The 72,089-nt window shown below is 45.8% G+C and overlaps 1 protein-coding gene across 1 annotated transcript; it reads left to right on the top strand.

Moving 5' to 3' along the window:
* Positions 1 to 28,923: 28,923 nt before the first annotated feature.
* Positions 28,924 to 57,707, top strand: LOC137322175 (serine/arginine repetitive matrix protein 2-like). The gene is made up of 4 exons (XM_067985290.1): positions 28,924 to 28,992; positions 42,000 to 42,036; positions 55,760 to 57,334; positions 57,385 to 57,707. Exons 1-4 carry the CDS (start codon positions 28,924 to 28,926, stop codon positions 57,705 to 57,707), a joined length of 2,004 nt encoding a protein of 667 aa, XP_067841391.1.
* The last annotated feature ends 14,382 nt before the right edge of the window (positions 57,708 to 72,089 follow it).

The following is a 72,089-nucleotide window of genomic DNA, read 5'->3' on the forward strand; positions in this document are numbered from 1 at the left end:
TCATAAAGGGGCAATATCCTTCCTCTTAAAGACGAGGTTCTTAAAGTGGACTTACTCTGTTATCAGGGCCCTCATCAGGCTGCGGCTGACATACCGGCCCTCAATCACCTTGTTACACTGTGAAGTCTGAACTAATGGAAATCAATTCAGTTGAATGTCTTTTAAAGATGTTGATGCTTAACAAAATTTCCAAATATTTTTATTATTTTTTTTATTCGTTCATGGGATGTGGGCGTTGCTGGCGAGGCCAGCATTTATTGCCCATCCCTAATTGCCCTTGAGAAGGTGGTGGTGAGCCGACTTCTTGATCCGCTGCAGTCCATTATTTCCTTCTAGAGCCTTTAAAAAAAATTGAGAACATTGACTCCTAAAATCTATGATGGTCACATCTCAGTGCAAGTGCCAAAATGCACATGCTGGGAATTTCTACTGAATTTCTACCTGGACTTACCCAGATCAGAGGGAGATTCCCTCAATTTCCTGCCACTAGGGGTGGATCTAGGCAAACCACCATTTTAAAGATGCCAGAAAGTCTGACAGAAGTGGCTGAACTGGGGAGGGGATTGTTGGGGCCCTTCAGAAACTACTTGATAGTGCAACAGCACTATCAGGGGGCTGCATTGATTTTTTAAAAATCTGATCCTTTTTCAGTGGTCCAGGCCTTGATCATGACCTGGTCCTGCAGGTTGGCCCCACAACCACCAGTTCTCAGCAAGATACACCAGGTCTGACCATATGCTAGGTCCCACTGAAGGCCCAGGATGCAAGAACTCCTAATAAAGAGTGTTTCAGGACACAAGAACTCCCAATATAGGGAGTCCCAGCTCTCGTTTACTACAATTGACATGTTTGCGTTGGGCAAAGGATCTGTCGCCAACAGGCCATTGCATATCTTTCAACACAAGGATGGGACCTGACATCTGAGTCATGGCCTAGTTTCCAGCCGTTCTGGTGGACTTCTTTCAAAGTTACAGTGGGAGTATGCCAGAAAAGCCATGGATTTTTAGCCCCATTATGTTTATGAACAATTTTCAATGCATTTAATAAAAATGTTGTACAGATTTTCCACAATGGTTCAAATTTATCTTTTGACCTCATTTATGAATTTTGTTTGTGTAACCAGTGGTTAATAAAGGATTTATGTAACCTGCAGGCATGGATTTACTCTTTTAATCCACTTCCAATGGCTTTACGTCCACTGAAAGGGATTTACATTTCATCACAACTAAACAGCATTATATATGTTGTGCGCGAAAATCTGTTACTACTTTTGTCTTTGAGGATCAAATCATTTGTTTACATTCGTTCACTGTTGCAAATTTGTGAATCCCACATTCAGTGTTATAGTTCTTGAGTTTACTTTTGGCCCTTATTTGAATCAGGTCGGAGATCATTAAAGAAGACCCAACTATGGCTTAAGGTATTATGGTGATAGCTTACCTTGGCATTTCTAGCAGGGCTTACTTTTCCCCCCAATATTCTGGGTTGGCTGAATGTGGTGCTACAGAACGAGGGTTACATTGAAAGGAGTTAAATATATTGAAGTGTATTGTGTAAAATTTCTTGTATTCTTGTTTATATCAAATTGCACAGTTGAGAAGAAACCTAGGATTGAAAGCTGGTGAATAATATTAGCTTTTAAGTATTGTGGTTATTTTAGGTATATTTACACAGACCTAGAAATGTGTTTTGATGTGAAATGTGTATAGAAGGGAAGAAAATTGCTCAAAATAAGTTGTAAAATCTTATTTCTAATTTGCTACTTCTTACCCAAGTGTAAATGTGTTCTTTTTCCTCTCTATTTGTTCTGTTCAGAAACTTAGCAGCTCAGGCTTTTCAAAGATGAGAGTTTTCCTTTTGTGTTGCACTTCTTAAAAAAGTTGAGTGAAAGAAGTTGCAGATTTGTGAATCCCACATTGAGTATTGTAGTTCTTGAGTTTATTATTGTCCCTTATTTGAATCTGGTCTGAGATCATCAAAGAAGTCCCAACTAAGGCTTTTTAAACATAAAGTATTATGCATTTCTAGCAGGGCCTAATTTTCCCCCAGCAAGTTGATGAATCAAGGTTAAAATAAAATGAATGATGGGATAGCCTAACTGGAGATCTCATTCTAAAATGGAGTAATGACAATGTAGGGAGGCAAGTGGGAGATTTTGTCTGTTTTACTATTTGTGGCAAAATCATTAACACATTCATAGAAACATAAAAATATAGAAAATAGGAGCAGGAGTAGGCCATTTGGCCCTTCGAGCCTGCTCCGCCATTCAATATGATCATGGCTGATCCTCTATCTCAATACCATATTTCCACTCTCTCCCCATACCCCTTGATGCCTTTTGGGACTAGAAATCTATCTAGCTCCTTCTTAAATATAATCAGTGACTTGGCCTCCACAGCCTTCTGTGGTAGACAATTCCACAGGTTCACCACCCTCTGAGTGAAGAAATTTCTCCTCATCTCAGTCCTAAATGTCCTACCCCGAATCCTGAGTCTGTGACCCTTTGTTCTGCACCCCCAGCCAAGGGAAACATTCTCCCTGCATCCAGTCTGTCGAGCCCTGTCAGAATTTTATATGTTTCAATGAGATCCGCTCTCATTCTTCCAAACTTGAGTGAATACAGGCCGAGGCAACCCAATCTCTCCTCATACGACAGTCCTGCCATCCCAGGAATCAGTCTGGTGAACCTTCGCTGCACTCCCTCTATGGCAAGTATATCCTTTCTTACGTAAGGAGACAAAACTGCACACAATATTCCAGGTGTGGTCTCACCAAGGCCCTGTGTAACTGCAGTAAGACATCCTTGCTTCTGTACTCAAATCCTCCTGCAATGAAGCCAACATATCATTTGCCTTCCTAACTGCTTGTTGCACCTGCATGTTTGCTTTCAGTGACTGGTGTACAAGGACACCCAGGTCCCTTTGTACATAAATATTTCCCAATCTATCACCGTTTAAATAATACTCTGCCTTTCTGTTTTTCCTTCTGAAGTGGATAACTTCACATTTATCCATATTATACTGCATCGGCCATGTATTTGCCCACTCACTCAACTTGTCTAAATCGCCTTGAAGCCTCTTTGCATCCTCCTCACAACTCACGATCCCACCTAGTTTTGTGTCATCAGCAAACTTGGAAATATTACATTTGGTTCCCTCATCCAAATCATTGATATATATTGTGAATAGCTGGGGCCCAAGCACTGATCCCCACTAGTCACTCCCTGCCACCCCAAAAGAGACCCATTTATTCCTACTCTCTGTTTCCTGTCTGTTAACCAATTTTCAATCCATGCCAGTATATTACCCCCAATCCCATGTGCTTTCATTTTGTTCACTAACCTCTTATGTGGAACTTTATCAAAGGCCTTCTGAAAATCTAAATAAACCACATCCACCGGTTCTCCCTTACATATTCTACCAGTTACATCCTCAAAAAACTCCAGCAGGTTTGTCAAACATGATTTCCCTTTCATAAATCCATGTTGACTTTGTCTAATCCCGTTGATATTTTCTAAGTGTCCTGTTATCACATCCTTTATAATAGACTCTAGCATTTTCTCTACTTCTGATGTTAGGCTAACCGGTCTGTAGTTCCCTGTTTTCTCTCTCCCTCCCTTTTTAAATAGTGGGGTTACATTTGCCACCCTCCAATCTGCAGGAACTGTTCCATAATCTATAGAATTTTGGAAGATGACAACTAATGCATCTACTATTTCCAAGGCTACCTCTTTTAATACTCTGGGATGCAGATTACCAGGCCCTGGGAAATTATCCGCTTTCAGTCCCATTAATTTCTCTAGCACTATTTTTTTACTAATACTAATTTCCTTTAATTCCTCCTTCTCACTAGACCCTTGGTTCCCTTGCTTTTCTGGTAAGTTTTTGTGTCCTCTTCCATGAAGATAGAAACAAAGTATTTGTTTAATTGCTCTGCCATTTCCCTGTTCCCCATTATAACGCGCCCACTTCTGGATCTAACCCAGGCAGGTTTGTCTGCGTGTGGACAGCAGACACCAGGAAGACCCGCCCCCACTTAAAGCCAGCGGGCCCATACTTAAAAGGGCAATGTACCTCATTGAGATACTTGAGGTACTTAATATTTTGTGTATTGGAACATTAAAATAAATTTAATCTGTTTGGGTTTCCCATCGCTTCCGATTCACATCAGGTGAAAGCAGGCGGGAAGGGCCGGATCCATGAGGTGAGTGCCTTTGTTGCACTGCTTGTGGACTAGGAGGAGCAGGAGTGCTTCATCCAGGCCCAACAAGCGCACCTGGCTAAAAGGACCCCCTTGATCAGCCAGCCCCCCCCCCCACACTATGGTGGACCCCCACCTATCTCCGAATCTTCACCCAACCTCCAGCGACCTCTGATCTCCAAGTCCCAACCCATCCGATCTCCTCCCCGGCCCTCCAATTTCCTCCCCGGCCGATCCAATCTCCTCCCCGGCCCACAATCCCTCCCTCCCTCCTTCCTTCCCTCCTTCCTGCCCTCCGATCCCTGGCTGCAGCCTGCTGCTGCAGGCCTTCCTGCCCGACAGCCAGTCTGCTTGTCAATCAGGCTGGCTGCCTAGCCGTGAAGCCCGGAAGTAAAATTTATTGGCCTCATTAAGGTCGCAATCGTGACCCGCAAACTTACCTTCTGGGTTTTGCACCCAAAATTCTCCCCCACTCCCTTCCCGGCTCGAAGTCAAAATTATGCCCTATGTCTCCAGCCTAAGTCCTCTTCCCAGCTGTTGAGATTGTTGTGGGCTTCAATAAAAGCTGCTGTAGAGAAGCTCCCCTAATAGCTCAGTGGATAAATGTGGTGTGGCACTGAATCGTATGAACTAGAAAAGTCCCTGATGATCCCTGGGCCTGTGTTGAGTTAGCTGTTCTCAGCTGGTGTTGGCATCACTGTCCCTGGGGCAAGGAGGGGAAAGATTAGTCATGTTTTCTTTTACTGATTACTATCCATCAACCCTTGCTGGAGGTGCTTCTGTGTTGATGCTATCAGCTTGACCATGGTAGCCTCTGATTTCAAAAAATATTACAGATTCTCCAGGCTTACACATAAAAAGGAGCAACTTGGGCAAAGGGCTGGAGGCCTGTTGTAGCTGCGAGTAGAACCATGCCCCCATTATAATGTACACCTTTAGGAAATGAGGGCAACTAAATTGGAGGGGATAAGTGACCTCCATCCATTCTGTGGAGTTGGTTCTGTTTCTTGTAATGTTATGCTTTGTTTTGACAAACTTCCTTTTCAATTTTATTCATTTGGACTCCTTCCCAAAAAAGGATGTTACATGGAAGAAAGTTACGTTGGGGTCTGATACTAGAGCCCCGATTTTAACTCTGGTCGAGGCGGGTGGCAAACCTCTGGACCTCCGCATCGTGGGGCCCAGGAGGTTTTAACTCTAGGGCCTCGTCTGCATACTCACAGCCAGTTTTCTGCCCGAAACACATGTATGACTATTAATATGCAAACCTTGTTTGATTTTGCTGAGCCAATATCATTTACATAGTGTGGACAAGCTCCCTGTCCGTATTGAGCTTGGTATCGAGAGTTGGCCAGATAACGATGGGAAATTGCTTGTAAGCGTCCTTTAAAATGCAAATTTAACCTGATGCAGCCATTTAAAAGTAATTAACCACCTACGAAGATAAATTGTTGCTGGCAATTACAAAAGCTGCTAATATTTTTAATGCATATTGTATCTTTTGGGTAAGGGAAATGCCCATCAAAACCCAGTGACAAACAAAACATATGCAGAGCTAGAAAGTCCAGTCTGTGACGAAGTGATGGAGTGGAGGAACACACTAACCCTCTGTTTGAAAGCTGGCAAAGCAGAGGTGGTGCAGAATGAGGTGATAGTGAGGAAGGTGGCCTTGCCTTCCATTCCAGGGCAGCTTCCCCATAGGACAGCAGAGAAGCATTGCTGGAAGGAAGCAGAGGAAGAAGATTTGAACAAAAGCAAAATACTGCAGATGCTGGAAATCTGAAATAAAAACAGAAAATTCCAGAAGTACTCAGCAAGTCAGGCAGCATCTGTGGAGAATGAAACAGAGGTAATGGGCCCGATTTTAACACCCGGTCTCAGGTGCGTTCTCGGCGGGGGGGCCTCTAAAATCCCGAAATCGAGGAGTGGGACCGTATCGCGCCTCGATCCCGCCCACTTCCGGGTTCCGCGCTGACGTGCGGGGGTGTGCGCGCAGACCCCACAGGTGGGAATCCCGCAGGCAATTAAAGCCAGCGGGGTTCCACTTGAGAGTATTTATCTAGCTATTTCAGGTCATTAAATGACCTGATTGAGGTGTTTTTTTAACAAGTGTGGGATTTTACGTTGAAATGAGACTGTTTCCCATGCTGGGGGAAACACTCTCACTCCCAACGGACGTGTTGCAGCCAGCAGCCTGTGGCAGCTGCCAAGGTGCATTCCACAGGTGGGGGGGGAGAGACCCTTCACCAACGCAGGAGGACACTCCGTAACATTGGGCAACGCCTGCCCTCCACTACCCTCCTCCAAGCAAGAAGATTCACCGGCGTGGAAGTGCAACCCCTGTGCGAGGACACACTTTTCTACCGTGCACAACCACGGTGCTGTGGCACATCCACCTGCACAGCAGGATGGAGGGCAACCGCAGAGAGAGATGCGTTGCAGGAGGCACTACCCTCTGCACAGGGTCTACAGACCGAGGCTCAGCTTCATGGACCTCTCTGAGCAGCAGTGCATACATAGGCTCAGAGCCACTCGCCAGGTCGTCGCCGACATCTGCAGCCTCCTTAATGACGAGCTGCTCCCGGATGGACCAAGCAGCATCTTCTTACCCGTCGCCGTCAAAGTCACCACTGCCCTCAACTTCTTCGCCTCCGGATCCTTCCAGGGTGCCACGGGGGACATCACCGGGGTCTCTCAGTCGTCTGCACACAAGTGTATAAGGCAGGTCACTGATGGGTTGTTCTGCAGGGCCTCGACCTACATCAACTTCGTCGTGGATGAGCGCAGCCAGACGGAGAGGGCGGTTGGATTCCATGCTGTGGCTGGCTTCCCACGGGTGCAGGGTGTAATCGACTGCACCCACATAGCAATACGGGCACCTCCACATGAGCCAGGGCTGTTCATCAACAGGAAAGGGTATCACTCCATGAACGCCCAGCTCATTTGTGACCACCGCCAGAGATTCCTACACGTGTGCGCCAGATACCCTGGCAGCTGCCACGATGCCTTCGTCCTCAGGGAGTCCACCGTCCCGCCCCTCTTCCACGCACCCAATGCCGGCAACGGCTGGCTCCTCGGCGACAAGGGATATCCCCTGCACACGTGGCTTATGACACCTCTGAGGAACCCCATTACCGAGCCGCAGCGTCGATATAATGACAGCCACATTGCTACCAGGTCTACAATTGAGCAGGCCATAGGGCTGCTCAAGATGCGCTTCAGGTGCCTTGATCGTTCCAGGGGAGTGCTCCAATACGTGCCACTCCGAGTGGGACAAATTATAGTTGTCTGCTGTGCCCTGCACAACATGGCACTACAGAGAGGGGTGCCGCTGGAGGAGGCCCCATGCACACCCGCCACCCACATTGAGGACGACAATGAGGAGGAGGAGGAGGAGGAAGAGGAGGAGTACGAGCGAGAGGAGGAGGAACGACCCATGGCCCGAACACCGGTTCACCTGCGTGCTCGTCAGGCCAGGGAGGCACTTATATGCCAACGGTTCTCCTAACATCACACTGTGTGAGGCGTTCACATGTCATAACGTGCACAGACGAGGGTCCATACAGGCTCCCTCCACAGAAGAGTGGTGCCTGTACACCTGCACCCACTGTATTATGTCCAATGGGTGGGACGGGGTGGTCGTCGTCATGATGAGGTGCACAGAAGGGACATATTGCACAAGCCACAGAATTATGAACAAGAGGTGGCAGCATTGGTGAGAAAAAGTGAGTTTATTTTGTGTTGCCATCCAAAGACTGGAAATAAAAAGATAACAAATAGACAAACACCCTGGTGCAATCCCTGTGTGCTCACGGAACTTTGGGTTTTCGTTTCCTGGTACCCCTACGTGGTGCTACCCCTGTGGCTCCAGCAGAGGTGGTGGCAGGTTGCTCCTGTTCGTGCCCTGACCGGGTAGATGCTTTGGGCCGACGCCCCCTGGGTTTCACAGACTGCTCCTCCTGCACCTGTGCAGGGGCAGACTCGGCCACCTGGAGAGGATGGACTATTACGGGCACTGGTTGAGAGGGGGGCAACGGGTGAGACGTGGGGGCGCCTTGAGTAGCGTCCACACTTCCATTTCCCCGTTCACCATCTTCCCTCTCATGGCCAAGGCCCACATCACCCCTTCCACCCTGCTGGACGGCAGTTTGGATGACGTGGGTGAGACCTTGCAAGGCCACCTCCAATGTATCTGTCAACCTGTTGATGGCTGCAGAATGTCGCTCACCCTGAATCCGAACAGCCGTTGTGAGGGCCTGGATGGACTCATTGGTGAGCTGTGCATGACACTCGAGGGAGGCTAGCCTGTCCTCCACCGCAGACGTTCCCACTCCGACCCGCGACACTATCTCAGAGATGCCTTCACGTCCCTGTGACACTATCTCGGCGATACCCTCCTGCACCTGTGCCACCATTCCCCTCATGCAGGAGTTGGACTCCTCCATCCTCCGTGCGATTGTGGAGAGTGCGCGTGGCACCTCTCCCAGTACCTCAGCAATGTGCTGGCGCCCCTCGACGACTCTCCTTTTGACTGGTGGCCCCCTGGGTTCAGCATCTGGGTCCGGCTGAGCAGAGCCTGGAGAAGAGTGCTCCCACCGACGCGGACCCTCCGCGGCTGACCCTGCCACCAGGGTCTGCTCATGCTCACGTGTGCGCGGTGACTCACCATGTGCAATCCCAACTAACTGAGGGGGGGGACCCACCGAGGTGTGTGTATCTGCGCTGGTGGATGCAAGGCTCATGTGTGACGATGCACCCTCAGAGACGGGCATGTCCTCTGAGGAATCGCCGTCCACAGACACGGCGCTCGCAGACGGTCCTGCAAGAGAACAAAGGGCAATATCAGGCATGTGGACAAATGTTGCGGTGCGGCAGATGCCAAGTGATGCTAAGATCATTCGCGATCATGAGTGCTGAGTGTCAGCTTTCCGTTACCGGACGTTTCTGCAGCCCCAGCCTCGCCATCCGCCACGGACAGGCAATGCAGCGTGTGGCTGATCTCCAACGCCTCGACCTCGGCGTCTGTCAGAGCCACCTCATGTGGCGGGCCCCCTCCGGTGCGTGCCCTATCGCGTGCGTTCTTGCACCTCTTCTCCTGTGATGGCAAAACACAAAAACATTATTGAGTGATGATTGCAATGTGAGACGCTTCAAGCATTGGTGTGAGTGGGTTGAGCGTGTGGCAGATGGATGGGAGGATGCGTGTGCCACATGGCCATCCCATTGTATGGGCATTGGGGTGTGTGGTAGTGGTCGAGTGGGGACAGGGATGGTGGGTACGTGCAGACACTGTGAGGATTGGTGCGGGCGCGCTGTGCTGTCACTGGAGATGGGGTTATGAGGTGTTTGAGGTGATGTGGAAGACGGAGTGACGCAGAGTGCGTTAGTGTACTCACTTTCCCGGACCTGGTGAGGTCATTGAATCTCTTCCGGCACTGAATCCAAGTCCGGGTGGTGTTGCCCCTGCTTGTGACCTCCGACGCCACCTCCTCCCATGCCCTCTTGGTGGCGCTGCCAGGGCACCTCCTTCCATCGGTGGGGAACAGCGTCTCCCTCCTCATACGGACCCCGTCCAGCAGCACCTGGAGAGTGTGGTCCATGAATCGGGGAGCAGCCTTACCCCTGCGCTCCTCCGTCCTGCATGGACTCTCGGTTGTGGCTGGAGGGGCTTTGGTGGACTGCCCCTTTAAATAGAGCTCCACCATCGCTCAGACATCAATGCGCATGCGCAGGCCGCCGTCACGCAGCTGCGACGCGGGGAACCCGTACCTGCCGGCTAATTGCCTCAATTATGCCGCGATCGCGTGCGCAACGCACTCAATTCGGACGGCGCGTTTTTCACGAGCCCGACTGACCACCCACCGAGAACCCGCACCCCTGGCAAAATCGGGCCCAATGTTTCAGGTCGATGACCTTTCATCAGAACAGAGGAAGATTTGAAGGTGCAGCTGATCATACGGTAACTGACAGTGCCAGCCCTATGCTACATGGTAGCTGCAGGTGTCCTTGCAGCAGTTAGCACAGCTCTACATCTGGCTGTCTGCTGATCCGGTGCAGGTATAGACAGCTTCTTACAGTCATTGCCAGGCGGGTGTGCCTCCATCTGTAACTGTGGTTGGGAAGGTACCAGCAACCTGTTCTTTATTTCTTTTACAGAAAGTGTTAAACTTTTTCAGTCATGTAAAGTGCCTTTCACCTTTCTTCAGTGTTAAGGCAGTTTTTCAGTGCAGTAACTAAATTCAAGGGGGAAAGTGGAGTTGAGGCCAGAATCAGATCAGCCATGATCTTATTGAATGGCGGAGCAAGCTCAAAGGGCCAATTGGCCTACTTCTGCTCCTATCTCTTATGTTCTAATGTCGGAATGTAATTTTAAAGAAAATTAGACTTCATTTGTATCCTAGTTTAATCGTGCATCTAGTTAAAAGTTTTAGCTCTGTAACTCTATAATTGGTGTACTATTTCAGTAATTAAGCCAAGATTCCTCATTTTGCTACTGAAGGTACATGGCACAAATGCCCATACTGAAATCAATACTAACTTTTACTGTCGCCACATTTCAGTGCCCGTGGAAACTATCCACAGGAGTCTGTACGACAACCTGCTCCAAATCACATTTAATCTTGATGGGAAATGTTACATTTTTTAAATGGTTCAATGTACTACAGATTATACTGATCTTTACAATGTTTGTAACTTAATTGTGGAGCTCAATGTAAATAATATTTTTGAAAGTCAAAAGCTAAAAGTTTTTAGGCTAACTGAAATAATACAAACACACGTTTATTTTTACTTTACATCCCCCTTTTCGTTGCCTTCAATGTGGTGGCTGAAAAGAGATTAGGGGCTGGATTCTCCTCCTATTGGCAGGTAAGGGTGGGTCGGGGCTTCTCACCGCCCACGTAATGTGCCACCACATAAAATTACATAGAATACATAGAATGTACAGCATGGGAACAGGCCATTCGGCCCAACACGTCCATGCCAGTGTTTATGCTCCACATGAGCCTCCCCCCCCCCCTACTTCATCTAACCCTATCAGCATACCCTACTATTCCATTCATCCTCATGTGTTTATCTAGCTTCCTCTTAGAGATGCATGCAAGAAGGGTACAACTATAATCATGGGTGACTTTAATTTACATATAGATTGGTCAAACCAAATTAGTAATAATACTGTGGGGGAGGAATTCCTGGAGTGTGTACGTGATGGATTTCTAGACCAATATGTTGAGGAACTAATTAGAGAACAGGCGATCCTAGATTGGGTATTGTGCAATGAGAAAGGATTAATTAACAATCTTGTTTGGTGGGGTCCCTTAGGGAAGAGCGACCATAACATGATAGAATTCCTCATTAAGATGGAGAGTGAAGTAGTTGAATCCGAAACTAGGGTCCTGGATCTAAATAAAGGAAATTACAAAAGTATGAGGTGTGAGTTGGCTAGGATAGATTGGGGAACTTTACTAAAAGGGATGACGGTGGATAGGCAATGGCTAATATTTAAAGAATGTGTGCAGGAATTACAACAATTATTCATTCCTGTCTGGCACAAAAATAAAACAGGAAAGGTGGCTCAACCGGGGCTTACAAAAGAAATTAGGGATAGTATTAGATCCAAAGAGGAGACATATAAAATTGCCAGAAAAAGCAGCAAACCTGAGGATTGGGAGCAGTTTAGAATTCAGCAAAGGAGAACAAAAAGATTGATTAAGAGGGGAAAAATAGAGTATGAGAGTAAACTAGCAGGGAACATAAAAACTGACTGTAAAAGCTTCTATAAATATGTCAAGAGAAAAAGATTAGTGAAGACAAATGTAGGTCCCTTACAGTCAGAAATGGGCGAAATTATAATGGGGAACAAAGAAATGGCAGAACAATTAAACACATACTTTGGATCTGTCTTCACAAAGGAGGACACAAATAACCTCCCAGAAATGTTAGGGAACCAAGGGTCTAGTTAGAGGGAGGAATTGAAGGAAATCAGTATTAGTAAAAAAATAATGCTAGGGAAATTAATGGGGTTAAAGGCTGACAAATGCCCAGGGCCTGATAATCTACATCCCAAAGTACTAAAAGAAGTGGCCCTGGAAATAGTGGATGCATTGGTGATCATCTTCCAAAATTCTATAGACTCTAGAACAGTTCCTACAGACTGGAGGGTGGCAAATGTAACCCCACTATTTAAAAAAGGAGGGAGAGAAAACACAGGGAATTACAGACCAGTTAGCCTAACATCAGTAGTAGGAAAATGCTAGAGTCTATTATAAAGGATGTGATAACAGAATACTTGGAAGGCATTAACGGGATTGGAAAAAGTCAGGATGGGTTTATGAAAGGGAAATCATGCTCAACAAATCTACTGGCGTTTTTTGAGGAGGTAACTAGTAGAATAGATAGGGGAGAACCAGTGGATGCTGAGACTATCGTGGATAGCACGTTCAGTGAGGTGGTCACACCGCAGGTAAAGATTACGCAGGCAGAAAGGAAATGGGTGACCGCCAGGCAGAGTAAAAGGACTAGGCAGGTAGAGCAGGAGTCCCCTGGGGCCATCTCCCTCTCAAACAGATATTCTGCTTTGGATGCTGTTGGGGGAGATGGCTTATCAGGGGAAAGCAGCAAGAGCCAAGTTCGTGGCACCACTGGTGGCTCTGCTGCACAGGAGGGGAGGAAGAAGAGTGGCAGGGCTCTAGTGATAGGGGATTCAATTGTAAGGGGAACAGATAGGCGTTTCTGCGGCCGCAAACGTGACTCCAGGATGGTATGTTGCCTCCCTGGTGCTAGGGTCAAGGATGTCACGGAACGGCTGCAGGGCATTCTGGAGGGGGAGGGTGAACAGCCAGTAGTAGTGGTCCATATCGGTACCAACGACATAGGTTAAAAAAAGGGATGAGGTCCTGCAAGGTGAATTCAAGGAGTTAGGAGATAAATTAAAATGCAGGACCTCAAAGGTAGTGATCTCAGGATTACTACCAGTGCCACGTGCTAGTGAGTATAGGAACAGGAGAATAGACAGGATGAATGCGTGGCTGCAGGGATGGTGTAGGAGAGAGGGATTTAGATTCCGGTTCTGGGAAAGGTGGGTCCTGTACAAGCGAGACAGGTTACACCCGAGCAGGACCAGGACCAATGTCCTCGCAGGGGTGTTTGCTAGTGCTGTTGGGGAAGGTTTAAACTAGAGTGGCAGGGGATTGGGAACCTGAGCGGGGAGTCAGAAGGGAGTAAAGTTGAGAGCAGCAATAGAGGGGAAGACCCAGGGGAAATTTACAATACAAATAGTACAAACAGTTGTTCAAGAACAAGTGAAAGGGAAAAGCGTAGAGCAGCAGAAAGAAAGTGCACTTTAGACACTACAGATAAAGTGAAAATTAGAAGGCGTAAGGTGATTAAGCCAGCATCAAAGCTGAAGGTCAGGCTAGGGTGTGTGGCCCAACTAAGAGTTCTATATACAAATGCACGGAGTATAAGGAATAAATTTAATGAACTACAGGTTCAAATTCAAATTGGAGGGTATGACATGATAGCTATTACATGGCTGCAGGATGGTCAGGATTGGAAACTAAATATACCGGGTTATAAGGTCTACAGGAGAGATAGGGAAAATGGAAGAGGGGGAGGAGTAGCCTTAGTGATCAGAGATGAAATCAATTCAATGATAAAGGAGGATATAACTAGATGTAAGCAGCCAACAGAGACCTTATGGGTTGAATTGAGAAATAGGAAAGGATCTAAGATTATAGTGGGAATTGTGTATAGGACCCCTGGCAGCAGCTCTGAAGTGTAGATTGTATAAATGCAGAGATTAGACAAGCGTGCAAGAAAGGCATAGCGGTCTTAATGGGGGACTTTAACCTTCACATAGATTGGGGAAAGCAGACTAGCAACTGTCAGAAAGGTAATGAATTTCTTGAGTGTGTCCAGGATAGTTTTCTACAGCAGTATGTCCTAGAGGCAACAAGGGGGCAAGCCATACTACATTTAGTAATGAGTAATGAACCAAATTTAGTTAACAGTTTAACTGTGCGTGAACATCTATCCAATAACGATCATAACATGATCGAGTTCAATGTAGTGTTTGAAAGGGAAAAAAGTGAATCAGCTGCTAAGATTCTAGACTTGGGTAAGGCCGACTTCAATGGGACGAGACAGAGACTGTCCACAGTAAACTGGGCAAATCTGTTAATGGGTAAAACGACTGATGATCAGTGGGAAATGTTTAAAGAAACATTTAACGTGATACAGAATCGGTTTATACCCCTGAAGGGCAAGAGCTCTACTTGCCAAAAAAAAACAACCATGGACAACTAAAGAGGTAAGGGTCAGTATAAGACATAAGGAAAGGGCATACAAAAAGGCAAAAAATGGCACAGATCCTGGCGAATGGGAAAGATACAAAGATCAACAAAGGGTCACAAAACAGATTGTAAAAGCTACAAAAAGAGAGTATGAAAAGAAACTTGCAAGGGATATCAAAACCAATACGAAGAACTTTTATAGTTATATTAGGAAAAAAAGAGGGTGGTCAGGAGCAGTGTTGGCCCCTTAAAAACTGAAAGTGGGATATTGTCATTGACAATGGGGAAATGGCGGACATGTTGAATAATTTCTTTGCGTCAGTATTTACAGTAGAAAAATATTCCCTGGGTTAGGAAGTTTCTCCTGAATTCCCTATTGGATTTATTAGTCATGATGTGGAGATGCCGGTGATGGACTGGGGTGGACAAATGTAAGGAATCTTACAACATCAGGTTATAGTCCAACAGTTTTATTTGAAAATCACAAGCTTTTGAAGGCTTTCTCCTGCGTCACCTGAAGAAGGAGAAAGCCTCCGAAAGCTTGTGATTTTCAAATAAAACTGTTGGACTATAACCTGTTGTTGTAAGATTCCTTGGATTTATTAGTGACTATCTTATATTTATGGCACTTGTTCTGATCTCCCCCACAAGTGGAAATATCTTTTCTACGTCTACCTATCAAACGCTTTCATAATCTTAACCACCTCTATCAGGTCACCCCTTAGTCTTCTCTTTTCTAGGGAAATGAGCCCCAGCCTGCTCAATGATTCCTGATAGGCATAACCTTTCAGTTCTGGTATCATCCTGGTAGATCATTTTTGCACCTTCTCCAGTCCCTCTATATCCTTTTTATAATGTGAAGACCAGAACTGTTCACAGTACTCCAAGTGTGGTCTAAGCAAGGTTCTATACAAGGTTAACATAACTTCTCTGTTTCTCAATTCTGTCCTTCTAGAAATGAACCTTAGTACTTGGTTGCTTTTTTTAACGGCCTTATTAACCTGCGTAGCTACTTTTAGTGATTTGCTATACCCTCAGATCCCTTTGCTCCTCTACCCCATTTAGACTCTAATTTTCAAGGAATATATGGCCTCCTTATTCTTCCTACCAAAATGCACCACCTCACACTATATTGAAATTCAGTTGCCAATTACACGCCCATTCTGCATGTTTATTAATGGCTTCCTGTATTTTTTCGCAGTTCTCTTCAGTATTAACTATACCTCCTGAATTTGGTGCCATCCGCAAATTTTGAAATTATACTTCCGATTCCCTAGTCCAAATTATTTATGTCAATGGTGAACAACAGTGGTCCCAGCACCGATCCTTTTGGAATACCACTTCTCACCTTTTGCCAGTCTTAGTAACTACCTTTAACCCCTACTCTCTGTTTTCTGTTTTGTAGCCAACTTGCTATCCATTCTGCTACTTGTCCCCTGACTCCACATCCTCTGACCATTATCATGAAAAGTCAAATATATTACATCTACCGTATTACCCTTGTCTACACTTTCTGTTACTTCTTCAAAGAATTCATTAAGGTTGGTCAAGCATGACCTTCCCTTTTGAAATCTGTGCTGACTATTTTTTATTATATTTTCAGTTTCTAGATGTTTCTCTATTACATCTTTGAGTAAGGATTCCATTATCTTTCCTACCACCGATGTTAAGCTAATTGGTTTATAGTTCTCTGGGCTTGTTCGATCTCCCTTTTTAAATATAAGAATCACATCAGCTGTCCGCCAGTCCTCTGGCCCTATTTCCTTTTCTAATGAATTTTTATATGTATATGTAATGGTGAATGGTGGTGGATAATTAAACAACTAACAGGAGGAGGAGGCTCTGCAAACATCCCCATCCCCAACGATGGTGGAGTCCAGCACATGAGTGCAAAAGACAAGGCTGAAGCGTTTGCAACCATCTTCAACCAGAAGTACCGAGTGGATGATCCATCTCGGCTTCCTACCGATATCTCCACTATCACAGAAGCCAGTCTTCAGCCAATTCTATTCACTCCACGTGATATGGGGAAACAGCTGAGTGCACTGGATACAGAAAAGGCTATGGGCTCCGACAACATCCTGGCTGAAGTACTGAAGACTTGTGCTCCAGAACCAGCTGCACCTCTAGCCAAGCTGTTCCAGTATAGCTACAACACTGGCATCTACCCGACAATGTGGAAAATTGACCAGGTATGTACTGTCCACAAAAAGCAGGACAAATCCAATCCGGCCAATTACCGCCCCATCAGTCTACTCTCAATCATCAGCAAAGTGATGGAAGGTGTCGTCGACAGTGCTATCAAGTGGCACTTACTCACCAATAACCTGCTCACCGAAGCTCAGTTTGGGTTCCGCCAGGACCACTCGGCTACAGACCTCATTACAGCCTTGGTCCAAACATGGACAAAAGAACTGAATTCCAGAGGTGAGGTTAGAGTGACTGCCCTTGATATCAAGGCAGCATTTGACCGAGTGTGGCACCAAGGAGCCCTAGTAAAATTGAAGTCAATGGGAATCAGGGGGAAAACTCTCCAGTGGTTGAAGTCATACCTAGCACAAAGGATGATAGTAGTGGTTGTTGGAGGCCAATCATCTCAGCCCCAAGGCATTGCTACAGGAGTTCCTCAGGGCAGTGTCCTAGGCCCAACCATCTTCAGCTGCTTCATCAATGACCTTCCTTCATCATAAGGTCAGAAATGGGGATGTTTGCTGATGATTGCACAGTGTTCAGTTCCATTCGCAACCCCTCAAATAATGAAGCAGTCCGAGCCTGCTTGCAGCAAGACCTGGACAACATACAGGCTTGGGCTGATAAGTGGCAAGTAACATTCACGCCAGATAAGTGCCAGGCAATGACCATCTCCAACAAGAGAGAGTCTAACCACTTCCCCTTGACATTCAACGGCATTACCATCGCCGAATCCCCACCATCAACATCCTGGGGGTCACCATTGACCAGAAACTTAACTAGACCAGCCATATAAATACTGTGGCTACAAGAGCAGGTCAGAGGCTGGGTATTCTGCAGTGTGTGACTCACCTCCTGCCGCCCCAAAGTCTTTCCACCATCTACAAAGCACAAGTCAGGAGTGTAATGGAATACTCTCCACTTGCCTGGATGAGTACAGCTCCAACAACACTCAAGAAGCTCGACACCATCCAGGACAAAGCAGCCCACCTGATTGGCACCCCATCCACCACCCTAAACATTCACTCCCTTCACCACCGGCGCACAGTGTCTGCACTGCAGCAACTCACCAAGGCTTCTTCGACAGCACCTCCCAAACCCGCGACCTCTACCACCGAGAAGGACAAGAGCAGCAGGTACATGGGAACAACATCACCTGCACGTTCCCCTCCATGTCACACACCGACTTGGAAATATATCGCCGTTCCTTTATCGTCGCTGGGTCAAAATCCTGGAACTCCCTTCCTAACAGCACTGTGGGAGAATCTTCACCACACGGACTGCAGCGGTTCAAGAAAGCGACTCACCACCACCTTCTCAAGGGAAATTAGGGACGGGCATTAAATGTTGGCCTCGCCAGCGACAACCAGATCCCATGAACGAATAAAAAAAATAATAGTGCCTCTGCTATCTCTTCCCTAACTTCTTTTACTATGCACGGATACAATCCATCCAGACCAGGTGTTTTATTCTCTCCAATTTTGATCAGTTTATCAATTATCTCCCCCCTTTCTATCTTAAATATCTTTATATCTTTTTTGATCTCTTCTTCTAATGTCATGCCCAACTTGTTAGTCTCCCTGGTGGGCATGACCCACTCAAGTTTCCTGCTGGGGATCCAGTTATATATGTGGGTTGGTTAGGAGCGGTAATACCACTCTTCATTGGGTTACCTATGCTGGGAGGTAGGGAAATGGAGAGCTGCAGCTGGACAATGAGATGGAGGAGGGGGTGAGTTGGGAGTAAGTGACTTGGTGACTTTTTGGATGGCAAGAAACATAAATGGAAGAATGTTTGAAGAAGCAACAGACTCAGGGGAGTCTACAACTTGAAAGGCCCTCGGAATCTCTGATGTAACTATTGAGGTCTTACTGGCTGAATTATAAACAATTTTACAACACCAAGTTATAGTCCAACAATTTTATTTGAAATTTACAAGCTTTCGGAGGCTTCCTCCTTCCTCAGGTAAATGTCAGGAACTCCTCGAAGCCTAACCATTTATAAATCACAGAACAATACATGGTGATTACAGATAGTCTTTGCAACTGCCCGTTGCCAAGGCAATCACAGTGTTCAGACAGAGAGGTGTTACCTACAGAGCCCCCGAATATACAGTCAACAAAAAAAAACAAACAGAAAAAAAAGCAGAGAGAGAGAGGCAGAAACATCCGGAAGGCAGAGAAAGCCAGCAAATGACCTGTTATATTAAAAACAGATAGCTTTTGTTCGCTGGTGGGGTTACGTGTAGTGTGACATGAACCCAAGATCCCGGTTGAGGCCGTCCTCATGGGTGCGGAACTTGGCTATCAATTTCTGCTCGACGATTTTGCGTTGTCGTGTGTCTCGAAGGCCGCCTTGGAGTACGCTTACCCGAAGGTCAGTGGCTGAATGTCCCTGACTGCTGAAGTGTTCCCCGACTGGGAGGGAACCCTCCTGTCTGGCGATTGTTGCGCGGTGTCCGTTCATCCGTTGTCGCAGCGTCTGAATGGTCTCGCCAATGTACCATGCTCTGGGGCATCCTTTCCTGCAACGTATGAGGTAGACAACGTTGGCCGAGTCACAGGAGTATGAACCATGCACCTGGTGGGCGGTGTCCTCTCGTGTGATGGTGGTATCTGTGTCGATGATCTGGCATGTCTTGCAGAGGTTACCGTGGCAGGGTTGTGTGGTGTCATGGACGCTGTTCTCCTGAAAGCTGGGTAATTTGCTGCGAACGATAGTCTGTTTGAGGTTGGGTAGCTGTTTAAAGGCGAGTAGTGGAGGTGTGGGGATGGCCATAGCGAGGTGTTCGTCGTCATTGATGACATGTTGAAGGCTGCGGAGAACATGGCGTAGTTTCTCCGCTCCGGGGAAGTACTGGACGACAAAGGGTACTCTGTTGGTTGCGTCCCATGTTAGTCTTCTGAGGAGGTCTATGTGATTTTTCGCTGTGGCCCGTCGGAACTGTCGATCGATGAGTCGAGCGTCATATCCCGTTCTTACTAGGGCATCTTTCAGCGTCTGTAGGTGTCCATCGCGTTCCTCCTCGTCTGAGCAGACCCTGTGTATTCGCAGGGCCTGTCCATAGGGGATGACCTCTTTGACGTGGTTAGGGTGGAAGCTGGAAAAGTGGAGCATCGTGAGGTTGTCCGTGGGCTTGCGGTAGAGTGAGGTGCTGAGGTGTCCGTCTTTGATGGAGATTCGTGTGTCCAAGAAAGAAACTGATTCTGAGGAGTAGTCCATGGTGAGCTTGATGGTGGGATGGAACTTGTTGATGTTATCGTGTAGTCTCTTTAGTGATTCTTCGCCGTGGGTCCATAGAAAGAAAATGTCGTCGATGTATCTGGTGTATAGCGTTGGTTGGAGGTCCTGTGCAGTGAAGAAGTCCCGCTCGAACTTGTGCATGAAAATGTTGGCGTATTGGGGTGCAAATTTGGTCCCCATGGCTGTTCCGTGTGTTTGGGTAAAGAACTGGTTATCGAAGGTGAAGACATTGTGATCCAGGATGAAGCGGATGTGTTGTAGGATGGCGTCTGGAGATTGGCTGTTGTTGGTGTTGAGTATTGATGCTGTCGCAGCGATGCCGTCATCGTGGGGGATACTGGTGTAGAGTGCCGAGACGTCCATCGTGGTGAGAAGTGTTCCTGGTTCAACTGGTCCGTGGGTACTGAGTTTTTGTAGGAAGTCTGTAGTGTCGCGACAGAAGCTGGGGGTTCCCTGTACGATGGGTTTCAGGATGCCCTCGATGTATCCAGAGACGTTCTCACACAGGGCTCCGTTGCCTGATACGATAGGACATCCGGGTGTGTTGGCTTTGTGTAATTTTGTGTATCTTTGTGTATCTTTGGTAGGCAGTAGAAGTCTCCCACGCGGGGAGTACGTGGGATGAGAGTGCGTAGGAGACACTTTTCCAGCTTCCACCCAAACCACGTCAAAGAGGCCATCCCCTATGAACAGGCCCTGCGAATGGACAGGGTCTGCTCAGACGAGGAGGAACGCGATGGACACCTACAGACGCTGAAAGACGCCCTAGTAAGAACGGGATATGGCGCTCGACTCATCGATCGACAGTTCCAACGGGCTACAGCGAAAAATCGCATAGACCTCCTCAGGAGACTAACACGGAACGCAACCAACAGAGTACCCTTCGTCGTCCAGTACTTCCCCGGAGCGGAGAAACTACGCCATGTTCTCCGCAGCCTTCAACATGTCATCAATGACGACGAACACCTCGCTATGGCCATCCCCACACCTCCACTACTCGCCTTTAAACAGCCACCCAACCTCAAACAGACTATCGTTCGCAGCAAATTACCCAGCTTTCATGAGAACAGCGTCCACGACACCACACAACCCTGCCACGGTAACCTCTGCAAGACATGCCAGATCATCGACACAGATACCACCATCACACGAGAGGACACCACCCACCAGGTGCATGGTTCATACTCCTGTGACTCGGCCAACGTTGTCTACCTCATACGTTGCAGGGAAGGATGCCCCAGAGCATGGTACATTGGCGAGACCATGCAGACGCTGCGACAACGGATGAACGGACACTGCGCAACAATCGCCAAACAGGAGTGTTCCCTCCCAGTCGGGGAACACTTCAGCAGCCAGGGACATTCAGCCACCGACCTTCGGGTAAGCGTACTCCAAGGCGGCCTTCGAGACACACGACAACGCAAAATCGTTGAGCAGAAATTGATAGCCAAGTTCCGCACCCATGAGGACGGCCTCAACCGGGATCTTGGGTTCATGTCACGCTACACGTAACCCCACCAGCGAACAAAAGCTATCTGTTTTTAATATAATGGGTCATTTGCTGGCTTTCTCTGCCTTCCGGATGTTTCTGCCTCTCTCTTTTTTTCTGTTTGTTTTTTTTTGTTGACTGTATATTCGGGGGCTCTGTAGGTAACACCTCTCTGTCTGAACACTGTGATTGCCTTGGCAACGGCAGTTGCAAAGACTATCTGTAATCACCATGTATTGTTCTGTGATTTATAAATGGTTAGGCTTCGAGGAGTTCCTGACATTTACCTGAGGAAGGAGGAAGCCTCCGAAAGCTTGTAAATTTCAAATAAAATTGTTGGACTATAACTTGGTGTTGTAAAATTGTTTACAATTGTCAACCCCAGTCCATCACCGGCATCTCCACATCATGGCTGAATTATGTGCTAGAAGGAAACAACTCCGACAGACTGAAAGTAATTCAGGTTGTATGGAGGGAGGTTGTTGAAGCAGTCCGTGGCACCTCCACCACCCAAAAACTGTCGGAAAGTGCAGGAAGAGGTTCACTGACCTCAAAAGGTCGATCAAGATATGTCAAGGCACTGGAAACTTAGTTATGTTAATGTAAGTCTCCGACAACAATCAAGCACCATTTGTGTTTACAATCATTCTGTCAGCTCACATTGTCTGTTACAAGGACTTCTGCTAATCTTGACGAACAGTTCATTTAAAGGGACAATGCAACTGTACCTCTCACCATTGTGGGATGCATGCGCTTACATGAGGGGCACAACATGCCACTCACATTCCTTTAACATCGTGTTCTCTTCCCACAAAAGAAAAGGTCATGCATAACTAACAACTCAGAGAACTGCAACTGGGGAGAAACACCACTTCTGAAAACCCTAAGTCAACACAAACAGGAAGCTCTACAGATAATAAGCAGCCAGACAGGAGAGGCTGTTGGAGATGGGGAAGTTGGAAGAGAGATGGTAAGAGAAGGCTAGGCAAGGCCCAGTATATGTAATGTTAGCTTCACGTGCCTTCTCAAAGCATTGCAAAGCCCCGACACTCCTGCCACGTCCTCACCAACTCTGTCATGGCATCTCAACTACTCCAGCACCTGCACAGAGGCACCCACTCAGGAAAAAGTACTTAGTGAGTCAGAAGAGTTGTCAGTTGGTGAAGCATCGACCATTAGGGAGCACGAAGACCTGAGAGTGGAAGTGGGGAGAGTGCCATTGCTCCACAGAGATTGGGAAAATTACCACTCTCAGCTGAGGAGCTTGGGGATTCATATCTCAGGGGCCCGGTCTTCAAACAAACAATAATTGGCATGCATTGATCTCATGAGTAGGCAGTGGAGATGGTCTCCATGCGTATTGTTGAGAGGTTGGAGAAGTGGGAGAAGTCCACTACATGCATCTGCAACACATTGCAGGAAGTTTTTCACAACAAGTGGAACACCTTGAAGAGAGTGAAAGTTCAAGAGATTTCTGCAGCACCAAGGTGCCAGGAGGAGATACTAAGGTCTTTGGTGACTCCCAGAGTGGCAGCTACCACTGCTTCAATAGATACCTTGAGGGTCAGCATCAATACCATACTAGCACAGAGCTTCAAAGACTTAATTTAGACTATACAGTCTACAGTGACACTGACCAGTAGCACCTTAAAGTCTCTGCCTAGCACGTGTGGGCTGCAAAAGTAGTCACAGCTGTCATTGTCTCTCCAGAGTGTGGCTGTGAGTCTACTTCCTTAAGGTCCCCTCCAAAACTTGCATGTAAGGGAGCTTCAGACATGTGCCCAGTACTCCTTGATACTGCAAGAAAAAGGCTGCTGGAAGCTGGTACTTCTGGAACAGCTGCTTCACTGAGATAAGAGTCATCTTAGGCCTCTAAGGCTCCAAGGGAATCATCCCAGTCATCCACCACTCAAACTCATCTCACTCAGGGAGCGCCTCATAGACTAGGAGCCAGCACAAAGGGTAGATTTGATGTTAAGAAATAGTGATACGTTGGGTTAATGGATTTTTTAGCACTTTTGGAGAATGTTATTCTGCAAATTAAATATGACTTGACCATATAGAATACCGAGTTCATTGGTGTGTATGCTTGCAACTTTTTGGAGTTGGATGATGGCAGGGGAAATGTAGACTTCTGGCTTCTGAACAAATAGTCAGAAGGCTTTGACAGTGAGGGACTTTATGAGAGAACAAGCAGGTGTGAAGTGACTTTATTTGGTGTGTCAACTTTTAATCATTGGAAACATTGGAATATAAGTTGTGTCCTCCTCGCTCTGGCGGCTGGTTCGCCTATACCATGTCCTCACCTTCCTGTGCGCCATCCTCATGCTTGTGGGGATGGAGGTCTTCCTGCCTCCAGCCTCATCATCACCCCCTCCAGCTTCCAGAAACAACAAACCTTTCATCATTGCAATGTTATGTTGTATGCAGTGAACTACAATGATTCTGGAGACTTTCGCTGGGCTGTATTGCATGGCTTTACCGGATTTATCCAGACACCTAAAGTAGTCTGCTCTATCATACAACAACTTAACAACAACAACTTGCATTCATATAGCGCCTTTAATGTAGTGAATACTTCTTGTAGTGGCATGGGCCTCATTATATCTGTTGTTTACAGAAGTTTTACTGGAGTCATATGCCATGACTGCAGGGGTTGGCCCTGATCACTATTAAACAATCTTGATACATGGCTTTAAGTCATCAGGATTGGTATGGTAGATTGTTGCATGATAAAAGTGTAATGACAGCTTCATGGGTGGTGGGCATTCACACCCAGGATAAGGTGATTGGCATTGTACATTAGCTTCACATCATTGAATGAAAGCCCTTCCTTTTCCTGAAATTGAGAGGTTTCTTATATGGGCTTTGGGAGCTACATAGTTTTGTCAATTGCTTCTTGCACTTGTGGAAACCCTGCCAGTCTGTAGAACTGGATGGCTCTAGCTCTCTTTGTTTCTCTGGTTCTATTGGAAAGTAAATGAATTGCACAGCCCACCTGAAGAGAGTGTCAGTTACTTTCTTTATACAATGGCATGCAGCTGCTTGATTAATGTGGCAAAAGATCACCAGATACCTCCTGGAAGGATTCAGTTGCAAAGAGATTCAAAGCAGTGGGGACTTTGTCTGGTATAAACTGTGTTATTCTCCTGGTGGAGGTGAGCTTGAGGTCTTCAGCCAACAGTTGATGTATCTCCCCAATAGCCTCTGAGGGGAAGCACAGCCTTCTGAAGCAGAGATGTTCAGAAAAATCTATGTAAGACCTTCTTGGTCCTGTTGAGTGGATATCTACATGGATGGATCAAACAATGTCTGTGATGCCTCACTCTAAGTGCCTTTAATTTATAATCTTCTCTTGCTCTTCAAAACAAAGGAATAGAGTGCATCTCATTGGAAGATCCATAACCCCAGTCCAAAACTGTACTTTCTGCACAGCTGACTACTTAGGGCAGTAAAACTCTTGACAGAACCTCCAGAGCATCAAACAGCTAAAATCAATAATCAGGCAAAGTAACATCAACTATCAGCAGCAGCAAACAAAGTGGCTTCCTCAATGCAGTTTTATTTAAGATCAGTTTTGGGGCAGAATATAAGAAAAGTGGAGCAGGAAGGTTGGCCATGCCCACTTGACACCATTTAAATGCAGTCTGGGGGTGGGGGGGTGGGGGAGTGAATATTAAAGGACAGTGGACTTTTTTTGTGAACACTTCTTAGTACAATTTTTACCAGCGGAGTTGAGACAGTAAACGGTACTGCCATTTTATTGAGTTTAGCATGCCAAAGCCCCCTAAAAACAGGTGGTAGTTCAAACTAATCTTTGTCTAATATCTGGCCTATTTACCATTGCTGGTTTGTTCTTTACTTGCTGCAGTCCCTTGACTACATCTCATAGTGCTGGTTCCTTCAATGTTATAACCATGGCTTCTGTTCCTGTGCCCACAACCAAGCACTCAGCCAGCTGTTGCAGGAGCAGGGTTTGTAGCCTTGCAAGATGCTTGTCTTATGAGATTGGGAATTCCTGTCTTGTGTTACTCAACTGGGTACTTTACCGAGGGAGCAATGCCAGGGGCATTGCAGATATAAAGCAAACTATGATATTAGGAAGGCATTTCCCTAAAAGGGAATTCAGACTTACAGGATAGACAAGTGGGGTGCAGGATTCTCCTCCTCGGGATTGAATTTCAGTGGGACAGGTTTTCCCCGCCCTTCCAAATTTGCCCCATCCCTGACCAATTTTCTTATGTCCGGTGCTCATTTGTGATGTGCAGAGAGCTTCCAGCAGGATACTTGCTGCCAAGAGGGAGCTTGTGAGTGTGAGGACATAAAACCTTGGCAGTGCTGCGATGGGAACACCACCGCAGCACCAGAAGAGGTGGCGAGGGATCTTAAAAGGGCAGAAGGGCCCCAAAGAAGCCGCCAAGACTTCCACTGAAGGCCTTGGTTTGTATGCAGTGAGCATAAAAGGAGTGGACAGCAGCATTTCCAGTGAGCAGAGGAAAATATAAGCCCGGTCAAAATGGTGAGGTAGCAGTAAGGCTCACCCCCTACTGCCCCCCTACCAAATTTTTCTTCAAGCGAAGAGCATCCCAGCCAATTTCTGACTTGAGAATTGGTGGAGAGGGTTGTGTATTGACCGGTCTGACATTCAGTAATAATCCAACAGCAGGCAGTCTGGGAATTGTCAAAAATTATTATCTAGACTTCAAGTGCAGTTGATGATTTGGCAGCTGATGTTTTAACAAGCAAAGGTATTGGAGAAATTAAAATGACAGTGACTACATTTGTGTAATTGTGTTATAGATATTTAGAACTAGGTTTTACTCCACTCTAATCTTTCCAGCTGGAGCATGCATGCAATTGGGTAAAGGTAATCAACACTATTTGAATTGCCATTAGCAGAATTATCATTTAAAATATTCTTGGCTGTTGTAATGTTGCAACACAATCATGCTCCAGTGCTCATGCCACAGGATATTAGCAGGTGGGTGTGCATGGAATGGACCCAGTCCCAGCATGGCATTGTGGGGAAGTCCAGAACAAAGTTCGGGCACTGTTCCACAGGGTTGAGGAATCAGAGGCAGTGTCATTCTGTTGTTATGTAAAACATATCAGCATTGGCAAATTATCATCATTTTAAAACATACCAGCAATCTATTGCAAACCGTCATAGAGAGTCTACAAAACAATAGCTATGCTGATTTATATCAACTGTTTGTCCTAAGATACCGAAACAATATTTCATGATTGTTTGTTTAGCTCACATGTATAGATTTTTGAGAACAGCTGTCAGGAGCAACCCAGGGATGGCCTCAAAATGGTAAACCATCTGTTCTCAACACAAGCATACGGTTGGTCAGAATACTCTGAAGGAGCTAATATTCTGTAAATCTGTTGTCTTGCTGTGGGTGCATCTTCAAGGAGCAGAAGCAGCTGTCAAAATATCATTGTTGCCTTCAAAACAGTACATCTCCTTACAATGTTAGATATGTAGTATAGGACTTTTGTTGTGAACCTGTCAGTTGTAAATTTACTTCTGCTTTCTATAAATATGAGCAGAGATATTGAAACAACTTAATTTTGAGTTTGTAAAATGATTAGAGTAGAGGTGCAATAGCATCTTCAATCAACTTTAGACTGGATTGTAAGGTGGTAAGATCTACTTAAAATTTAGGATGAAGTAATAAGATCTAATAATGTAATTGAAGCTTGATTGCTTTGATGAAAATCATTGCTAAAATATTGTTCAAAATACATTCCAGAGTCAACATTTTGTGGTACATAATTACAAATATCCCAAAAATCAACAGAAAAAGGCCAATCATTAAGACCGTCCCATCCTGACATGGAGCAACCTACGTGCACCATCAATCCACAACACCCCACCTACCCACCCCACCACCCCCATCATACAATCTACAGGGAGAGGCAAAAAAACTTAGGCCAATGTAGGAAAGGACTCTGGGAAATTCCTCTTTGATCCCCGCAGGCAATCAAGCAAGTTCCAGGAGGCTGCCACAATTAAGTAGTATTAGAAGCTAGACTGCAGTCCACATAGATAAAATGCAAATACACTTTAGTTTTTCTGGCTTCTGATTGATCATGCAAATGTTATAAAATTTGATTGAGGAGTGCTTACAGAAAGTTGGAAATTGTATCCTCAAGACTATCTGTTGTGAAGTGGAATTTACTCGAGGAGGGAAGGTCTGAGGTGCCAATACAAAATGGTGAGTTTAATGATATAAATCTGCTGTTGAAGGGTTTTATATTTTAAAAGACAGCAAAATTACAAGCAGCATTAATAAAGCTATATTTTTAAATAATTTTGTTTTATATTAAGGTTTGCAAGAACTTAAACATCTTTTCAGGTAGAAAACAGCAAAACATGTTGCATTGCCAATTGCATGATATTTGCCAATGTATGCGCTGAGGGCAATTATATAGTACTTCACACTTATGTGGGATTAGTAATTAAAGACCCCATTTTACAATTGGTCCTACTGAGTTGGTTCAGACTCAACAGAAAATCTTTAATCGCCCTTCCTTATAACTGCTTCTTCGACTCGGCGTCTGTTTTTGTCTTATTAGGCCTCTGTGAAATGCTTTGGGATGTTTATCTACATTAAAGGTGTTATATAAATGCAATGTACTGTTGTTAATTGTACAGTTCTATACTTCTGCTCATCTATTTTTCTTTAAAAAGGCAAAGATTACAGCACTTGTTCCACTTTAATAGATGTTGGCAAAGTAGTCAAGATATAAAGACAAGGGGGGGGGGGGGTTAAATTGGATAAGCCCCGAAAACATTAAATTCGTACTGCTTGCTGATTTCCATGATTGTTGTGTGCAGCCAGTGGCTGCACGCATCAGCAGGGGGTTGATATCGCGAGTGGTTAGCGCAACTTAAAGGCAACCTGCACCTCTTAAGTGGACCTGTACTGTGGCTGATGAAGTTGGTGTGAGGAAGTGGATTGCTTTGGAAGAAATGTTGTGAAGATGTCTCAAGCTGCGAGAGAGTGTGCACCAAGGTTCTCTGATAATGCACTGGAGGCCTTGGTGTAGGAGGTGGAGAGAAGGATGGACATCATGTATCCGCTCAGGAGGTAGTGTGAGGAAGTAGCGGAGTTTAGTGCCAGGAGCATTGATCCAAGAACATGGATGCAGTTCAAGAAGTTGTTCAATGATCTGACACGAGTTGTCAAGGTGAGTGAGTTCAATCTTCAAATGGCATATCCTACCAACTGCACCACTAGCCTCATCCACTGCTCAATTCACTGTAGCCTCATCATCCACCTACCAACAATTTCTATCAATCACTACTCAACCCTTCAATTCATATGCTTTACCTCACTCTCACATACTTAGCACTGGTGCAAGCCTCACATCCACAACTCACCAATGAAAGGCATGGCGAGAGCGGACCTGAGAGGCCAATAAAAGGAGCAGCAAGAGCAGACCTGAGGGACCAATAAAAGGCACAGCGAAAGTGGACCTGTGGGACCAATAAAAGGCATGGGTGTCTCCTCGCCGCTGGTGAAGAACTTGAAGCATGAGGGGAAGAAACCAGTTGTCGTGGTCCACGTAGGAACCAATGATATAGGTAGAACTAGGAATTAGGTTCTGCTGAGGGAGTTTGAGGAGCCAGTGTCCAAATTAATGAGCAGAACCTCAAAGGTAATAATCTCTGGATTAATACCTAACCCACGTGCAAATTGGCGTAGGATCAAACAAATCAGAGAGTTAAATACATGGCTCAAAGAATGGTGTGGGAGACAGAGTTTTGATTCGTGGGGCACTGGCAACAGTACTGGGGTAAGAGGAAGCTGTTCCATTGGGATGGGCTTCACTTAAACTGGATTGGGACCAGTGCCCTGATGAATTGAATAAATAAGGTGGTAGATAGGGCTTTAAACTAAAAAGGGAGGGGGAGGGTTCAGGTAAGGGTAAATTTATAAATCTAAAGGGAAACGTCAAGGCCATACAGCAGTGTAACGATTTGGGTTAAGATAAACAAACTGTTTCAGGAAGGGACAGAGAGTTCAATGGTAATACTGCATCAGTGAACAAGGTCAAATCAGGGAAAAATAGTAAAAAGTTAAAATTAGAGGCACTTTATCTGAATGCACAAAGCATTCGTAACAAGATAGATGAATTAATGGCACAAATAGAGATAAATGGGTTGGATCTATTAGCTATTACTGAAACGTGGCTGCAAGGTGACCAAGGTTGAGAACTAAATGTTCCAGGGTACTTAATCCCTATTTGTGAATCTAGACCCACAGGAATGTGGTTGACTCTTAATCGCCCTCTGAAACAGCGTAGCAAGCCACTCGGTTGTACAATCTCGCCACAGAAAGTCACAATAAGAATAAAACCAGACGGACAACCCAGCATCGGACCACTAGGCACCGGACACGACAAAGGCAAACCAAGCCCAGTCGACCCTGCAAAGACTTCCTCACCAACATCTGGGGACTTGTGCCAAAATTGGGAGAGCTGTCCCACAGACTAGTCAAGCAACAACCTGACATAGCCATACTCACAGAATCATATCTTACAGCCAACGTCCCAGACTCTTCCATCACCATCCCTGGGTATGTCCTGTCCCACTGCAGGACAGACCCACCAGAGGTGGCGGTACAGTGATATACAGTCAGGAGGGATTGGCCCAGACCGCATGACTCCAGACCACATGAAATCTCATGGAATCAGGTCAAACATGGGCAAGGAAACTCCCTGCTGATTACCACCTACCGTCCTCCCTCAGCTGATCAAACAGTCCTCCTCCATGTTGAGCACCACTTTTAGGAAGCACTGAGGGTAGCAAGGGCACAGAATGTACTCTGAGTGGGGGACTTCAATGTCCATCACCAAGAGTGGCTCGGCAGCACCACTACTGACCGAGCTGGCCGAGTCCTGAAGGACATAGCTGCCAGGCTGGGCCTGAGGCACGTGATGAGCGAACCAACACAAGGGAAAAACTTACTTGACCTCGTCCTCACCAATTTACCTGTCACAGATGCATCTGTCCATGACAGTATTAGTAGGAGTGACCACCGCACAGACCTTATGGAAACGAAGTCCCATCTTCGCACTGAGGACACCATCCAACGTGCTGTGTGGCACTATCATCGTGCTAAATGGGATAGATTCAGAACAGATCTAGCAGCTCAAAACTGGGCATTCGTGAGGCAACGTGGGCCATCAGCAGCAGCAGAATTGTATTCCAGCACAATCTTTAAAGTCATGGCCTGGCAGATTCCTCACTCTACCATTACCAACAAGCCAGGGGATCAACCCTGGTTCAATGAGGAGTGTAGAAGAGCATGCAAGGAGCAGCACCAGGCGTACCTAAAAATGAGGTGCCATCCTGGTGAAGCTACAACACAAGACTACATGCATGCTAAACAGTGGAAGCAACATGCTATAGACAGAGCTAAGCAATTCCACAACCAACGGATCAGATCAAAGCTCTGCAGTCCTGCCACATCCAGTCGTGAATGGTGGTGGACAATTAAACAACTAACGGGAGGAGGAGGCTCTGTAAACATCCCCATCCTCAATGATGGCGGAGCCCAGCACATGAGTGCAAAAGACAAGGCTGAAGCGTTTGCAACCATCTTCAGCCAGAAGTGCCGAGTGGATGATCCATCTCGGCCTCCTCCCGATATCCCCACCATCACAGAAGCCAGTCTTCAGCCAATTCTATTCACTCCACGTGATATCAAGAAACGGCTGAGTGCACTGGATACAGCAAAGGCTATGGGCCCCGACAACATCCCAGCTGTAGTGCTGAAGACTTGTGCTCCAGAACTTGCCGCGCCTCCAGCCAAGCTGTTCCAGTACAGCTACAACACTGGCATCTACCCGACAATGTGGAAAATTGCCCAGGTATGTCCTGTCCACAAAAAGCAGGACAAATCCAATCCGTCCAATTACCGCCCCATCAGTCTACTCTCAATCATGAGCAAAGTGATGGCAGGTATCATCGACAGTGCTATCAAGCGGCACTTACTCATCAATAACCGGCTGACCGATGCTCAGTTTTGGTTCCGCCAGGACCACTCGGCTTCAGGCCTCATTACAGCCTTGGTCCAAACATAGACAAAAGAGCTGAATTCCAGAGATGAGGTGAGAGTGACTGCCCTTGACATCAAGGCAGCATTTGACTGAGTGTGGCACCAAGGAGCCCTAGTAAAATTAAAGTCAATGGGAATCAGGGGAAAAACTCTCGAGTGGCTGGAGTCATACCTAGCACAAAGGAAGATGGTGGTGGTTGTTGGAGACCAATCATCTCAGCCCCAGGGCATTGCTGCAGGAGTTCCTCAGGGCAGTGTCCTAGGTCCAACCATCTTCAGCTGTTTCATCAATGACCTTCCCTCTGGACCATGACCCCACCGCCAAACATCAAGCTTTATTTCCCAGACCATCACTGCCCTCATCTCTTCTGGAGATCTTCCCCAATGGCTTCCAACCAAAAAGTCCCCCAACCCTTTACTTCCCGCTTCTACCTCCTTCCCAAGGTCCACCAACAAGACTGCCCTGGTAGAGCCATCATTTCAGCCTGTTCTTGCCCCACGGAACTTGTTTCTTCCGACCTCAACTCTATTTTTTCTCCCCTTGTCCAGTCTCTTCCAATGTACATCCGCGACTCTTCCGATGCCCTCCGCCACTTTAACAGTTTACAGTTTCCCGGCCCTAACAATCGCCTTTTCACCATGGACGTCCTGTCCCTCTACATCTGCATCCCCCGCCAGAAAGGCCTGCTGGCCCTCCATTTCTTCCTTGAACGGATGTCCAACCAGTCCCCATCCATCACTACCCTCCTCCGCCTGGCTGAACTTTTTTTTATTCGTTAATGGGATGTGGACGTCACTGGCAAGGCCAGCATTTATTGCCCATCTCTAATTGCATTTGAGAAGGTGGTGGTGAGCCGCCTTCTTGAACCGCTGCAGTCCGTGTGGTGAAAGTTCTCCCACAGTGCTATAAGGAAGGGAATTCCAGGATTATGACCCAGTGACAATGAAGGAACAACGATATATTTCCAAATCGGGATGGTGTGTGACTTGGAGGGGAATGTGCAGGTAGTGTTGTTCCCATGTGCCTGCTGCCCTTGTCCTTCTAGGTGGTAGAGGTCGCGGGTTTGGGAGGTGCTGTTGAAGAAGCCTTGGCGAGTTGCTGCAGTGCATCCTGTGGATGGTACACACTGCAGCCACAGTGCGCTGGTGGTGAAGGGAGTGAAAGTTTAGGATGGTGGATGGGGTGCAAATCAAGCGGGCTGCTTTATCTTGGATGGTGTCGAGCTTCTTGAGTGTTGTTGGAGCTGCACTCATCCAGCCAAGTGGAGAATATTCCATCATACTCCTGACTTGCGCCTTGTAGATGGTGGAAAGGCTTTGGGGAGTCAGGGGGTGAGTCACTCACCGCAGAATACCCAGCCTCTGACCTGCTCTTGTAGCCACAGTATTTATATGCCTGGTCCAGTTAAGTTTCTGGTCAATGGTAACCCCCAGGATGTTGATGGTGGGGGATTCAGTGATGGTAATGCCGTTGAATGTCAAGGGGAGGTGGTTAGACACTCTCTTGTTGGGGATAGTCATTGCCTGGCACTTATCTTGCGCGAATATTACTTGCCACTTATCAGCCCAAGCCTGGATGTTGTCCAGGTCTTGCTGCATGCGGGCACAGACTGCTTCATTATCTGAGGGGTTGCGAATGGAACTGAACACTGTGCAATCATCAGCAAACATCCCCATTTCTGACCTTATGATGGAGGGAAGGTCATTGATGAAGCAGCTGAAGATGATTCGGCCTGGGACACTGCCCTAAGGAACTCCTGCAGCAATGTCCTAGGGCTGAGATGATTGGCCTCCAACAACCACCACCATCTTCCTTTGTGCTAGGTATGACTCCAGCCACTGGAGAGTTTTCCCCCTGATTCCCATTGACTTCAATTTTACTAGGGCTCCTTGTTGCCACACTCAGTCAAATGCTGCCTTGATGTCAAGGGCAGTCACTCTCACCTCACCTCTGGAATTCAGCTCTTTTGTCCATGTTTGGACCAAGGCTGTAATGAGGTCTGAAGCCGAGTGGTCCTGGCAGAACCCAAACTGAGCATCGGTGAGCAGGTTATTGGTGAGTAAGTGCCGCTTGATAGCACTGTCGACGACACCGTCCATCACTTTGCTGATGATTGAGAGTAGATTGATGGGGCGGTAATTGGCCATATTGGATTTATCCTGCTTTTTGTGGACAGGACTAACCTGGGCAATTTTCCATATTTTCGGGTGGATGCCAGTGTTGTGGCTGTACTTTAACAGTTTGACTAGAAGCACGGCTAGTTCTGGAGCACAAGACTTCAGTACTACAGCCGGGATGTTGTCGGGGCCCATAGCCTTTGCTGTATCCATTGCACTCAGCCTTTTCTTGATATCCCGTGGAGTGAATCGAATTGGCTGAAGACTGGCTTCTGTGATGGTGGGGATATCGGGAGGAAGCCAAGATGAATCATCCACTCGGCATTTCTGGCTGAAGATGGTTGCAAACGCTTCAGCCTTGTCTTTTGCACACATGTGCTGTAGTCCACCATCATTGAGGATGGGGATGTTTACAAAGCCTCCTCCTCCCGTTAGTTGTTTAATTGTCCACCACCATTCACGACTGGATGTGGCAGGACTACAGAGCTTTGATTTGATCCGTTGGTTGTGGAATCGCTTAGCTCTGCCGATAGCATGTTGCTTCCGCTGTTTAGCATACATGTAGTTCTGAGTTGTAGCTTCACCAGGTTGGCACCTCATTTTTAGGTACGCCTGGTATGCTCTTCTGCACTCCTCATTGAACCAGGGTTGATCTCCTGGCTTGTTGGTAATGGTAGAGTGAGGAATATGCTGGGCCATGAGGTTACAGATTGTGCTGGAATACAATTCTGCTGCTGCTGATGGCCCACATCACCTCATGGATGCCCAGTTTGGAGCTGCTAGATCTGTTCTGAATCTATCCCATTTAGCACGGTGATAGTGCCACACAATAGGTTAGATGGTGTCCTCAGTGCGTGGACGGGACTTCATCTCCACGAGGACTGTGCGGTGGTCACTCCTACCAATACTGTTATGGACAGATGCATCTGTGACAGGTAGATTGGTGAGGACGAGGCCAAGTAGGTTTTTCCCTCGTGTTGGTTCGCTCACCACCTGCCGCAGGCCCAGCCTGGCAGTTATGTCCTTCAGGACTCGGCCATCTCGGTCAGTAGTGGTGCTGCCGAGCCACTCTTGGTGATGGACATTGAAGTCCCCCACCCAGAGTACATTCTGTGCCCTTGCTACCCTCAGTGCTTTCTCCAAGTGGTGCTTAACATGGTGGACTGATTCATCAGCTGAGGGAGGACGGTAGGTGGTAATCAGCAGGAGGTTTCCTTGCCCATGTTTGACCTGATGCCATGAGATTTCATGGGGTCCGGAGTCAATGTTGAGGACTCCCAGGGCCACTCCCTCCTGACTGTATATCACTGTACCGCCACCTCTGGTGGGTCTGTCCTGCCGGTGGGACAGGACATACCCAGGGATGGTGATGGAGGAGTCTGGGACGTTGGCTGAAAGGTATGATTCTGAGAGTATGGCTATGTCAGGCTGTTGCTTGACTAGTCTGTGGGACTGCTCTTGAACTTGTTCTTACATTGAACAACTTCTCCTTTGTCTCCACTCACTTCCTCCAAGTAAAAGGTGTCGCTACGAGAACCCGTATGAGTCCTAGATATGCCTACCTATTCGTGGGATACGTGGAACGTTCTTTGTTCCAGTCCTACTCAGGTCACCTCCGTCACCTCATTTTCCGGTACATTGATGAGTGTATCGGTGCCACTTCCTGCTCTCGTCCCAAACTGAAAAATGTCATCAACTTTGGTTCCAATTTTTGTCCCTCCCTCGCCTACAAATGGTCCATCTCCGACTCTTCCCTTCCTCGACTTCTCTATCTCCATTTCTGGGGGTGGACTTTCAATCAATATCTATTATAATCCCACTGACTCCCTCGGCTACCTTGATTACACTTCCTTTCACCCACTTCCTGTAAGGACTCTCTTCCCTTCTCCCTGTTTCTCCATCCCTGTCGCATCTGTTCCGACGATGCCACCTTCCACACCAGTGCTTCCGATTTGTCTTCCTTTTTCCTCAACCAAGGATTCCCCCCACTGGAGTTGACAGGACCCTCGGCCGCATCCGTCCCATTTTCCGCAGTTCTGCCCTTACCCCTTCCCCTCCCTCCCAGAACCACGATAGGGACCCCCTTGCCCTCATCTTCCACCCCACCAGCCTCCACATTCAATGGATCATCCTCCACCATTTCCACCACCTCCAGTACAATGCCACCACCAAACACATCTTCCCCTCCGCTCCCTTTCAGGAATCTGAAGGGACTGTTCCCTCCACGACACCCTGGTCCACTTTTCCATTACCCCCAACACCCGCTCCCCTTCCCACGGCACCTTTGCAAGCACAAGAGATGCTATGTCTGGCTTTTCACTTCCTCCCTTCCGATAGTCCAGTGCCCCAAACAGGTGAAACAGTGATTTACTGGTACTTCTTTCAATTTAGTGTACTGTATTCACTGCTCATGATGCGGTCATCTCTACATTGGGGAGACCAAACGCAAATTGGGTGATCGCTTTGCTGAACACCTCCATTAAACTAAAGTGGCAGGGGGTTGGGAACCTGAGCAGGGAGACAGATGAAAGCGTATCAGGAAGGGACAGAAGGTATGGAGTAATAGGTAAAGTGTTAAAAAGGAAAAAGCAGGAACTAAGTGTCACAAAACAGATTTGAAAGTTCTTTATCTGAATGCACGTAGCATTCGTAACAAAATGGACGAGTTAACGGCACAAATAACTATGTATGGGTATGATCTTGTGGCCATTACAGAAACATGGCTGCAGGGTGACAACGACTGGGAATTAAATATGCCAGGGTATTTAACAATAAGGAAGGACAGGCAGGAAGGAAGGGGAGGTGGGGTGGCTATGTTAATAAAGGAAGGTCAACAACAGTGGTCCCAGCAGTGATCCTTGTAGAACATCACTTCCCACCGCTTGCCAGTCTGAGGAACTATTTTTAACCCCTACTCTCTATTTTCTGTTTTGTAGCCAGCTTGCAATCCATTCTGCTACTTGTTCCCTGACTCCACATGCCTTAGTCATGAGTCTACTATGTGGTACCTTATCGCAGGCCATTTGAAAATCCAAATATATTACATCTACTTCATTACCCTTGTCTACCATAGTATCATAGTATCATAGTAGGTACAGCAAAGAAGGAGGCCATTCATTTCATCGTGCCTGTGCCGGTTCTTTGGCAGAGCTATCCAATCACTCCCATTCCCCTGCTCTTTCCCCATAGACCTGTAATTTTTTTCCCTTCAAGTAATCTAATTCATTTTTGAAAGTTACTATTGAATCTGCTTCCACCATCGCTTCAGGCAGTGCATTCCAGATCATTACAACTCGCTGCATAAAAAATGTTCCCTCATGGCTCTTTTGCTGATCACCTTAATTCTATGTCCTCTGGTTACCGACCCTTCTGTTACTGGAAACAGTTTCTCCTTACTTACTCTATCAAAAACCATTCATGACCTTGAACACCTCTATCAAATCTTTCCTTAACCTTCTCTGCTCTAACGAGAACAACCCCAGATTCTCCAGTCTCTCCACATAACTGAAGTCCTTCATCCCTGGTACTATTCTAGTAAATCTCTTCTGCAACCTCTCGAAGGCCTTGACATCGTTCCTAAAATGTGGTGCCCAGAATTGAACACAATAATCCAGCTGAGGCCTAACCAGTGTTTTATAAAGGTTTAGCATAACTTTCTTGCTTTTGTGCTGTATGCTTCTATTAGTAAAGCCCAGCATGCCATATGCTTTTTTAACAGCCTTCTCAACTTGTCCTGCAACCTTCAAACATTTGTATATTGTACCTCCAGGTCTCTCTCTTCCTGCACACCCTTTAAAATTGTACCATTTAGTTTATATTGCCTCTCCTCATTCGTCCTTCCAAAATGCATCACTTCACACTTCTCTGCGTTAAATGTCATCTGCCATGTGTCTGTCCATTTCACCAGTCTGGTCTATGTTCTCCTGAAGTCTGTTACTATCTTCCACATTATTTACTACAATTCTGAGTTTTGTTTCATATGTGAACTTTGAAATTATACCCTCTATACCCAAGTCCAGGCCATTAATCTATATCAAAAAGAGCAGTTGTCCTAATATTGACCCCTGAGGAACACCACTGTGTACTTCCCTCCAGTCTGAAAAACAACTGTTTACCACTATTCTTTGCTTTTTATCCTTTAGCCAATTTTATATCCATGCTGCCATTGTCCCTTTAATTCCATGGGCTTTAATTTTGATCACAAGTCTATTATGTGGTACTTTATCCAAGGCCTTTTGAAAATCCATATACACAACATCAACCGCACTACCCTCGTCAACCCTCTCTGTTAGTTCATCAAAGAACTCAATCAAATTAGTCAAATACGATTTTCTTTAACAAATCCATGCTGACTTTCATTTCTTAGCCCATACTTTTCCAAGTGCCAATTAATTTTGTCCCGGATTATTGTCTCTAAAAGTTTCCCCACACCGACATTACGCTGACTGTCCTGTAATTGTCGGGTCTATCTCTCTCCCCTTTTTTAAACAGAGGTGTAACATTTGCAATCCTCCAATCCTAAGGGGGAATTGGAAGATTGTGGCCAGAGTCTCCACAATTTCCACCCTTACTTCCCACAGTAACCTAGGATGCATCCCATCTGGACCGGGTGACTTTTCTACTTTGAGTACTGCCAACATTTTCAGTACCTCCTCTTTATATTTTTTTATCCTATCCAATATCGCTACTACCTCCTCCTTTACTGCTACAATGGCAGCATCCTCTTCTCTAGTGAAGACTGATGTGAAGTATTTATTTAATACCTCAGCCATGCCCTCTGCCTCCACAAGAAGATCTCCTTCTTTGCCCCTAATCGGTCCCATGCTTCCTTTGGCTACCCTTTCATTATTTATATGTTTATAAAAGACTTCTGGGTTTTCTTTTATGTTAGCCACTAATCTATTCCCATGCTCTCTCTTTGCTCCTCTTATTCCCTTTTTAGATCTCCTCTGTACTTCCTGTATTCAGCCTGGTTCTCTACTGTATTGTGAACCTCACATTTGTCATAAGCTCCTTTTTCTGTTTCATTTTAATCTCTATATCTTTAGTTATCCAGGGAGCTCTAGCTTTGGATGCCCTTCCTTTCCCCTCGTAGGAATGCATCTACTCTCTACCCGAACCAACTCCTCCTTGAAAGTCTCCCATTGTTCAATTACTGTTTGCCTACCAATTTTTAATTCTAATCCACCTGGGCAAAATCCCTTTTTAACTCACTGGAATTAGTCCTCCGCCAGTTAAGTATTTTCATATTTGATTGTTCCTCGTCCTTTTCCAAAACTATTCTACACCTAAGGATATTATGATCACTGTTCTCCAAATGCTCCCCCACTGAAACATGCTTCTCTTGCCCCACTTCATTTCCCAGATCTAGATCCAGCACTGCTTCCTTCCTGGTTGGGCTGGAAATACATTGTTCCAGAAAGTTCTTTTGAACATATTTCAGAAATTCCTCCTCCTCTTTGCCCTTTACACTGTTACTGTCCCAGTCTATATTGGGATAATTGAAGTCCCCCATTATCACTACTCTATAGTTTTTGCATCTTTCTGTAATTTCCATGCAAATTTACTCCTCTATCTCCTTCCCACTATTTGGTGGCCTATGGTATACACCCAGTAGCATAATAGCTCCTCTGTTGTTCCTTAATTCTAAGCAAATAGATTCTGTCTTTGACCCCTCAACTATATCATCCCTTTCCAGTGCTATAATAATTTATTTGATCAATACTGCCGGCCCCCTTCCCTTCTTTCTTTCTCGATCTTTCCTGAATACCTTGTAGCCAGGGATATTAAGTACCCAATCTTCCCCTTCTTTGAGCCAGGTCTCTGTTATTGCCACTATATCATAGTCATATGTGGCTACTTGAACCTGCAGCTCACCAACCTCATTTGTTTACAAGTATTTACGTACATGCACTCCAAACTCATCTTAGATTGCCTCGCATTTGCCCCCTGTCTGATCCCTCCCAGTTCTGAACTTTTCTTTACTCTAGTGCTACTTGTCTCTCCCAATCCTCTGTGTATCTTGTTCCTCTTCTCTAATGTTTCAGCCTGATGCCCATCCTTCTGCCAAATTAGTTTAAACCCTCCCCCATGGCACTAGTTAACCTCCCCACGAGGACATTGGTCTCAGCTCTGTTAAGGTGCAAGTCAACCACCTTGAACAGATCCCTCCTGCACCCATTGCTCCAGCCACGCATTAACCTTTCTTATCCTAGTATTCCTATACTCACTAGCGCGTGGCACTGGGAGTAATCCAGAGATAACTACCTTTGAGGTCCTACTTTTTAACTTCCTTCCTAGCTCCTGAAACTCTGACTGCAGGACCTCAACCCTTTTTCTTCCAATGTCATTGGTTCTCACATGGACCATGACTTCTGGCTTTTCCCCTTACCCCCTCAAAATGTTCTGCACTCTCGCAGTGATATCCTTTACCCTGGCACCAGGGAGGTAACACCCAAACGGGACTTACATCGGCGGTTGCAGAAATGCCTGTCTATCCCCCGACTATTGAATCCCCTGTAACAACTGCAATTCTTTTGCCGCCCTGTGCTGCCGAGTCCGTGGATTTGCTCCTGACTGCACTCCCCAAGGTGTCAACACCCTCACTGGTATTGAACACTGAACACTGGTTTGTGAATGCCACACTCCCAGGGGACTCCTGCACAGCCTGCCTGTTCCTTCTAGCCTGTCTGGTGGTCACCCACTCCCTCTCCACCTGGACTCTCTGTAGCTGCAGGGTGACCACCTCCTGAAACGTGCTATGCACAAAACTCGCAGCTTGCTGTATGCACTGTAGTGACACCAGCCGCCCCTCAAGCTCAGAAACTCTGAGCTCAAGCTCGAGCAGTTGGCAGTACTTCCTGCACAACATGTTCTGGAGATCCCACATGGCATAGGATGTGCATGCGACGAGCCCCAGTTGTCCTGCCATGTTAGCTACAGTTGTTTAAATTGTTTGTTTCACTTTAAGGCAATTTACCGTTTATCTAACACTAAAACACTAACCACTAAAAGACACTAAACAACCTCTGAAGACACTAACCACTAAGAACAATAACCGCTAAAACACTAAACAATGGACTAAATCCTTACTAACTTACCTTCGGCGCTCCTCCTTGTCTTATGACATCACTTTTTGACTTTTCTGTTACTTCTTCGAAGGATTCAATAAGGTTGGTCAAACATGACCTTCCCCTTGGAAATCCGTACTGACTATTCTTTATTATATTTTCGGTTTCTAGGTGTTTTTCTATTACATCTTTGAGTAAGGATTCCATATTTGTCCCTACCACTGATGTTAAGCTAATTGGTCTATAGTTCCATGGACTTGTTCTATCTCCCTTTTTAAATATAGGAATCACATTAGCACTAGGCACTATTCCTTTTTCTAATGAATTTTTATATATATGTAATAGTGTCTCTGCTATCTCTTCCCCAACTTATAATATGCACGGTGGTTTTATCCTTTTTAAGTTTGATTAGTTTAACAATTATTTCCCCCCTTTCTATCTTATATGTCTTTATATCTTTTTGGATCTCTTCTTCTAATGTCATGCCAACCATGTTAGTCTCCCTGGTAATTACTGAGGCAAAGTAATTATTTAATATTTGTGCCATCTCGCTGTCATTACCTATGAGTTTATCGTGTGTATCCCTTAGTGACCCTATCCCTATCCTGATTTTTCTTTTGTTATTTATGTGTCTGTAGAATACTTTAGTATTTCTTTTAATATTCCTTGATAATTTAATTTCATAGTTTCTCTTTGCTTTCCTAATTGTTTTTATCACTTCTTTCCTAACCTTTTTGTATTCCCTTTTGTCATCCTCTCCTTTATTGTCTATGTACTTAGTGCCTTTTTCTTTAGTTTCAATTTTGCCCTTTTTTCTTTATTCATCCATTGTGTGTCATTACTGGCTTGTTTGTTCTTGCTCTTTCGTGGGATATATTTTTCCTGAACTCTATTGATCATCATTTTAATTGTTTCCCACTGCTGTTCTATTTCTTTGTTTAATCATTATTTTGAATAGTTTTCAGCTGTGCCATGGAAACCCGGTGCCAAGGAGCAGCAGGCCTAGAACAGAGCTGAGAAAGCTGGCTTTTTCCAGGTTTCCTTGTGGGAAATGAAGGCTTTGAGGCATAGAAATAAGAGGCAGATCCTAAAATGGACAAAGAATGGGATTACGTACAGGCTGCGTAAAGGGAGTGACATTTAGAAGTAATAATATGAAATTGTGTCAGGGTACTTTCAAAACCATATTCTACAAACAGAGAAAGCAGAATGAAAAATAAAAATCTGTGATCTATTCTGAAAAAACTGAAGAGACTTTAATCGATTCCAGTGTAGATTCAATTTCTGTTTGCTCATTTCTGAATGTTTTACTCTCCCACAGGATTGCGGCAGTGTGCTCAGTGAACCTAGTACATATGGTAAGGTTTACCTACTGCAGCTTGTCAACAATAATATCATTGGCATTATCTGATAAAGCAATGTTCATGCTGTGCAAAATGGAAGGGGGAGGGATGGTGGTTGTGTAAGCTGATTGATGCACCTCATGCACATGCAGAAAATGATTTGTTGAGGCACTTTTACTTTCCTCCATCTCCGGGCATTTTAATATGCAGAGTAGCTATCATACATTTTCAGGTCTTTAATTTGTAGATTGCAGTCAAGAAAATTTGAGGTGTGCTTGAGGAACAGTCTGATCTCCATTAAAACCCAACCTTTCACATTGATGTTTCTTTCAACTCTACATTTTCTCTCACTGACGCTGACTGCTAATTAAACAAATAATTGATTTCCACTAATAGTGTGAAGCAATGGGGGTGAAAAGGTGCAGGGGAGTCAACATGACAGTGCAGCAAGATGACTTGACAACAAACGATTTGAAGAGTACATGCACATGATGCACCTTTGCAAATCAGGTCAATGAACACCAGCAACGTTGATGGCTTACATCCCAATCCCTTCCCCCACCCCCATCCATAACACAAGAAGGGCTGGATTTTCCTTTCTGAAGCCCCAACCCCTCTGTTTTCTGGCAGTTTTGCAGCATAAAAAAGAGCAAATGATGCAGTGTGACTTACCACCACAATTCTGCCCCCCAAATATGTTCACCATTCTCCTCAGTAAAACCCACCAGAATCATTACCACAGACCTCGCTGAATGTAAATGGGCACGTGAATGTGACTAGGGTCACTACACAATTTCGCCTAATTATCATTTCAACCAGATGCTGGGAAACACTGCCACTACATGACTAGCTAACTACTTCCTTATGATTGGGCTGGTGCTAGAGTACAAATTAGGGCAGTGCATACGGCTTTAAACTAGAAATGGGGGGGGGTGGAAATCTGGTAGCAATAACAAAAGATTAAAGACAAAAGCAACAGTAGATGAGTGTAAAGGTTAGACAAGAGTAAAGAATAAATATAACATAAACAGTCAAGGGCCAACTACAATTATAAAACAGAAGTGTAAAAGGACTGTTAAAGATAAAGTAAAAGGAACAACTATTCAAGATGAATTAAAGCACCAATACAGCAATGTACACAGCATCCAAAATAAAACGGGGGAACTGAAGGCAATAACCTGGAGCGAAGAAGCCTTGGCGAGTTACTGCAGTGCATCCTATGGATGGTACACACTGCAACCACGGTGCACCGGTGGTGAAGGGAGTGAATGTTTAGGGTGGTGGATGGGGTGCCAATCAAGCGGGCTGCTTTGTTCTGGATGGAGTCGAGCTTCTTGAGTGTTGTTGGAGCTGCACTCATCCAGGCAAGTGGAGAGTATTCCATCACATTCCTGACATGTGCCTTGTAGACGGTGGAAAGGCTTTGGGGAGTCAGGAGGTGAATCCCTCGCCGCAGAATACCCAGCCTCTGACCTGGTCTTGTAGCCACAGTATTTATATGGCTGGTCCAGTTAAGTTTCTGGTCAATGGTGACCCCCAGGATGTTGATGGTGGAGGATTCGGTGATGGTAATGCCATTGAATGTCAAGGGGAGGTGGTTAGACTCTCTCTTGTTGTGGATGGTCATTGCCTGGCACTTGTCTGGCGCGAATGTTACTTGCCACTATCAGCCCAAGCCTGGATGTTGTCCAGGTCTTGCTGCATGCGGGCTCGGACTGCTTCATTATTTGAGAGGTTGCGAATGGAACTGAACACTGTGCAATCATCAGTGAACATCCCCATTTCTGACCTTATGATGGAGGGAAGGTCATTGATGAAGCAGCTGAAGATGATTGGGCCTAGGACACACTGCCCTGAGGAACTCCTGCAGCAATGCCCTGGGGCTGAGATGATTGGCCTCCAACAACCACTACCATCTTCCTTTGTGCGAGGTATGACTCCAGCCACTGGAGAGTTTTCCCCCTGATTCCCATTGACTTCAATTTTACTCGGGCTCCTTAGTGTCACACTCAGTCAAATGCTGCCTTGATGTCAAGGGTAGTCACTCTCACCTCACCTCTGGAATTCAGCTCTTTTGTCCATGTTTGGACCAAGGCTGTAATGAGGTCTGGAGCCGAGTGGTTCTGGCGGAACCCAAACTGAGCATCGGTGAGCAGGTTATTGGTGAGTAAGTGCCGCTTGATAGTACTGTCGACGACACCTTCCATCACTTTGCTGATGATTGAGAGTAGACTGATGGGGCGGTAATTGGCTGGATTGGATTTGTCCTGCTTTTTGTGGACAGGACATACCTGGGCATTTTTCCACATTGTCGGGTAGATGACAGTGTTGTAGCTGAAATAATAGATAAGAAGTGATCGATCACGCTAATCACAGAATCATAGAATCATAGAAATTTATGGCACAGAAGGAGGCTGAGAAAGAGCTATCCAGCCTAATCCCACTTTCCAGCTCTTGGTCCATAGCCCTGTAGGTTACGGCACCTCAACTGCACATCCAAGTACCCTTTAAATGTGATGAGGGTTTCTGCCTTTACCACCCTTTCAGGCTGTGAGTTCCGGACCCCTACCACCCTCGGGGTGAAAAAATTCTCCTCAACTCCCCTCTTAACCTTCTACCAATCACTTTAAATCTATGCCCCCTGGTTATCGACCTCTCTGCTAAGGGAAATAGGTCCTTCCTATCCACTATATCTAGGTCCCTCATAATTTTATACACCTCAATTAAATCTCCCCTCAGCCTCCTCTGTTCCAAAGAAAACGACCCCAGCCAATCCAATCTTTCCTCATAGCCAAAATTCTTCAATCCTGGCAACATCTTCCTCGGGCATAGAATAATAATCATGGGAGATTTTAACTGCCCCCAAATAAACTAGTAAGAAGAGGTAGGTAAAGGGGTACAGAGAATGGAGTTTTTACAATGGGTGCCAGACTCCTTTCTTACCCAGTATGTAAAAAAAAACAACTAGAGAGGAAGAACTGCAGGATCTACTAATGGGAAATGAACCAGAACAAATATGAGATATAAGCATAGGGGAATATCTAGGCAATAGTGATCACAACATAATAAGGTTTAAGATAAAGATTGAGAAGGATATAAGTAAGACAAAGACCAAAGTAATAAATTGGAAAAAAGTTGACTTTAAGGGAGTGAGAATGGAACTAGGAAAAATAAACTGGAAAGATTTACTGCTAAACAAAGAAATAGAACAGCAGTGGGAAACATTTAAAATGATGGTGATCAATAAGGTCCCAGAGAAATATATCTCACTAAAAAGCAAGAACAAACAAGCCAGTAATAATACACCATGGATGAATAAAGAAATAAGGTCAAAATTGAAACTAAAGAAAAAGGCATACACCAGGTACAAAGACAACAAAGGTGAGGATGACAAAAGGGAATACGAAAAGGTTAGGAAAAAGTGACAAAAACAATTAGGAAGGCAAAGAGAAACTACAAAATTAAAATATCTAGGAATATCAAAAGAAATAGTGAAGTACTCTACAGACACATAAAAAACAAAAGAAAAATCAGGATAGGGATAGGGCCACTAAGGGATATATACAATAAACATGGTAAACTCACAGGTAATGATAGCAAAATGGCAGAAATATTAACTCATTATTTTGCCTCAGTATTTACCTGTGAGACTAACATGGTGAGCATGACATTAGAAGAAAAGATCAAAAAAGAGCTAAAGATATTTAAGATAGAAAGAGGGGAGATACTTGATAAACTAATCAAACTTAGAGAGGATAAAACCCCTGGTCCGGGTGGATTGCTTCCGCACATATTAAAAGAATTGTAAACAATTTTACAACACCAAGTTATAGTCCAGCAATTTTATTTTAAATTCACAAGCTTTCGGAGATTTTCTCCTTATCCCTATCCCTATCCCTATCCTGATTTTTCTTTTGTTTTTTATGTGTCTGTAGAGTACTTCACTATTTCTTTTGATATTCCTTGATATTTTAATTTTGTAGTTTCTCTTTGCCTTCCTAATTGTTTTTGTCACTTTTTCCTAACCTTTTCGTATTCCCTTTTGTCATCCTCACCTTTGTTGTCTTTGTACCTGGTGTATGCCTTTTTCTTTAGTTTCAATTTCTGAGGAAGGAGAAAATCTCCGAAAGCTTGTGAATTTAAAATAAAATTGCTGGACTATAACTTGGTGTTGTAAAATTGTTTACAATTGTCAACCCCAGTCCATCACCGGCATCTCCACAACATATTAAAAGAAGTTAGGGAAGAGATAGTAGAGGCACTATTACATATGTATAAAAATTCATTAGAAAAGAGAATGGTGCCAGAGGACTGGCGGACAGGAAATGTGATTCCTATATTTAAAAACAGTGCTAAAACCAGTCCAGGGAACTCTAGACCAATTAGCTTAATATCGGTGGTAGGAAAGATAATAGAACCTTTACTCAAAGATGTAATAGAGAAACATCTAGAATCTGAAAACATAATAAAGAATAGTAAGCATAGATTTCAAAGGGGAAGGTCATGCTTGATCAACCTTATTGAATTTTTTGAAGAAGTAACAGAAAGGGGAGACAATGGTAGCGCGGTAGATGTAATATATTTGGATTTTCACAAGGCCTTCGATACCACATATCAGACTCATGACTAAGGTCATAGCACTTGGAGTCGGGAAACAAGTAGCAGAATGGATAACAAGCTGGCTACAAAACAGAAAACAGAGACCAAAGGTTCAAGGTAGTTATTAAGACTGGCAAAAGGTGAGAAGTGGTATTCCACAAGGATCAGCACTTGTTGTTCACCATTTACGTAAATGACTTGGATTCGGGAATTGGAAGTACAATTTCAAAATTTGTGGATGACACCAAATTGGGGGTGTATTTAATACCGAGAAGGACTGCGACAAAATATAGGAAGACATAATAAACTTGCAGAATGGGCACGTATTCGTCAATGAATTTCAATATTGATACGTGTGAGCTATTACATTTTGGTAGGAAGAAAAAAGGGACCACATACTGCTTGGACAATAAGAGGTTATACCTATCAGGAAAGATTGAGCAGGCTGGGGCTCTTTTCTCTTGAAAAGAGAAGACTGAGCCTCCTCCCTCCCCGCTTCATCTAACCTTATCAGCATACCTTTCTATTCCTTTATTCCTCATGTGCTTATTAAGCTTCCCCCTCAATGCATCGATGTTACTTGCCTCAACAACTCCTTGTGGTCACATGTTCCACATTCTCATATTCTTACCACTCTTTGGGTAAAGAAGTTTCTCCTGAATTCCCTATTGGATTTATTAGTGACTATTTTATATTGATGGCCTTTGGTTTTGAACTACCCCACAAGTGGAACCATTTTCTTTACGTCTACCCTATCAAACCCTTTCATTATCTTAAAGACCTCTATTCCTCAGCCTTCTCTTTTCTAGAGAAAAGAGCCCCAGCCTGTTCATCCTTTCCTGATAAATATAGCCTCTCAGTTCTGGTATCATCTTTGTGAATCTTTTTTGCACCTTCTCCAATGCCTCTATAACCTTCTATAATATAGAGACCAGAACTGGTCACAGTACTCTATGTGTGGTCTAACCAAGGTTCTATACAAGTTTAACATAACTTCTCTACTTTTCAATTCTATCCCTCTAGAAATGAACCCCAGTGCTTGATTTGCCTTTTTTATGGCCTTATTAACCTGCAACGCTACTTTCAGTGACTTATGTATCTGTACCCAGAGATCCTTTTACTCCTCTTTGCCAGTTAACCTCCTATTATCCAAGCAGTATGTAGCCTCCTTATTTTTCCTATCAAAATGCACCACCTCACACTTATCAATATTGAAATTCACTTCCCAATTACACGCCCATTCTGCAAGTTTATTAATGTCTTCTTGCATTTTGACACATTCTTCCTTTGTATTAACTACACCCCTCAATTTGGTGCTGTCCACAAGTTTTGAAATTGTACTTCCAATTCACAAATCCAAATTGTTAACATAAATTATGAAGAACAGTGGTTCCAGCACTGATCCATGTGGAACCTTTTGCCAGGCTGATTAACTACTCTTAATTTTTACTCTCTGCTTTCTGTTTTGTAGCCAACTTGCTATCCATTCTGCTACTGTCCCCTGACTCCACATGCTCTGACCTTAGTCATGAGTCTACAATGCAGTACCTTATCGAAGGCCTTTTGAAACCAGTTAATCTAATGTTAATTGTAGGCAAACTCTTAGGCCCCTAAATTCTGAGTCCTGCGATCTGCCACTAGAAATGCAGTGAGACGGGACCTGACGCTGACCTTGTCGGAACTTGTCACAGGATCAGCTGGTTAGAATATTGTTGGATTGGACAAGAGCACATGTCCCACCAGCAATTGGTCATTTGCACTGGGAGGCCCAGAAAATTTCAAGGGGTGGGTGCGGTTTGGAAGAAGCACTTTTAAGTGCACCAGTGCTGGGTTTAAAGCTGGACTGCTCTTAAAACAGAACCAGGGCGTAGTAATCTGAAGACATGACTCTAACAGAAGCTCAGAGTTCCCAGAGAATAATGTGAATTTGCTGTTAAGTGAAATTAGGCACAGAAAGGATGGAATAGTGGAAGTGGATGGCAAGAGACCTGCCAAAACAGCAGCTAAGTCCACGTGAAAGAATGTGGCACAGGTGGTGAGTGGCAACTCCCTAGCCTCAGGACTCTCCTCACAAAGTTAACAAAGGTAAGGTTGATGGCAGTAAGGTGTTTTAAACTTTCCAGGCTATAGTGCAATATTAGCCCTATTAATGCAGTGGCGACTTGCATGTGCACTATATGAACTGCCTAGGCATCCTCACATGGAACTGTGATCTATCACTGGAGAGTTCGGCAATGTATTTAGGCCCTTTGAAGAATTATTTTCTCTATGGGAAATCCATAAGATAAGTTATACAAATTTTCCGATAGTATCATCATAGTATCGGAAAATTTGTATAGATCTTGTGGCCATTACAGAAACATGGCTGCAGGGTGACAACGACTGGGAATTAAATATGCCAGGGTATTTAACAATCAGGAAGGACAGGCAGGAAGGAAGGGGAGGTGGGGTGGCTATGTTAATAAAGGAAGGAATCACTGTAATACAGAGAAATGATATTGGGACAAAGCATCAAGATAATGAAACAGTTTGGGTGGAGATAAGGAATAATAAGGGAAAAAAAACATTAGTGGGCGTAGTATATAGGCCTCCTAATAGTTGCAACTCTGCTGGAAGAAGTATTAATCAGGAGATAGTCGGGGCATGTAATAAGGGAACAGCCATAATTATGGGGGATTTTAATTATCATATTAACTGGACAAATCAAATTGGGCAGAGCAGCCTTGAGGACGAGTTCATTGAGTGCATCAGGGATGGATTTCTTGAGCAGTATGTAACTGATCCTACAAGGGGGCAGGCAACCTTGGACCTGGTCCTGTGTAATGAGTCAGGATTAATTAATAATGTCCTAGTTAAGGATCCCCTTGGAACGAGCGACCACAACATGGTTGAATTCCATATCCAATTAGAGGGTGAGAAGGTTGATTCTCAAACAAGCGTACTGAGCTTGAATAAAGGAGACTATGATGGTATGAGAGCGGAATTGATTAAAGTGGACTGGGAAAATAGATTAAAGGGTAAGACGGTACATGAGCAGTGGTGTTCATTTAGGGAGTTATTTTACAACTTTCAAAATAAATATATTCCACTGAGGAAAAAAGGGTGTAAAAGAAATGACAGCCATCCGTGGCTAAGTAAAGAAATCAAGGATAGTATCCGACTAAAAACAAGGACATATAAGGTAGCCAAACTTAGTGGGAGGATAGAAGATTGGGAATTCTTCAAAAGACAGCAAAAAGTAACTAAAGGATTGATTAAGAAAGGGAAGTTAGATTATGAAAAGAAATTAGCAAAAAATATAAAAACAGATAGCAAGAGTTTCTATAGTTATATAAAAAGAAAAAGGGTGGCTAAGGCAAACATAGGTCCCTTAGAGGATGAGACCGGGAAATTAATGGTGGGAAACATGGAGATGGCAAAAATGCTGAACAAATATTTTGTTTCAGTCTTTACAGTAGAGGACACTAAGAATATCCCAACACTGGACAAACAGGGGACTCTCGGGGGGGAGGAGCTAAATACGATTAAAATCACTCAGGAGATGGTACTCAGTAAAATAATGGGACTCAAGGCGGATAAATCCCCTGGACCTGATGGCTTCCATCCTAGGGTCTTGAGGGAAGTGGCAGTAGGGATTGTGGATGCTTTGGTGATAGTTTTCCAAAATTCCCTGGACTCAGGAGAGGTCCCGGCAGATTGGAAAACTGCTAATGTAACACCGTTATTTAAAAAGGGTAGTAGGCAGAAGGCTGGAAATTATAGGCCAGTTAGCTTAACATCTGTGGTGGGTAAAATTTTGGAGTCTATTATTAAGGAGACAGTAACGGAACATTTAGATAAGCATAATTTAATAGGACAAAGTCAGCATGGCTTTATGAAGGGGAAGTCATGTCTGACAAATTTGCTTGAGTTCTTCGAGGATATAACGTATAGGGTGGATAAAGGGGAACCAGTGGACGTAGTGTATTTAGACTTCCAGAAGGCATTCGACAAGGTGCCACATAAAAGATTATTACTTAAGATAAAAAATCACGGGATTGGGGGTAATATTCTGGCATGGGTGGAGGATTGGTTATCGAACAGGAAGCAGAGAGTTGGGATAAATGGTTCATTTTCGGACTGGCAACCAGTAACCAGTGGTGTTCCACAGGGGTCGGTGCTGGGTCCCCAACTCTTTACAATCTATATTAACGATTTGGAGGAGGGGACCGAGTGCAACATATCAAAATTTGCAGATGATACAAAGATGGGAGGGAAAGTAGAGAGTGAGGAGGACATAAAAAACCTGCAAGGGGATATAGACAGGCTGGGTGAGTGGGCGGAGATTTGGCAGATGCAATATAATATTGGAAAATGTGAGGTTATGCACTTTGGCAGGAAAAATCAGAGAGCAAGTTATTTACTTAATGGCGAGAGACTGGAAAGTACTGCAGTACAAAGGGATCTGGGGGTCCTAGTGCAAGAAAATCAAAAAGTTGGTATGCAGGTGCAGCAGGTGATCAAGAAAGCCAACGGAATGTTGGCTTTTATTGCTAGGGGGATAGAATATAAAAACAAGGAGGTATTGCTGCAGTTATATAAGGTATTGGTGAGACCGCACCTGGAATACTGCATACAGTTTTGGTCTCCATACTTAAGAAAAGACATACTTGCTCTCGAGGCAGTACAAAGAAGGTTCACTCGGTTAATCCCGGGGATGAGGGGGCGGACATATGAGGAGAGGTTGAGTAGATTGGGACTCTACTCATTGGAGTTCAGAAGAATGAGAGGCGATCTTATTGAAACATATAAGATTGTGAAGGGTCTTGATCGGGTGGATGCAGTAAGGATGTTCCCAAAGATGGGTGAAACTAGAACTAGGGGGCATAATCTTAGAATAAGGGGCTGCTCTTTCAAAACTGAGATGAGGAGAAACTTCTTCACTCAGAGGGTGGTAGGTCTGTGGAATTTGCTGCCCCAGGAAGCTGTGGAAGCTACATCATTAGATAAATTTAAAACAGAAATAGACAGTTTCCTAGAAGTAAAGGGAATTAGGGGTTATGGGGAGCGGGCAGGAAATTGGACATGAAGCTGAGTTCGGATCGGTCAATGCCCCGTGGGTGGCGGAGAGGGCCCAGGGGCTATGTGGCCGGGTCCTGCTCCGACTTCTTGTGTTCTTTAGATTTGTGGTTGGGATCAGATCAGCCATGATCTTATTGAATGGCGGAGCAGGCTCGAGGGGCCGATTGGCCTACTCCTGCTCCAATTTCTTATGTTCTTATGTATCATATTAGGTATGGCACAGGAGGAGGCTATTCAACCCATCGTGCCTGTGCCGGCTCTTTGAAAGAGCTATCCAATTACTCCCATTCCCCTGCTCTTTCCCCATTGCCCTGTAAATTTTTTCCCTTCAAATATTTATCTAATTCCCTTCTGAAAGATACTGTTCAATCTGCTTCCGCCACCCTTTCAGGCAGTGCATTCCAGATCATTACAACTCGCTGCGTTAAAAAAATGTTTCTTCATGTCACCTCTGGCTCTTTTGCCAATCACCTTAAATCTGCATGTTACTGACTCTTCTGCCAATGGAAGCATTATTTTCCTTATTTACTCTATCAAAACTGGTCATGATTTTGAACACCTCTATAAATCTCCCCTTAACCTTTTCTGCTCTGAAGAGAACAACCCCAGCTCTTCAGCCTCTCCACATAACTGAAGTCCCTCATCCCTGGTAGCATTCTAGTAAATCTCTACTTCACTCTATCAAAGGCCTTGACATCCTTCCTAAAGTGTGGTGCCCAGAATTGAACACAACACAACAGCTAAGGCCTAAGCAGTATTTTATAAAGATATAGCCTAACTTCCTTGCTTTTATTCATTCCTGGGATGTGGCATCACTGGCAAAGCCAGCATTTATTGCTCATTCTTAATTGCCCTTGAGAAGGTGGTGGTGAGCCGCCTTCTTGAACTGCTGCAGTCCATGTGGTAAAGGTACTTCCACAGTGCTGTTAGGTAGGGAGTTCCAGGATTTTGACCCAGCGACGATGAAGGAATGGCGATATATTTCCAAGTCAGGGTGGTGTGTGACTTGGGGAGGACCGTGCAGGGGGTGGTGTTCCCATGCGCCTGCTGCCCTTGTCCTTCTAGGGGGTAGAGGTCGTGGGTTTGGGAGGTGCTGTCGAAGAAGCCTTAGTGAAATGCTGCAGTGCATCCTGTGGATGGTACACACTGCAGCCATGGTGCACCAGAGGTGGGGGGAGTGAATGTTTAAGGTGGTGGATAGGGTGACAATCAAGTGAGCTGCTTTGTCCTGGATGGTGTCGAGCTTCTTGAGTGTTGTTGGAGCTACACTCATTCAGGCAAGTGGAGAGTATTCCATCACACTCTTGACTTGTGCCTTGTAGATGGTGGAAAGGCTTTGGGAAGTCAGGAGGTGAGTCACTCGCCACACAATACCCAGGCTCTGGCCAGCTGTTCTAGCCATAGTATTTATGTGGCCGGTCCAGTTTAGTTTCTGGTCAATGGTAACCCCCAGGATGTTGATGGTGGGGGATTCCGTGATGGTAATGCCGTTGAATGTCAAGGGGAGGTGGTTAGACACTCTCTTGTTGGAGATAGTCATTGCCTGGCACTTATCTTGCGCGAATATTACTTGCCACTTATCAGCCCAAGCCTGGATGTTGTCCAGGTCTTGCTGCATGCAGGCACGGAATGCTTCATTATCTGAGGGGTTGCGAATGGAACTGAACACTATGCAATCTTCAGCAAACATCGCCATTTCTGACCTTATGATGGAGGGAAGGTCATTAATGAAGCAGCTGAAGATGGTTGGGCCTAGGACACTGCCCTGAGGAACTCCTGCAGCAATGTCCTGGGACTGAGACGAATGGCCTCCAACAACCACTACCATCTTCCTTTGTGCTAGGTATGACTCCAGCCAATGCAATATTTTCCCCCTGATTCCCATTGGCTTCAATTTTACTAGGGCTCCTTGATGCCACATTCAGTCAAATGCTGCCTTGATGTCAAGGGCAGTCACTCTCACCTCACCTCTGGAATTCAGCTCTTTTGTCCATGTTTGGACCAAGGCTGTAATGAGGTCTGGAGCCGAGTGGTCTTAACGGAACCCAAACTGAGCATCGGTGAGCAGGTTATTGGTGAGTAAGTGCCGCTTGATAGCACTGTCGACGACACCTTCCATCACTTTACTGATGATTGAGATCAGACTGATGGGGCAGTAATTGGCCAGATTGGATTTGTCCTGCTTTTTGTGGACAGGACATACCTGGGCAATTTTCCACTTTGTTGGGTAAATGCCAATGTTGGAACTGTAATGGAACAGCATGACCAGAGGCGCGGCTAGTTCTGGAACACAAGTCTTCAGCACTACAGCTGGGATGTTGTCAAGGCGCATAGTCTTTGTTGTATCCAGTGCACTCAGTTGTTTCTTGCTATCATGTGGAGTGAATCGAATTGGATCTATGCCTCTATTGGGAGCATGGGAACATAGGAACAGGAGTAGGCCATTTAGCTCCTCAAGCCTATTTCGCCTTTCAATGGGATCATGGCTGATCTGTGACCTAACTCCATATACCTGCTTTAGCCCCACGTCCCTTAATATCTTTGGTTAACAGATGTCTATCTATCTCAGATTTAAAATTATTATTGAGCTAGCATCAACTTCCATTTGCTGAAAAGAGTTCCAAACTTCTACCACCCTTTGCATGTAGAACTGTTTTCTAACTTCACTCCTAAAAATCCTGGCTCTAATTTTTAGGCTATATCCCCTAGTCCTAGATTACCCAACTAGCAGATATAGTTTCTATCTCCCCTATCAGTTCTCCTTAATATTTTGAAAACTTTGATCAAATCATCCCTTAACCTTCTAAATTCCAAACAGCACAACCCTAGTTTGTGTAATCTCTCCTCGTAATTTAACCCATGGAGTCCAGGTATCATTTTAGTAAATCTACGCTGCTCTCTCTCCAAGGCCAATATATCCTTCCTAAGGTGCGGTGCCCAGAACTGAACATAGTACTTCAGGTGTGGTCTAATCAGGGCTTTGTACAGCAGTAGCATAACTTCTACCCCCTTGTATTCTAGTCCTCTAGATATGAAGGCCAGCATTCCATTAGTCTTTTTGCTTACTTTCTGTACCTGTCCATGACATTTTAATGATCTACGTACATGGATTCCAAAGTCTCTTTGGATCGCCACTGTTTCAGGTGCATCAGCTTCTGACTCAGTCTTCTCCTCAAGAATCTCAATTCCCAGGCCTTTCTGAGAGCAAAATTGTGGAGGACACAGCAGAGCATCACAATTCACAATACAACATTTGGACCGTACTGGAGGGAACCCCCAGAACTATCTAGACACCTGACTCTTCTCTTCAGCATGCCAATGGTGCGTTCACTTTTAATTTGAGTATGGATGTGAGACTTATGGTAGTGTTTCTCCACTTCACTGGTGGATCTTCTCTATGGTGTTAGCATCCACAGTATTATTTCTCTCTTAAGATACCAATTGACCTACTGTGCATTACTACCAATTTCTGTTTTTGTTCTATCTCATATATATTCAATGCTTTAATCTTCCCTTCTTTTTGGGGCGATCTTAACCTTAACTACCCAGCTGAAACCGGGTGGGTGGGTAATTAAAATTACCCAAGTTACTTACCCGCCCTGGAGCTGCCAGGAACTAGATTTGCATCTGCTCTCCTTAACAGGCAGCAGGGTCATCCACCCAAAGCTGACACGGCCCTTTTTCACACACACATGTCGGGTCCAAATGCTATCATCAGAACCTGACTGCAATGTTAATTTAGCAGCCTGAGTGGGAAGTGGCAGTGAGTTTCCTGCCAGGCCATCTGTCTGGGAGGTGCAAGTTTTCTGGCCATTTGCAATTTTTCTGTGATCAGTGCAAAAAACAGTACCTGCACTTTTTGTTGTGTCTTTTCCTCATTTTCTTCTAGGGTCAGAGACCTGCCAGTCTCAGTCTGAGCTTTTCTTTCGATACCCTGCAAGAAACACCCTTCCTTTGAGAGAAAACATTTGGAATTCTGCTATCTGGTCACTGCAAGTATTCTGAGCAATTAAATGGTGTTCGGTGATCAACATCTCCACTCAGGTTTCTTTGTGTTTTTCCTCCTCACTCATTCTAGGCCGGGAGTACAGTCAGAGACCGGCCACTCGAGAGCACAGTCAGAGACCGGCCACTCGAGAGCACAGTCGGAGACCGTCCACTCGAGAGCACAGTCAGAGACCATCCACTCGAGAGCACAGTCAGAGACCGACCACTGGGGAGTACAGTCAGAGACCGGCCACTCGAGAGCACAGTCAGAGACCGACCACTGGGGAGTACAGTCAGAGACCGGCCACTCAGGAGCACAGTCAGAGACCATCCACTCGAGAGCACAGTCAGAGACCGACCACTGGGGAGTACAGTCAGAGACCGACCACTCAGGAGCACAGTCAGAGACCGGCCACCCGAGAGCAGTCAGAGACTGTCCACCCGAGAGCAGTCAGAGACTGTCCACTCGAGAGCACAGTCAGAGACCGTCCACTGGGGAGCACAGTCAGAGACCGTCCACTCAGGAGTACAGTCAGAGACCGTCCACTCAGGAGTACAGTCAGAGACCGACCACTCAGGAGCACAGTCAGAGACCGTTCACTCGAGAGCAGTCAGAGACCATTCACTCGAGAGCACAGTCAGAGACCGACCACTGGGGAGTACAGTCAGAGACCGACCACTCAGGAGCACAGTCAGAGACCGGCCACCCGAGAGCAGTCAGAGACTGTCCACCCGAGAGCAGTCAGAGACTGTCCACCCGAGAGCAGTCAGAGACTGTCCACCCGAGAGCAGTCAGAGACCGTCCACTGGGGAGCACAGTCAGAGACCGTCCACTCAGGAGTACAGTCAGAGACCGTCCACTCAGGAGTACAGTCAGAGACCGACCACTCAGGAGCACAGTCAGAGACCGTTCACTCGAGAGCAGTCAGAGACCGTTCACTCGAGAGCACAGTCAGAGACCGACCACTCAGGAGCACAGTCAGAGACCGACCACTCGAGAGCAGTCAGAGACCGTCCACTCGAGAGCACAGTCAGAGACCGTCCACTCAGGAGTACAGTCAGAGACCGTCCACTCAGGAGTACAGTCGGAGACCGACCACTCGAGAGCACAGTCGGAGACCGTCCACTCGAGAGCAGTCAGAGACCGTTCACTCGAGAGCACAGTCAGAGACCGTCCACTCAGGAGTACAGTCAGAGACCGTCCACTCGAGAGCAGTCAGAGACCGTCCACTCAGGAGCACAGTCAGAGACCGTCCACTCGAGAGCAGTCAGAGACCGTCCACTCGAGAGCACAGTCGGAGACCGTCCACTCAGGAGTACAGTCAGAGACCGTCCACTCGAGAGCAGTCAGAGACCGTCCACTCAGGAGCACAGTCAGAGACCGTCCACTCGAGAGCAGTCAGAGACCGTCCACTCGAGAGCACAGTCGGAGACCGTCCACTCAGGAGCACAGTCAGAGACCGTCCACTCGAGAGCAGTCAGAGACCGTCCACTCGAGAGCACAGTCGGAGACCGTCCACTCAGGAGCACAGTCAGAGACCGACCACTCGAGAGCACAGTCGGAGACCGTCCACTCGAGAGCACAGTCGGAGACCGTCCACTGGGGAGTACAGTCAGAGACCGTCCACTCGAGAGCACAGTCGGAGACCGTCCACTCGAGAGCACAGTCGGAGACCGTCCACTCGAGAGCACAGTCGGAGACCGTCCACTCGAGAGCACAGTCGGAGACCGTCCACTCGAGAGCACAGTCGGAGACCGTCCACTCGAGAGCACAGTCGGAGACCGACCACTCAGGAGCATTGCCGGAGACCGACCAGTCAGGAGCACAGTCGGAGACCGTCCACTCGAGAGCACAGTCGGAGACCGACCACTCGGGAGCACAGTCGGAGACCGTCCACTTGAGAGCACAGTCGGAGACCATCCACTCAGGAGCACAGTCAGAGACCATCCCCTCAGGAGCACAGACGGAGACCGTCCCCTCAGGAGCACAGTCGGAAACCATCGACGCCACCTTCATAGTTGCTGAGAAGAGGGGCTGACTGGAAATGACCAATCAAAGTGAGAATCGAATGAACTTTCCCTTTTGTGCTTGGTAGGTTAAGTTCCGTAGATGCTTTAAAAGTGAATTGCATTTTGTTCCATTGCTGAGGTCTGATGGAAGGCATCCGGGTGGGGGGGGGGGTCGAGGGGGTCCAGGAAGAGCGCCCCAGAGAAGCCTGCGCCAATTCCAACTATCCAGCTTGAACATGGATCCCTGGGGGACTTAATGCAGCAGGCCAGTGAAATCTGCTGGGATCTAGTGGGGCCAAAATAATCGAAGCGTGGGTAAAGTGGGACCCTTTCCAAACAGGGAAGCCTCATGGCACCAATTCTCTCTATCTCAAAGGCCATCCAGCCTCATCTCATTGACATTGCTTTCCCTTGCTCTTATCTTACCTCAGCCCATCTGCCACTGAAAAATACATTGATACCTTTGTTAGCTCCAGACTCGATGGGAGTTAAATTGGGCTGCGTAGTGCTCGTTCTTCAGATGCTACACGGCCTACTGAACCCCCAAAATTGTGGGCAGGAAACGTGTGCACATTTCCATCTGGAATCACTACCCCGATCGCCACCGTACCATGCCCCCCCGATCTTCCTCACTACTGATCGCGGCCCCCTGGCCCTGACCCCCCCATATCACTCCCGACCGATCGCAACCCTCCCTCCCGTTGGCCAGGCCCTCCGTTGACTGGAATATTGTAGCAAAGCCTCTCGAGCTTTTCCTTGCACTCTTGCCTGTGGAAGCTGCCTGATCTAATCACTGTTTCCTGCTCCCTCCCACACTCCTCATTTCACAGAAGCAATCTAAGTCGCACTGACTCAAAATGTTAAAGTATATGGAGTTAGGTCACAGGTCCACCATGATCTCATTGAATGATGGAACAGGATCGAGGGGCTAAATGCCACGGCCACTTGCTGCCTCTTGAAATGCGCCACCTTTTCCTGCAAGAAAGAGGGACGTGTGCCTGGGTGATGTGCCTGTGATGGTTGAATAGCTGCCAGTGTGTGTGACCTGTGAGTTGTGGGTGGGTGGCTTGAAACAGTAGTAATGTGTAAGGGCGAGAGGAAGCATCTGATTGGAAGAGTTGAGTACTGATGGAAAGAGTTTATTGGTTGTGGGGGATGGGAGGTGTAGTGCATGGTGCAGTTGGTAGGAGACACCACTTGACAGTTGATCTCACTCACCTTGACCACTCATTTCAAAGCATTGAACTTCTTCCTGCTCTGCATCCATGTTCATGATGCTGTGTGCCTGGCATTGACTTCGTCCCCCGCTGCCTCCCACTGCCTTTTGAGTATATGTCTGGAGGGCCTCTTGCCCCGCCCCTGCGGATATAGGATGTCCCTCCCTCTGTCCACCTCTTGCACCCAAGGTCTCCAATGCATCAGCAGAGAACCTTGGTGCACGCACTCTCGCAGGCCTGGTACCAACTCAGATCGGCAGATTGGTGGGGTCTGGCGTGCAGATTGGAGGATGTGGGATTTAGTAGTGCGCAACCTTTATTCAATGTTTTAACATAACTCATCAGTGTGTAAACGTAGGGATGGGATCTACATCTGTGTTTTACATGTGCGATGTCTGATCTCTGTTCAGACTCCATGCAGACAGTAGACTGTTATTTTCAGCAAATAACAGGTACAAGCTACCTTTAAGAGATTTCTAAGAAAAATACTCCCTTTAAGAGATGGGGGTCCCTCTGGTGGTGGAAAGTGCGAATTGCATTGATTCCACATGCAAGGCCTGGAAAGGAAGGCCGATTGCAGGTAAGTGCTCTCTTGGGACCAAACTTGCGTCTTGCCTGCCCAGGGTCCGTCAGGCACAGGGTGTTAGCACACCCCATGTCAAAACACCCCACCTTGTACACACACCCCACATACTGAGGAAGGAGTTCCTTCCATTTTACCCCAACAGGTGGCATCTCAGTCCAGGGGAGATGAAACACATGGAGGAGTCGGCTAAGCTCCAATTTAAAAACAAGCAGATGAAGGAATACATCCAGCAGAAATTTGACAAGGTTGCAACCTTGCATGACATCAGGAACATCAAGGCACAGCTGAAAGCTGGGAATGATAGCATGGCTGCTCTAATAGCTGCACTGGAGCATGTCTCAGAGGTCAGGCAGGTGCATGATGAAGTGGACAGTGATAAAATCGAGTTAATTGCCTTTGCAACAAAGGCAATGCGGTCTCGGTTTGAGGCCTTTCCCAGGTTTTGTTCATTGATGGTAACTACAAGATAAACAAGAACGGCTATCCCCTCTACCAAATCATGGTGCAGGACAATCATGGCAGAGATAGGGCTGTCTTCTACGCCTTTGTAAAGAATGAGACATCCGAAATGCTGAATACCATTGTTGAAAAGTGATGGGATCCAGCATCGATCCTGTGCAGACTGTCATTGTGGTTACGGACATTAAGGAGATTAACGTGGCGAGGAAGAATTTGCCAGCGGTCACTGTTCTGCTTTGCCACTTTCATGTTATGATGAACCTAAAGCGGAAGATCGCTACCTATTTGTTTCACAGCTGTCTGAAGGAGGAGATGTTACAAATCTGCAAGGAAATGGTTCATGCAAGTTCCGAGGAGAAACTAGAGAGTTGTGTGGAAAGGATTGGGCAGCTCCACAGACCGCTGCAGTTGGGACTGTGCTTATTACTAAGGTGCAGAGCTGCATACAAGGATGAGTCTGCCGATTCCTGGACATCAATGCTCTAACTTCTTTCTTTCCATTTCAGGTGCATCTGTTACACAACTGGATCCCGCAGAAAGAGATGTGGGCCGCATATCTACACAGTGATGTGCTGACATTTGCGAACAATACAAATGATCGCATTGAGTGCGAGAATGGGAAGATCAAACCCTTACACCATTCTTCCTCATCAATGGCGGAGTGTGTCACCGCCTGTTGTTCCACAATGACATCCTGGATAAGGAGCACACCAATGCTACGTTCCTGCAGCCTCCTTCAAGCGGTTTGCAGATTTGCCAGCGAACCTACACTCTTTGTATGCAGAGTTCACAGAGTATGCTGCAAAGGAAATGAGCAAGAATCACTGCTACTTGGATCTCATGAGCATCAAGCAGCAGGAGGCTGATACAGTCATGGTGACCACTGGTGCAAGGATTATAATCTGCAGATATGTGATGGCCAAACTATCTGCAACTACACTTTCTGGCTTCAGTATTCACTCCCTTGCAAACATGCAGTTGTAGTCCGGAGGCATTTGGGGTTGTCTCTGGGGAGACTTGCCCACCTGAGCCATTGGTGGTCATCGCGAACTGCCGTGCAAGCAGTCACAGGTGCTGGTGTTGTCGTAACTGAAGCCCATCCATGCCCTCTTACAAGTGCTGAGAAGTACCGACTTGCATCCGACACGTGGCACCACCTGTTATTCTTGCTGACCAGCACTGGAATGGAGTACTTCACACGGAATGGTTTTGGAGCCATATTGGCAAGTTGCAACGAGGAGAGGAATCTTGGATGGAAAGTCCCAAGGGGACTGCTGAGCCATGCAGCAATTTATTGAGCTTCACAGAAGTGCCTGTTGAGGATGCCGGCCTTGCTGTTCCACCTGCCATTGCTGACTCTGTCTCCCCCACTGTATATTGCGAGGAGGCCATCACCACCACCCCACCATCCATAGGTGACAAAGCTCCTATGCCCTTGCTACTTGACCATGCCCAGTTTGCAGCTGGCACAGTGGGCTCCAGCAATGTCTGCCAGCACACCTTTTTTTTTATTCGTTCATGGGATGTGGGCATCGCTGGCGAGGCCGGCATTTATTGCCCATCCCTCATTGCACTTGAGAAGGTGGTGGTGAGCCACCTTCTTGAACCGCTGCAGTCCGTGTGGTGAAGGTTCTCCCACAGTGCTGTTGGAAGGGAGTTCCAGGATTTTGACCCAGCGACGATGAAGGAACAGCGATATATTTCCAAGTCAGGATGGTGTGTGACTTGGAGGGGAACGTGCAGGTGGTGGTGTTCCCATGTACCTCTCGGCTTCACACAGCCAAGCAACCGTGGCAGCAGTCTGTCACACGGGGTGGAGGGGCTGACTGATGCTTCACCTTGCCCAGCACAAGAGAGTGCTGCAGCTATTGTACAGCCCCCGGACTTCTCAATAAATGAAACCTCGCAGGACTCAGGTCATTTTCACCTCCAGACATCTGAAGGTTGCCAATTGTCGTCTGTTAAACAACGAGGCCATCCAAGGGGGTGATAAGGCTTGGGACATTTCAATTAGAAGAAAAGGCCACGAGAACCAAATGCTGCACTGGCTCGTTGTGGCTTTTGTCACATGGGGGACCCTCCCAGCCACTTAAGCACCGAGCCAGAGGTGTCATGGGGGCAATGTGGGCACAGGTGCTCTCGGATGTTTCACCATTGTTACTTCCCTTCTGGTGTGACTCCATACATATATATATATGTGAGCAGTACTCATGCTAACCATGCATGCAGATGCATCTTTTCGATGATGGATGCCGAACATGCTGCACAGTGGATGGTTGCACTGATTCATTGAGAACAGGTCCATTTGTATCAAATGTAAGCTGATCGATATCAACTGCCAGTGTTTGCCTCACATGGAGATGTCCAGTTGTTTAGTGCTGCTATCACTGCATTTTATTCTGCAAAGGTATCATAGCTGACCATGGTCTCCTGGAGCTTTGCTTGTTTGCCTTTGGGAGTCGGGGAGGAATTTCCCAGAGTTTTTTCACAAATTGGACAGTGGTTTTCCCTCTGAGTTTTTGTCTCCCCCAGGAGTGAGAAATGATACCTGCAGTTAATAGCTAGTGCATGCCGTTACATTGACTAGTGTGAGTTTTGTCAATCCTGTATCTAACAAATCCATGAAAGTCCTGTGTCATAGAACCATGGAATCACAGAAAGGTTACAGCACAGAATGAGGCCATTCAGCCCAACGAGTCCGTGCCGGCTCTATGCAAGAGCAATCCAGCTAGTCCCACGCCCTATCCCCGTAGCCCTGCAAATTTTTTTCTTTCAAGTACTTATCCAGTTCCCTTTTGAAGGCCGTGATTGAATCTGCCTCCACCACCCCCTCGGGCAGTGAATTCCAGATCCTAACCACTCGCTGCGTAAAAAAGTTATTCCTCACATCACCTTTGGTTCTTTTGCCAGTGACCTTAAATTTATGTCCTCTGATTCTTGACCCTTCCGCCAATGGGAACAGTTTCTCTCTATCTACTCTGTCTAGACCCTTCATAATTTTGAATACCTCTATCAAATCTCCTCGCAACCGTCTCTGTTCCAAGGAGAACAACCCCAGCTTCTCCAGTTTCTTCAGTCTATCCACGTAACTAAAGGCCCTCATCCCTGCAATCATTCTAGTAAATCTTTTCTGCACCCTCTCTAAGGCCTTCTCATCTTTCCTAAAGTGCGATGCCCAGAATTGGACACAATACTCCAGTTGTGGTCGAAACAGTGTTTTATAAAGGTTCTTAATGACTTCCTTGCTTTTGTACTCTATGCCACTATTTATAAAGCCCAGGATCCTGTATGCTTTTTTAACTGCTTTCTCAACTTGCCCTGCCACTTTCAACAATTTGTGCACAAATACCCCCAGATCTATCTGTTCCTGTACCCCTTTTAGAATTGTGCCTTCTAATTTATATTGCCTCTCCTCGTTCTTCCTACCAAAATGTATCACTTTGCATTTTTCTGTGTTAAATTTCACCTGCCACGTGTCCGCCCGTTTCACCAGCCTGTCTATATCCTCTTAAAGTCTACCACTATCCTCCTCACTGTTCACTACACTTCCATGTTTTGTGTCATTTGCAAATTTTGAAATTGTGCCCTGTACACCCAAGTCCATGTCATTAATATATATCAAGAAAAGCAGTGGTCCTAGTACCGACCCCTGGGGAACACCACTGTACACCTCCCTCTAATCCGAAAAACAACCGTTAACCACTACTCTCTGCTTCCTGTTACTTGGCCAATTTTGTATCCATGCTGCTACTGCCCCCTTTATTCCATGGGCTTCAATCTTGATAGCAAGCCTATTATGCGGCACTTTATCAAACGCCTTTTGAAAGTCCATATACACAACATCAACTGCATTACTCTCATCGACCCTCTCTGTCACCTCATCAAAAAACTCTATCAAGTTAGTTAAACACGATTTGCCTTAAAAATCCATGCTGGCTTTCCCTAATCAATCCACACTTGTCCAAGTGACTACTAATTCTGTCCCAGATTATTGTTTCTAAAAGTTTCCTCACCACCGAGGTTAAACTGACTGGCCTGTAGTTGCTGGGTTTATCTTTACACCCTTTTTTGAACAAGGGTGTAATATTTGCAATTCTCCAGTCCTCTGTCACCACCCCCATATCTAAGGATGTTTGGAAGATTATGTTCCAGTACCACCGCAATTTCCACCCTTACTTCCCTCAGCAACCTAGGATGCATCCCATCCGGACTGGGTGACTTATCTACTTTAAGTACAGCTAGCCTTTCTGGTGCCTCCTCTTTATCAATTATTAGCCCATCCAGTATCTCAACTACATCTTCCTTTACGGAGACTCTGGCAGCATCTTCTTCCTTGGTAAAGACAGATGCAAAGTATTTATTTAGTACCTCGGCCATGCCTTCTGCCTCCATGAGTAGATCTCCTTTTTGGTCCCTGATCGGCCCCACCCCTCCTCTTACTACCCATTTACTGTTTACGTGCCTGTAGGATTACCTTTTATGTTTGCCGCCAGTCTATTCTCATACGATCTCTTTGCCCCCCTTAATTCCTTTTTCACTTCCCCTATATTCAGACTGGTTCTCACTTGTGTTGTGTCAATAAATTTCATGAAATTCTTTCTGTATCATGAATCCTGCATCAGTAAAATTCATACTGTACCAACATCAACACAATCTGTGAATTTCAGCCTGTGTTGCCTTACAGTTTGTCATGGGTGTGACGATTGAGTCTATATATATATATATATATATATATTTGAACTCTAGGGAAATCAAGGGATATGGGGATCGGACGGGAAAGTGGAGTTGAGGTCGAAGATCAGCCATGATTTTATTGAATGGCGGAGCAGGCTTGAGGGGCTCCATGGCTACTCCTGCTCCTATTTCTTATGTTCTTATATTCAACTGGAAGCTCCCTAGTGTGGCAGACCACAACGCATAGCATATGCCTAGACACATGAGCATCTCATTTCCTTTTTCCTCCCTTTAAAGTGCTGCCCTGGAAATATGGGGTGTGTCAGGTATCACTGAGAGCTTCTGGAAATGCCCAGGTGGAAAACACATCCGTGTTTAACATCCCTGAAAGTGTCAGTGGGTGGCAGCCCTCTCTTGTACTTATCTATTACTTTACCTGCTGCTCCTCTCACATATCTGTCCTCTACTTGCTCTGGGGTCAGAATGCAGCACCCACTAGCAGTCACCCGTTACATCAGACGTACGTCATGTCTACAGCACAGTAACAGGCCATATGGCCCAACTGGCCTATCCCGGTGTTTATACTTCACACGAGCCTCCTTCCACCCCTCTTCATGTAACCCTGTCAGCATATCCTTCTGTTCCTTTGTGCCTCATGTGTTTATCTAGCTTCCCCTTAAATGCATCTATGCTAGTCACCTCAACTACTCTTTGTGGTAGCGCATTGGGTAAAGAAGTTTCTCCTGAGTTATCTATTGGATTGGCTGACAGATTAGAAATAATGTATATTCTGTTCACTAAGTTTTAAGAACGAGCATCACACTCCAGATGTCACACTTTTCATAAAATACCAACAACTCACAAGGGAAAAAGTTTATTTTTAAACTATAGCACAAAAAGAAAGCAGTCATTTCTTACTGCTTTTTCTGAAAAAGCAAACCAGGTCAGCAGCTAAATATTGAAACCATGCTCCAGACCCCAGTTATCTACCTGCGATACCAGGACAGATTAGCTAGTTTATAATAAATAGTAATGTAGACATGCCTTATTTTATACCAAAGTGAGCCTGCTGCTCTCGCCACCCTGGGTATACCTCTGCTTCTGGCCTCAGCCCCAGGAATGCCTCCTGCTCCATCCCCGATCAGGGCCCAGACTATCTGTGAGCAGTACTGTAGGCGATTTTAAACATCAGTGCAAAAGTGAAACTTGCAGCTGATTCACAGTGGGAGGGATGTAAGGGAGACACAAATGTCAAAAGGGGATCATAGGTGAAAGAGCTAAGAATAAGTATAGTGAAGTGGCAAAGCATTCTAAAATAGTAATCTCAAGTGGGGGGGGGGGGGTGGAGGAAATATGATTTCTAGACCAAATCATGGTCATGTATCCCATCATGCAAAGCCTTAGGCGCGTGGCTAAAAAGTGAGGCTGTGGGCAGACCTTGAGGCTGTGAGAATATAAAGGGAGCCAACATTCCACAGGAAATGATATGCTCGACATCAGGCCATCAGGCAACGTGATTGGGAATTTTGCAGTGACAATAGAAGTGTCAAACAGACACATTGAAAACCAATTGTCAGAAACAGATAACATGAAGTCCCAAGGCATAATCAAAGAACTCAGGACCTAGACACAGACTAATCCTGTTATGTTAATTGCAGGAACTTGGTTCAGAAAATTAGGTAACCTTCGTGATTGGCATATACAGGATGAGATATCTTAAATGCACCCGAACAATCAAAATACATAGAAAGATAAGGGCATGTCCCTCCCCCATAAGAATAGAATTCACAACAGTTAACACCATAGAATCGATATCCAAAAGATGCCTGGATCAACGGGCATCCTGAGGGGAAGATGTCCGGACAGACTAATGTTGTTAAGCTACTAGAAGCAACAATGCTTCAGAAAGATATATAAACTGAGGCACTGTCCCACTGAAGACAGAAGCAGTTTCTTGGGACGGACGGAGGTCCATACACCCGACGATACCAGGTCTGATCATCCTGAAATTTTCTAGGGACAGGTTGTACCATCTTTGTTTATTTGATATAACTGTATTAGAATGTTATTATATAAACACTTAATGTTTGGTACAGCCACATTAAAACTTTGTTCTTGTGTCTATAATAAAGCTTGCATTTTCGGTCACTATCAGGCCCGAATCATTGTGGAAGTTATTATTAAGAAGGATTAACAATCCTCGGCGGCATTAACAATAACATATTTCCAACAGGGGGAAAAGGGAGATATACCTTGAGGCAAATAAGAAAGGTTAAGAAAAAGAATAGTGAAGGAAATAATAGAAATAAAAACAATGCTGAGATCCATAAAAGGATCGGGATTGCAATTCTCGTCTGCAAATGTGCAAAGCATTAGAAATGAAGTGAAGAAAAGTATAAACACTAATTAGAATGGAGGGACATGGTGTGGTAGCCTGGACAAAAACTTGGCTTTAGCCAGTGCAAGACTGGAAAGTAAACATTCATCTGCTAATAATCTGGATGTGCTGATCATATGAAAAATGTAGCTACAAAAATGGTACACCTACAATATATTGGGAGACATTTTAACACGTACTCAGTACCGACTACAAAAGTATAAAAATATTTGCCATTACTTCTCCCCTTCATTTGTAAAAATGTGCAGAGCCCATGGCAATGATACTCACCAACTGTGCTCTTGCAAAAATTATTGGCAGCCCAAAAGCTGAGACAACTACGCCTGTAGTGAGAAATATGGGAAGTTTTGACATGCATTACTTGCTGGGACAGTATCATCAACTACTTTCCTTGCTATTCGGTAAGGGATTGGAGAGAGAATGTAAAACTACCAATGAGCAAATTAAACAGGCCTTGCGCTGGGGTGGGGGCGAAACTGCTCGCTGGGGTGGGGGCGAAACTGCTCGCTGGGGTGGGGGCGAAACTGCTCGCTGGGGTGGGGGTGATACTGCTCGCTGGGGTGGGGGCGAAACTGCTCGCTGGGGTGGGGGTGATACTGCTCGCTGGGGTTGGGGCTATACTGTTCGCTGGGGTGGGGGTGATACTGCTCCCTGGGGTGGGGGCGATACTGCTCGCTGGGGTGGGGGCGAAACTGCTCGCTGGGGTGGGGGCGATACTGTTCGCTGGGGTTGGGGCTATACTGCTCCCTGGGATGGGGGCGATACTGCTCACTGGGGTTGGGGCTATACTGCTCGCTGGGGTGGGGGCTATACTGCTCGCTGGGGTTGGGGCTATACTGCTCCCTGGGGTGGGGGCTATACTGCTCGCTGGGATGGGGGCGATACTGCTCACTGGGAGGGTTTACAGTTTGCGCTGAGAACACATGCTCTGAATCAAGGGCTATTTCATGTAGCTGCAGTGCTCTACGTACATGTTCAAACATCTCTTTTCAGAGTGCACAGACACTGAGCATCATACACACTTGGATCAAGGCTGTGTTGAGCACTGCAGCCGAGTCATCCTGGCCATTTTCGAACTTAACATCAGTTAACAGCTCAGTGGTGAACAGATAATGGTATTGCCTGATGGCACTTTGCTGATTCCTACTATCAGTTGATTGAAAAGCAAAATACTGCAGATGTTGGAAATCTGATATAAAAACATAAAATGCTGGAAACATTCCATAAATCAGGCAGCATTTGCAGAGAGAGAAACAGAGTTAACGTTTCAAGTTCTGACGAAGGGTCATCGCCCTGAAACGTTAACTCTGTTTCTCTCTTCATACATGCTGCCTGACTTGCGAGTGTTTCCAGCATTTTATGTAATATCACTCTGCTAATTATTGTGAGAAGGTTGACAGGGCAGGCAGTATCTGGCCGGGTTACAGTTATCTTGTTTTTCTGGGTGATCCTCTACATTAACAGGTAGATGCCATTGACATGGCTGTAGAGGAGCAGCTTGGCTCGGGGAGCAGCAAGCGCTGATGCATGGGTCTTGTGTATCTCACCTGGGATATTGTTACAGACCAGGGCCTTTGCTGTGTCCAGTGCACTGGGCCACTTCTCCATGTCATGTGGAGTGACCCAGTGGAAATAATCTTTCACTATTCACCCACAGTAAGTCCCCAGGTTTCACTCATCCCTTCACCAGTTGCTTCTCTCTCGGCACTCACCGTTTTCTTGCTGCTGCTCCCGACTCTGTCCCATTCCTCTCTCCCCACCCCCATCCATGTCTCCCTCTTATCAGGTGCGACTTAGGATATGGGCAGCAGAGTCATTCCGGGAAAGATGGGCATGGATTTGGGAGGCAACAACATGTTCAAGGACTTTGGAGAGGAAAGGCAGCTTGGAGATGGGGCAGTAGTTTGCAAGGATAGAAGGGTCAAGGGTGTTTATTTTTGAGGAGGGGAGGGTGAAGACAGCAGATTTAAAGGGGAGGGGGACAGTACCTGAGGAAAGGGAACTCTTAACAATATCAGTTAACATGGGGGCCAGGAAGGGAAATTAGGTGGTCAGAAGTTTGGTGGGAATCGGGTTGAGGGAGCAGGAGGTGGGTCTCATGGTCAAGATGGGCTCGTAGAGAGCACGAGGGGAGATAGGAGAGAAACTAGAGAAAGATGCAATAATTGGGCTAGTGCAGGGGGGGGACCATAGGGGAAGTTTGGCTTGGTGAGCTAGGGGAAGAGAAGGAAGTGGCAGAGGCACTGAACGGATGGTTTCAATCTTAGTGACAAAGTAGTCCATGAGTTCCTTGCACTTGTTGCTGGAGGTGAGGATGGAGGAGACTGGGGAGAGGGGTTTAAGAAGACGGTTTGTAGTGGAGAAGAGAAGAAGGGGACTATCTTTGCATTCCAGGATGATCCTGGAATAGTGAGCATTTTTGGCAGAGGAGAGCAGGACCCGATAATGCTTTATGTGGTCTAGCAAGATCTGGCAATGAATGGCTAATGTTGTCAGATTGGAAAATAGCAAATGTAACTCCTGTATTCAAGAAAGGAGGGAGACAGAAAGCAGGAAGCTACTGGCCAGTTAGCTTAACATCTGTCATAGGGAAAATGCGAGAATATATTATTAAGGAGGTTATAGGAGGGCAATTAGAAAATCTCAATGCAATCAGGCAGAGTCAACACAGCTTTGTGAAAGGGAAATCGTGTTTGACTAATTTATTAGAGTTTTTTGAGGAAGTAACAAGCAAAGTGGACACATGGGGATACTGTGGATGTGATGTACTTGGATTTCCAGAAGGCTTTTGACAAGGTGCCACATCAAAGGTTACTACACAAAATAAGAGCTCATGGTGTAGGGCGTAACATATTAGCATGGATAAAGGATTGGTTAGCTAATAGGAAACAGAAAGTAGGCATAAATGGGCCATTTTCAGGTTGGCAAGATGTAATGAGTGGAGTGCCACAAGGATCGGTGCTTGGGCCTCAACTATTTACAATTTATATCAATGACTTGGATGAAGGGACCGAATGTATGGTTGCTAAATGTGCTGATGACACAAAAGTAGATAGGAAAGTAAGTTGTGAAGAGGACATAAGGAGTCTGCAAAGGGATATAGATAGGTTAAGTGAGTGGGCAAAAATTTGGCAGATGGAGTATAATGTGGAAAAATGTGAACTTGTCCACTTTGGCAGGAGGAATAGAAAAGCAGTATATTATTTAAATGGAGAGAGATTGCAGAACTCTGAGGTACAGAAGGATCTGGGTGTCCTAGTACATGAATCACAAAAAGTTAGTCTGCAGGTACAGCAAGTGATTAGGAAGGCAAATGGAATGTTATCATTTATTGCAAGGGGAATGGAATATAAAAGTAGAGATGTTTTGCTACAGTTGTACAGGGCATTGGTGAGACCACATCTAGAATACTGTGTGAAGTTTTGGTCTCCTAATTTAAGAAAGGACATAATTGCTTTGGAGGCGGTTCAGAGAAGTTCACTTGATTGATTCCTGGGGTGAGGGGGTTATCTTATGAGGAAAGGTTGGACAAGTTGGGCCTGTATACATTGGAGTTTAGAAAAATGAGAGGTGATCTTATTGAAACAGATAAGATCCTGAGGGGACTAGAAGGGGTAGATGCTGAGGGGATGTTTCCCCTTGTGGGAGAGACTAGAATTAGGGGCCACAGTTTAAAAATAAGGGGTCTCCCATTTAAGACAGAGATGAGGAGAATTTTTTTCTCTCAGAGGGTCGTGAGTCTGTGGAACTCCCTTCCCCAGAGAGCGGTGGAGGCAGGGTCATTGAATATTTTTAAGGCTGAGTTAGATAGATTCCTGATTAACAAGGGAGTCAAAGGTTTTAGTAGGTAGACGGGAAAGTAGGATTGAGGTCACAATCAGATCAGCCATGATCTTATCAAATAGCAGAGCAGGCTCGAGGGGCCGAATGGCCTACTCCTGCTCTTAATTCGTATGTTCGTATGTTTGAATGTTGTCCACCATAAACATTCAAGTCTGCGTCCCTTGGGCTTAAGGGAGCAGAGATGCGGGCCATACCAGGGGGAATAAGAACATAAGAAATAGGAGCAGGAGTAGGCCATATGGCCCCTCGAGCCTGCTCCACCATTCAATAAGATCATGGCCGATCTTCTATCTCAACTCCACTTTCCCGTCCTAACCCTATATCCCTTGATTCCCTTAGTGTCCAAAAATCTATCGATCTCAGTCTTGCATATACTCAACGACTGAGCATCCACAGCTCTCTGGGGTAGAGAATTCCAAAGAGTCACAACCCACTGAGTGAAGAAATTCCTCCTCATCTCAGTCCTAAATGGCTGACCCCTTATCCTGCTATTATGCCTTCTAGTTCTACACTCTCCAGCCAGGAGAAACAGCCTCTCAGTATCTACCCTGTCAAGCCCTCTAAGAATTTTATATGTTTCAATGAGATCACCTCTCATTTTTCTAAACTCCAGAGAATATCAGCCCATTCTACCCAATCTCTCCTCATAGGACAACCCTCTCATCCCAGGAATCAATCTAGTGAACCTTCGTTGCACACGTTCCAGACAAAGGGTTGTGTGAAAACTCTCCTCCCACATCCTGTCGGGTGGCAATACCAGAATGTGCTACTGCCACCATACTGGTCCTCTCTTCATCCAGATCAGCTGGCACAACACATTCAATAGTGAGCCTCCTTTTTTCTGTGCTTCTGGAATGAGGCCAAATCATACATGCAACATGCAGCTGCAGTCTTCTTAGCTCTCACAGATTTTAAATGGCAGTCAAGGTAGCAAGATTGCTACTCCAGTGTGATTCTAGAGGTGTCTCACTATCTGCCTATACTGTCGCTAATGGAATGTAGCTTCTTTTCTATTTCTTTCTTCCCTTTGGCAATTTTCTGCCTTTCATCTCCTCAAAGCTTTGACTCATTGCTGGGGTTCAGTTCCATGGAACCAGCCACTCTTCAGAATCTTACCTAAGTGGCCATCACTCATGTATGAGCTTTGAAAGTAAATCTCAACAGGCTTTTGACCATGAGGCGATCACAGCTGAACTTAGAATCATAGAATCATAGAATCATAGAAGTTACAACA

This window comes from Heptranchias perlo, chromosome 5, assembly GCF_035084215.1.
Source record: "Heptranchias perlo isolate sHepPer1 chromosome 5, sHepPer1.hap1, whole genome shotgun sequence".
NCBI classification, from domain to species: domain Eukaryota; kingdom Metazoa; phylum Chordata; class Chondrichthyes; order Hexanchiformes; family Hexanchidae; genus Heptranchias; species Heptranchias perlo.

Bases quoted from the DNA above. Each gene is read 5' to 3' on its own strand.
- LOC137322175 (XM_067985290.1), top strand. From the start codon at position 28,924: ATGGGTGTCTCCTCGCCGCTGGTGAAGAACTTGAAGCATGAGGGGAAG. The intron at 42,037-55,759 runs GTAAGGTTTACC...CACTCATTCTAG, and splicing joins CAGTGAACCTAGTACATATG to GCCGGGAGTACAGTCAGAGA. The intron at 57,335-57,384 runs GTCGGAGACCGT...TCCACTCGAGAG, and splicing joins ACCGTCCACTCGAGAGCACA to CACAGTCGGAGACCGTCCAC.